We start from the raw sequence: 52,446 nt of genomic DNA, 5'->3' as shown, positions 1-52,446 counted from the left end.
AAAATTCGGGATATGGGAACTTGGGGGGAAAATGGGGGAATTTGGGAAAAAAATCGGGGGAAATTTGGTGGGAAATTGGGGTGAAAATGGGGAAAAATGGCTCAAAAACTGAGGGTAAATTGGAGGAATTTGTGGGAAATTTGAGGGAGAAATGAGGGGAAAAAATTAGGATAAAAATTTGGGGGAATTTGTCCAAAATTGTGGGAAAATGGGTGTAAAAGTCCCAAAAATTGGGGGAAAAGTGGTGAAAAAAATGGGGAGAACTGAGGGGGAAAATTTGGCAGGAAATTGGGAAAAAAAGGGGAGAAAAGTCCCAAAAATTGGGGAAAAATTAGAGAAAAATTGGTTAAAAAATGGGGAGAATTTGGGAAAAATTGGGGGAAAGTTGGGGAGGAAATTGAGTAAAAAATGGGCAAAAATTGGAGGGGAAAGTCCCAAAATTTGGGCAGGAATTGGAGATTTTGGGGGAATTTTTCAGGATTTTTTGGGGGAATTTTTGTGATTTTTTTTTTTAATTTTGGGGAATTTTTGGGGGGAATTTTTGGGGATTTTTTTGAAGTTTTTGGGAATTTTTGGGGGGATTTTTTTAAATTTTTGGGGATTTTTGGGATTTTTTTGAATTTTTGGGGGAATTTTTTGGAATTTTTTTGGGATTTTTTGGGAATTGTGGGAATTTTTCAGGGTTTTTTGGGGGGAGTTTTTGTGATTTTTTAATTTTGGGGAATTTTTGGGGGGAATTTTTTGGGATTTTTAAAGGAATTTTTTTGGGATTTTCTTGGGATTTTTTGGGGATTTTTTAAGGAATTTTTAGGGAATTTTTTGGGGATTTTTTTTTTTAATTTTTGCGAATTTTTGGGGGAAATTTGGGGGAATTTTTCAGGATTTTTTGGGGGAATTTTTGGGATTTTTTTTTAATTTTTGGGGAATTTTTTGGGGAATCTTTTGGGAATATTTTTTGATTTTTTAAAATTTTTTTTAATTTTTTGGGGAATTTTTTTGGGGGGATTTTTAGGGATTTTTTAAAAAATTTTTTGGGGATTTTTTGGGGAATTTTTGGGGAATTTTTTGGGAATTTTGGGGGAAATTTGGGGGAATTTTTCAGGATTTTTAGGGGGGAATTTTTGTGGGTTTTTTTAATTTTGGGGAATTTTGGGGGGGAAATTTTTGGGATTTTTTTGAATTTTTCGGATTTTTTTGGGGAATTTTTTTGAATTTCTTGGGAATTTTTTGGGGAATTTTTTGGGATTTTTTCTTTTAATATTTTGGGAATTTTTGGGGGAAATTTTGGGGAATATTTTTGGGATATTTTTGGGAATTTTGGGGAAGTTTTCAGGATTTTTTGGGGGGCAATTTCTGTGATTTTCTTTTTAATTTTGGGGGGTTTTTTTAGGGAATTTTTTGGGATTTTTTGGGGGATTTTTTTTAATTTTTGGGGAAATTTTTGGGATTTTTTTGGGAATTTTTTGGGAATTTTTTGGGATTTTTAAAAATTTTTTGGGAATTTTTGGGGAAATTTTGGGGAATTTTTTGGGAATATTTTTAATTTTTTAGGGAATTTTTGGGGATTTTTTTGAGAATTTTTTTAATTTTTTGGGGATTTTTTGGGATTTTTTGGGGAATTTTTTTGAATTTTTTGGGAATTTTTGGGGGAATTTTTGGGAATTTTTAAAAATTTTTTTGGAATTTTTTTGGGAATTTTGGGGGGAATTTTTGGGGAATATTTTTGGGATATTTTTGGGAATTTTGGGGAATTTTTCAGGATTTTTAGGGGGATCTTTGTGATTTTTTTTAATTTTGGGGCATTTTTGGGGGAATATTTGGGCTTTTTTTGGAGAATTTTTTTAAATCTTTTGGGGGATTTTTTGGATTTTTTTTAATTTTTTGGGGAAATTTTGGGGAATTTTTTAAAATTTTTTTGGAATTTTTGGGGATTTTTTGGGGATTTTTTTGGCAATATTTTTTGAATTTTTGGGGAATTTTGCTGAATTTTTTGGGAATTTTTGGGGGAAATTTTGGGAATATTTTTGGGAATATTTAGGAATATTTTTGGGAATATTTTTGGGAATTTCTGACATTTTTTCCCCAGGTCTGACCCCCCTGCACGTGGCCGTGGCCTCGGGGTCCCGCGAGAGCGTCCTGGTCCTGCTGGAACACGGAGCCGACGTCGATGCCGGGGTGAGAAATTCCGGAAAATTCCGGAAAATTCCGGAAAATTCCGGAAATTTGGGAATTTGGGAATTTTGGGGAAAATTCGGGATTTTTTGGTGTAGGTTTGAGGGGGTTTGGGGGCGTTTAAAGGAGATTTTTGGGGACTTTTTGTGAAATATTTTGAATTTTTGGGGGGAATTTTGAGGGAGAATTTTCAGGATTTTTTTGGGAATTTTGCTTGGGATTTTTTAGGGGAATTATTTTGAATTTTTAATGTGTTTTTCTTTTAATTTTGGGGGGATTTTTGTTGTTTTTTTAATTTTTAGGGGTTTTTAAAAATTTTGGGGGATTTTTGGGGAATATTTTGAGGATTTTTTTGGAGAATAATTTTGAATTTTTGGGGATTTTTTGGGGGGAGTTTTTAAAAATTTTGGGGGATTTTTTGGGGAATATTTTGAGGGTTTTTTTGGAGAATAATTTTGAATTTTTGGGGATTTTTTGGGGGGAGTTTTGGAGGATTTTAGGGAATTTTTGGGGTGAATTTTGGGATGTTTTTGAAAATTTTTAAAGGGATTTTTGGGGTATTTGGGGATTTTTTGGGAATTTTGGAGGGGAATTTTTTGGGATTTTTAAATTTTTTGGGGATTTTTTTGGGGGAATTTTTGGGGATTTTTTTTTAATTTTTTGGTGAATTTTTGGGGATTTTTTTTGAATTTTTGGGGGAAATTTTGAGGAATATTTTTGGGAATTTTGGGAATTTTTCAGGATTTTTTGGGGGGAATTTTTGTGATTTTTTTTTTAATTTTGGGGAATTTTTGGGGGAAATTTTTGGGATTTTTTTTTAATTTTGGGGAATTTTGGGGGGAAATTTTTGGGATTTTTTTTTAATTTTTTGGGAATTTTTGGGGAATTTTTTGGGATTTTTTTAAAAATTTTTTCGGGATTTTTTGGGGAATTTTTTTGAATTTTTTTGGATTTTTTGGGGGAAATTTTTAAAATTTTTAAAGGGATTTTTGGGGTATTTGGGGATTTTTTGGGAATTTTGGAGGGATTTAGGGAAAGTTTGGGGGGGTTTAAAGGGGATTTTTGTGGAATTATTTTGATTTTTTGGGAATTTTTTGGGAGATTTGGGAGGGAATTTTGTGTGGAATTATTTTGGCATTTTGGGATTTTTTTAAATTATTATTTTGGAATTTTTTGGAATTCTTTTAGGATTTTTAGGGGGGAATTTTAGGGGCATTTTTTGAGAAATTGGGAGGGATTTTTTTTAAATTATTGGGAAATTTGGGAGGAATTTTGAGGAATTTTTCGTGAATTTTTGGGGGGATTTTTGGGGGTATTTTGTGTTTTTTGAGGGGATTTTTTTGGAATTTTGGGAACAATTTTGGGAATTTTGGGGATTTTTTTGGGGGGGATTTTTTAGAATTTTTTGGGCTTTTGGTGGGAATTTTGCAGAACTTTTTGGGGGCAAATTTGGGGAAATTTTAGGAGATTTTTTAAAGTATTATTTTGAATTTTTGGGGATTTTTTGGGGGGAGTTTTGGAGGATTTTAGAGAATTTTTTGGGAGGAATTTTGGGGGATTTTTGGAGAATTTTTGTGGCAATTTGGGGAATTTTTTTGGGAAACTTTTTAGGGAATTCAGGGGATTTAAAAACAAATATTATTTGGGATTTTTTAAAAATTTTTCTTAATTTTTTTTTGGAATTTGGGGTATTTTTTGGGGGGGAATTGTTGTGGAATTATTTTGATTTTTGGGGAATTTTGGGGGGAACTTTTGGGAATTATTTTGAGAATTTTTTGGGCATTTTTGGGGGGAACTTGGAGGGGGAATTTTTGGTGATTTTTTGGGGAATTTTTTTGGATTTTAAAGGATTTTTTGGGACTTTTTTGGGGGAATTTTGGAGATTTTTTAGGATTTTTTGGAGGAATTTTTGGGGGAATTTTGGAGAAATTTGGAGGAATTTTTGGGGGTTTATTTTTTGAATTTCAGGGATTTTTTTGGGAATATTTTTGGGAATTCTGTCAGATTTTTTTCAATCCTTATTTGGGAATTTTGTGGAGTTTTTATAAATTTTTGTGCATTTTTGGGCGATTTTTTGGTCTTTTTTGGGTTATTTTTAAGCGAATTTCGTAGGATTTTTGTGGGATTTTTAAATTTTTTTTTTAAATTTTGGGAATGGCTGGAATTTGATGAGTTTTAATGGAATTTGATGGAATTTTATGGATTTTTTGGGGCTTTTTTTGGGGAATTTTGGAGATTTTTTAGGATTTTTTGGAGGAATTTTTGGGGGAATTTTGGAGAAATTTGGGGAATTTTTGGGGGTTTATTTATTGAATTTTAGGGATTTTTTTGGGAATATTTTTGGGAATTCTGTCAGGTTTTTTTCAATCCTTATTTGGGAATTTTGTGGAGTTTTTATAAATTTTTGTGCATTTTTGGGCGATTTTTTTGGTCTTTTTTGGGTTATTTTTAAGCGAATTTCGTAGGATTATTGTGGGATTTTTAAATTTTTTTTTTTTAATTTTGGGAATGGCTGGAATTTGATGAGTTTTAATGGAATTTGATGGAATTTTATGGATTTTTTGGGGCTTTTTTGGGGGAATTTTGGAGATTTTTTAGGATTTTTTGGGGAATTTTTTGGGGGAATTTTGGAGAAATTTGGAGGAATTTTTGGGGGTTTATTTATTGAATTTTAGGGATTTTTTGGGGAATATTTTTGGGAATTCTGTCAGATTTTTTTTCAATCCTTATTTGGGAATTTTGTGGAGTTTTTTAAAATTTTTGAGCATTTTTGGGCGATTTTTTGGTCTTTTTTGGGTTATTTTTAAGCGAATTTCGTAGGATTTTTGTGGGATTTCTTTCAAATTTTTTTTTTAATTTTGGGAATGGCTGGAATTTGATGAGTTTTAATGAAATTTGATGGAATTTTATGGATTTTTTGGGGCTTTTTTTGGGGAATTTTGGAGATTTTTTTAGGATTTTTTGGGGGAATTTTTTGGAGGAATTTTTGGGGGAATTTTGGAGAAATTTGGAGGAATTTTTGGGGGTTTATTTTTTGAATTTTAGGGATTTTTTTGGGAATATTTTTGGGAATTCTGTCAGGTTTTTTTCAATCCTTTTTTGGGAATTTTGTGGAGTTTTTTAAAATTTTTGTGCATTTTTGGGCGATTTTTTGGTCTTTTTTGGGTTATTTTTAAGCGAATTTCGTAGGATTTTTGTGGGATTTTTTCAAAATTTTTTTAAAAATTTTGGGAATGGATGGGATTTGATGAGTTTTAATGGAATTTGATGGAATTTTATGGAATTTTTGGCGATTTCAGGACATCAAGAGCGGGCGCTCCCCACTTCTGCACGCGGTGGAGAACGACAGCCTGGAGATGGCCGAGCTCCTGCTGCAGGTGGGAAAAATTGGAATTTTGGGGGAAATTTTGGGAATTTTCAGGACATTTTGGGAATTTTTGGGGGTTTTGGAGAAAACTGGAGAAAATTTGGTAATTTTAGGTGGATTTTTGGGGGAATATTGGGGATTTTTTAGGGATTTTTGGGGGAATTTTATGGGATTTTTTGGGAATTTTTGGGGAATTTTATGGGATTTTTTAGGGATTTTTGGGGGAATTTTATGGGATTTTTTTGGGGGAATTTTATGGGATTTTTTAGGGATTTTTGGGGGAATTTAATGGGATTTTTTAGGGATTTTTGGGGGAATTTTATGGGATTTTTTAGGGATTTTTTGGGGAATTTTATGGGATTTTTTTGGGGAATTTTATGGGATTTTTATGGGATTTTTTTGGGAATTTTATGGGATTTTTTGGGGAATTTTGTGGGGTTTTTTGGGGAATTTTATGGGATTTTTTTGGGGAATTTTATGGGATTTTTATGGATTTTTGGGGAATTTTATGGGATTTTTGGGGAGATTTTTGGGGTGATTTTGAAGGATTTTATGGGATTTTTATGGGATTTTTGGGGAAATTTTTGGGGTATTTCTGGGAATTTTTGGAGGGATTTGGGGGAATTTCTGGGAGATTTTTTTGGGTAATTTACAGGAATATTTTGTGAATTTTATGGGATTTTTTAGGGGATTTTGGGGGATTTTTGTAGGGATTTTTTTTTATTTTTTATTTATTTCAATCTCAAAGTGATTTAAGGCAGGGTTTAATTAAATTTTCATTAATTAGCACGGTGCCAGCGTGAATGCCCAATCCTACGCCGGCTGCACCGCCCTGCACAGGCCGGGGTTTTAAGGGGATTTTTAATGGGATTTTTGGGGGAATTTTATGGGATTTTTATGGGATTTTTTGGGGAATTTTATGGGATTTTTATGGGATTTTTTGGGGAATTTTATGGGATTTTTATGGGATTTTTTTGGGGAATTTTATGCCATTTTTATGGGATTTTTATGGGATTTTTTTGGGAATTTTATGGGATTTTTATGGGGGAATTTGATTGGATTTTTTAGGGAATTTTGTGGGTCAGGGCTTTATGGGGATTTTTAATGGGATTTTTGGGGGAATTTTATGGGATTTTTGAGGTGATTTTGGGGTGGCTTGGGGGAATTTTATGGGATTTTTGGGGGAATTTAATGGGATTTTTTAGGAATTTTTGGGGGAATTTTATGGGAATTTCTGGGAATTTTTGGAGGGATTTGGGGAAAACGTGGGGGAATTTCTGGGAGATTTTTTGGGAATTTTACAGGGATTTTTTTTTAATTTTATGGGATTTTTTGGGGGATTTTTTGGGTATTTTTGGTGGGATTTTTGTTGGGGATTTTTTTATTTTTTATTTATTTCAATCTCGAACTGATTTAAGGCAGGGTTTAATTAAATTTTCATTAATTAGCACGGTGCCAGCGTCAACGCCCAGTCCTACGCCGGCTGCACCGCCCTGCACGGGCCGGGGTTTTAATGGGATTTTTAATGGGATTTTTGGGGGAATTTTATGGGATTTTTATGGGATTTTTTGGGGGAATTTTATGGGATTTTTATGGGATTTTTTGGGGAATTTTTTGCAATTTTTATGGGATTTTTTGGGGAATTTTATGGGATTTTTTGGGGAATTTTATGGATTTTTTTGGGGAATTTTATGGGATTTTTATGGGATTTTTGGGGAATTTTATGGGATTTTTGGGGTGATTTTTGTGGGATTTTATCAGATTTTTAATGGAACTTTTGGGGATTTTTATTGGATTTTTGGGGAGATTTTTGGGGTGATTTTGAAAGATTTTATGGGATTTTTGGGGAAAATTTTTGGGGTATTTCTGGGAATTTTTGGAGGGATTTGGGGGAATTTCTGGGAGATTTTTTGGGTAATTTACGGGAATATTTTGCGAATTTTACAGGGATTTTTTGGAGGATTTTTGGTGGGATTTTGTGGGATTTTTGTAGGGATTTTTTTTTATATTTTAATTTATTCAATCTCGAAGTGATTTAAGACAGGATTTAATTAGATTTTAATTAATTTCAGCACGGTGCCAGCGTCAACGCCCAGTCCTACGCCGGCTGCACCGCCCTGCACGCGGCCGCGGGCCGGGGGCTGCTGCGGCTGCTGCGGCTGCTGCTGCGCTGCGGCGCCGACTGCGGCCTCCGCAACCTGCACAACGACACTGCGGCTGCTGTGGCTGTCAGCGCTCAGGTGGGACATTTGCATAAATTTGCATAAAATTTGGGGGGTTTAAATGGGATTTTTGGGGATTTTTTGGGGATTTTTTGGGATTTTTGGGGTATTTGGGCGCCGACTGCGGCCTCAGGAACCTGCACAAGGACATGACCGCGACCAGCAGTGCCCAGGTGGGTCATTTGCATAAATTTGCATAAAATTTAGGGGTTTAAATGGGATTTTTTGGGGATTTTTTGGGGATTTTTGGGGTGTTTGGGCGCCGACTGCGGCCTCCGGAACCCGCACAATGATACTGCTGCGGCCGTGGCTGTCAGTGCACAGGTGGGACATTTGCATAAATTTGAATAAAGTTTGGGGGGTTTAAATGGGATTTTTTGGGGATTTTTTGGGGTTTTTTGGGGTATTTGGGCACCGACTGCGGCCTCAGGAACCTGCACAACGACACTGCTGCAGCCGTGGCTGTCAGCGCCCAGGTGGGTCATTTGCATAAATTTGCATAAAATTTTGGGCGTTTAAATGGGATTTTTTGGGATTTTTTGGGGATTTTTTGGGGATTTTTGGGGTATTTGGGCGCCGACTGCGGCCTCAGGAACCTGCACAATGACACGGCCGCAGCCGTGGCTGTCAGTGCTCAGGTGGGACATTTGCATAAATTTGCATAATTTTGAATTAAATTTGGAGGGTTTTGGGGCGATTTTTTGGGATTTTTTGGGGATTTTTGGGGTATTTGGGCGCCGACTGCGGCCTCGGGAACCTGCACAAGGACATGACCGTGACCAGCAGTGCCCAGGTGGGTCATTTGCATAAATTTGCATAAATTTGAATAAAGATTGGGGGGTTTAAATGGGATTTTTTGGGGATTTTTGGGGTATTTGGGCGCCGACTGCGGCCTCAGGAACCTGCACAACGACACTGCTGCAGCCGTGGCTGTCAGCGCTCAGGTGGGTCATTTGCATAAATTTGCATAAATTTGAATTAAATTTGGGGGGTTTTGGGGCGATTTTTTGGGATTTTTTTGGGATTTTTTGGGGTATTTGGGCACCGACTGCGGCCTCGGGAACCTGCACAAGGACATGACCGCGACCAGCAGTGCCCAGGTGGGACATTTGCATAAATTTGCATAAAATTTTGGGCGTTTAAATGGGATTTTTTGGGGATTTTTTGGGGTTTTTTTTGGGATTTTTTGGGGTATTTGGGCGCCGACTGCGGCCTCGGGAACCTGCACAAGGACATGACCGTGACCAGCAGTGCCCAGGTGGGTCATTTGCATAAATTTGCATAAATTTGAATGCATTTTGGGGGGTTTAAATGGGATTTTTTGGGGTTTAATTGGGATTTTTTTGGGGATTTTTGTGGTATTTGGACTCAGGAACCTGCACAAGGACTCGGCCGCGGCTGTCAGTGCTCAGGTGGGAGAGTTGAATAAATTTGCATAATTTTGCATAAATAATTAGGATAATTTTCGTGGGTTTAAATGGGATTTTTGGGGGATTTTTTGGGATTTTTTTTTTATTTTTGGGGGGATTTTTGGGGTATCAGGTGGACCGGGACGGGTGAGAAATTTGGAATAAGTTTGGAATAAATTTGGGAATAATTTTGGAATAATTTTGGAATAATTTTGGAATAATTTAGGAATAATTTTGGGAATAATTTAGGAATAATTTTGGGGGATTTTGGGGTAGGTTTGGAGGTTTAAAGGGAATTTTTGGGGGATTTTTTGGGGTGATTTTTTTTTGGTTTTTTGGGGATTTTCATGGGATTTTTGGGGATTTTTTTCCTTATTTTTCTGGGGATTTTTTAGGGATTTTTTTGTCACTTTTTTTTGGGAATTTTTGGGGAGATTTTGGGTTAAATTTGGTGGATTTTTTTTTGTATTTTGAGTTAAATTTTGGGTGAAATTTTGGTGATTTTGGTGTTTCTGCCCCCCCAGGTGATCGACATCCTGCGGGGCAAAGCCTCGAGACCCCCCCAGGACCCCCCAAAATCCCCCCGGGACCCCCCCAATGGTGAGGAATGAATTTGGGGGGTCTGGGGGGAAAATTCCCAAATTTTGGGGGGAAAATTCCCAATTTTGGGGGGAAAATTCCCAATTTTGGGGGGAAAATTCCCAATTTTAGGGGATTTGGGGGGGGGGAATTCCCAAATTTTGGGGTCCTGGGAGGGGAAAATCCCAAATTTTGGGGTTCTGAGGGGTTTTGGGGGGGTCTTGTGTGGGAATTCCCAAATTTTGAGGGGTTCTCAGTGAGAAATCCCAAATTTTGGGTGGAAAATCCCAAATTTGGGGGTTTTGCAGAAAAAAATCTCAAATTTTGGGGGGTCTTGGGTGGAAATTCCCAAATTTTGGGGTGTTCTGGGTGGGAATTTGCAAATTTTGGGTCCCTGAGAGGGTTTTGGGGCATTTTGGGTGAAAATTCCCAAATTTGGGGGGAAAAATTCCCAAATTTTGGGGGCTCTGGGGGGAAATTCCCAAATTTTGGGGGGAAAATTCCCAAATTTTCTGGGACAAAAATTCAAAATTTTGGGGGTCCTGGGGGACAATTCCCAAATTTTGGATGAGCATTCCCAAATTTTGGGCGTCCCAGGTGAAAATTCCAAAATTTTGAGGGGAAATTTTCCCAATTTTGAGGCTCCAGGGTGAAAAAATGTTTAATTTTGGCTCCTCTGGCCCCGCCCCCTTTGCAGGCCCCACCTCCGAAGCCACGCCCACTTACACATCAAGAGCCACGCCCACTTCCGCATGCGCAGCCAATCGGGTGGAAGGGGCGGAGCTTCCCGGCAGATTGACGGGAGCACAGGAAGGCCCCGCCCACCAGCAGAGCAAGGACCAATCAGAGGTGGCCGCGGGGAAGCCCCGCCCCTTTGGGCCTCAGAGGCTCCGCCCACGGGAGGGGCGGGGCCAGAGCAGCATTAAGGGAGAATAGAGAAAAAATAAAATAAAATAAAATAAAATAAAATAAAATTAGGGGAATTGACTGGGAGGGGTAAAAAGGGGATTTGGGGTTACTGGTTTATACTGGGATGGGGTTTGGGGTTACTGGGATGAACTGGGAGGGACTGGGATCAAACTGGGATAAACTGGGAGGGGTAAAAAGGGGATTTGTGCTTACTGGTTTATACTGGGATGGACTGGGAGGGGATTTCGAGTTACTGGTTTGTACTGGTTTGAGGTTTGGGGTTACTGGTGGGGAACTGGGAGGAGATTTGGGGTTACTGGTTTGTACTGGGAGAGGATTGGGAGGGACTGGGATTGAACTGGGATGGGCTGGGAGGGAACTGGGGGTTACTGGTTTGTACTGGTTTGGGGTTTGGAGGGACTGGGATGAACTGGGAGGGAGCTGGGATTGAACTGGGGGGGACGGGGATGAATTGGGCCAAACTGGGATAAACTGGGAGAGACTGGGACTCACTGGGATTGAACTGGGAGTTACTGGGCCAAACTGGGAGTCACTGGGAGCGATGGGGATGGACTGAGAGGGCTCTGGGCCCAACTGGGATGAACTGGGAGTTACTGGGAGAGACTGGGAGTTACTGGGAATGAACTGGAAGTTACTGGGAGTAATTAGGCTGAACTGGGATGAACTGGGAATGACTGGGATTAAACTGGGACTCACTGGGAGTTACTGGGATGCACTGGGACTCACTGGGATTGAACTGGGAGGCACTGGGACTCACTGGGATGAACTGGGATTGACTGGGAGTCACTGGGATGAACTGGGATTGAACTGGGACTCACTGGGATGGACTGGGACTCACTGGGAACTCCGGCACCATCCGCGCATGCGCGGACTCACTCCCTGACGTCACCGCTCCGCCGACCGCCCTCCCTCCCTCGCGCAGGCGCAAACGCGCTGACGTCACTTCCGCAGCGCCCCGTCACGATGGAGGAGCTGGGGCTGCTCGGGGAGAAGCCTCAGGTGAGGGGGGGATGGGGGGGGAGGGGCTCGGGGGGGTCCCCAAAACCTCGGGGGGACCCCAAAACCTGGGGGGGGGGAGGGGCAGGGGGGGAGAGCCCAAAAATCCCAAAAACCCCAAAAAAACAGCGCGCGCGAGGGGGGGGAGGGGCCACAGGGGGGGTTTGAGGGGGTCCCCGCTTTGTTGGGCTGTGCCCACTTCCGGGTTTGGCCACGCCCACTTATTGGGTTATACCAATTTGGGGTTGGAGGGGGGGGAGGCCCAGGACGCCCCCAAAACCCCTCAGGAAACCCCGAAATTTGGGAATTTTTCCCCCCAAAATTTGGGAGTTTTCCCCAAAAAATTTGGGAATTCTCACCCTAAATCCCCTCAGGGACCCCTGAAATTTGGGATTTTTCCCCCCCCAAAATTTGGGAATTTCCCCCAAGATCCCCCAAAAATCCCTCAAGGAACCCCAATATTTGGGAATTCTCTCCCCCCAGAACCCCAAAATTTGGGAATTTTCCCCCAGGATTCTCCCGAAATTTGGGAATTCTCACACAAAAGGCCCCCTAAATATGGCAATTTCCTCTCAGGGACCCCAAAAATTTGGGAATTTTCACCCAAAATTTGGGAATTCTCATCAAAATACCCCCAAAATTTGAGAATCCCCCCCCCCAAAAAAATTTGGGAATTTTTCCCCCAGATTCCCCCAAAATTTGGGGATTTTCTCCCCCCCAGGACCCCAAAATTTGGGAATTTTTCCCCAAAATTTGGTATTTTTTCCCCAAAACCCCCCAGAATTTGGGAATTTTCCCCAGAATTTGGTATTTTTTCCCTAAAACCCCCAAAATTTGGGAATTCTCATCAAAATACCCCCAAAATTTGGGAATTTTCCCTCAGATTCCCCCAAAATTTGGGCATTTTCTCCCCCCCAGGACCCCAAAAGTTGGGAATTTTCTCCCAAAACCCCCAAAATTTGGGAATTTTCCCCCAAATTTGGGATTTTCCCTCCCCCAGGACGATGTCCCGGCCTCGGCCGCCCCCCGGCCCCTGCCCGGCCTCTCCTTCCTGGTGCCCGAGCCCGAGGACCTGGAGGATCTGTACAGCCGGTACAAGGTGAGACATGTGTGTGTGACATGTGTGTGACATGTGGGACACGTGTGGGACATGTGTGAGGGGTTACAGGGACCTGGAGGATCTGTACAGCAGGTACAAGGTGAGAGACGTGTGTGACACGTGTGTGACAGGTGTGTGACACGTGTGTGACAGGTGTGTGACAGGTGAGACATGTGTGTGACAAGTGTGTGACGTGTGTGACACGTGTGTGACGTATATGTGACAGGTGTGTGACAGGTGTGAGGACCTGGAGGATCTGTACAGCCGGTACAAGGTGAGAACACACCTGGACATGTGTGTGACAGGTGTGTGACATGTGTGTGACACGTGTGTGACATGTGTGTGACAGGTGTGTGACATGTGTGGGACAGGTGTGAGGGGTTACAGGGACCTGGAGGATCTGTACAGCCGGTACAAGGTGAGAGACACGCGTGTGTGACGTGTGTGACACACCTGGGACATGTGACACACGTGTGTGTGACAGGTGTGAGGGGTTACAGGACCTGTACAGCCGGTACAAGGTGAGAGACACACGTGTGTGACACGTGTGACACGGGTGTGACACGAGTGTGACAGGTGTGACACGTGTGTGATAGGTGTGTGACGTGTGTGAGACAGGTGTGTGACACGTGTGAGACATGTGTGTGACAGGTGTGTGACAGGTGAGACACGTGTGGTGTGACAGGTGTGTGACAGGTGTGTGTACAGGTGTGTGATACAGGTGTGGGACACGTGACACATGTGTGACAGGGACCTGGAGGATCTGTACAGCCGGTACAAGGTGAGAGACACGCGTGTGACACGTGTGTGACACACAAGGGACATATGTGACAGGTGTGTGAGAGGTGTGTGACATGTGACACGTGTGTGACAGGGGTGTGACAATGTCCCCTGGCCCAGGTGTAACCCCAGTGTAACCCCGGAGTATCCCAGGTGTAACCCCGGTGTATCTCAGGTGTATCCCAGGTGTCCCCTCAGCTATCTCAGGTGTATCTTAGGTGTATCCCAAGTGTATCTCAGGTACTTTAGGTGTATCCCAGGTGTATCCCAGGTGTAACCCAGGAGTAACCCCGGTGTATCTGAGATGTATCTCACATAACCCAGGAGTATCTCAGGTGGTTCAGGTGTAACCCAGGAGTATCTCAGGTGTAACCCAGGTGTATCTGTCCCCCTCAGAAGCTGCAGCAGGAGCTGGAGTTCCTGGAGGTGCAGGAGGAGCCCAGCCTGGCACAGGTGTAACCCAGGTGTAACCCAGGTGTATCTCAGGAGTATCTCAGGTGTATCTCAGGAGTATCTCAGGTGTATTTTTCACCCTCAGAAGCTGCAGCAGGAGCTGGAGTTCCTGGAGGTGCAGGAGGAGCCCAGCCTGGCACAGGTGTAACCCAGGTGTATCTCACATAACTCAGGTGTATCTCAGGTGGTTCAGGTGTAACCCAGGTGTAACCCAGGAGTATCTCAGGTGTATTTCTCACCCTCAGAAGCTGCAGCAGGAGCTGGAGTTCCTGGAGGTGCAGGAGGAGCCCAGCCTGGCACAGGTGTAACCCAGGTGTAACCCAGGTGTAACCCAGGTGTAACCCAGGTGTAACCCAGGTGTATCTCAGGTGGTTCAGGGATATCTCAGGTCTCTCAGGTGTAACTCAGGTGTAACTCAGGTGTAACCCAGGTGTATCTGACCCTCAGAAGCTGCAGCAGGAGCTGGAGTTCCTGGAGGTGCAGGAGGAGCCCGGCCTGGCACAGGTGTAACCCAGGTGTAACCCAGGTGTAACCCAGGTGTAACCCAGGTGTAACCCAGGTGTAACCCAGGTGGTTCAGGTGTAACTCAGGTGTAACCCAGGTGTAACCCAGGTATCTCAGGTGTAACCCAGGTGTAACCCAGGTGTATCTGTCATGTTTAGAAGCTGCAGCAGGAGCTGGAGTTCCTGGAGGTGCAGGAGGAGCCCAGCCTGGCACAGGTGTAACCCAGGTGTAACCCAGGTGTATCTCAGGTGGTTCAGGGATATCTCAGGTCTCTCAGGTGTAACCCAGGAGTATCTCAGGTGTAACCCAGGTGTATCTCATGTGCAGAAGCTGCAGCAGGAGCTGGAGTTCCTGGAGGTGCAGGAGGAGCCCAGCCTGGCACAGGTGTAACCCAGGTGGTTCAGGTGTAACCCAGGTGTAACCCAGGTGTATCTCAGGTGTATCTCACATAACTCAGGTGTATCTCAGGTGGTTCAGGTGTAACCCAGGTGTAACCCAGGTGTATCTCAGGTGTATTTCTCACCTGTCCCACCCTCAGAAGCTGCAGCAGGAGCTGGAGTTCCTGGAGGTGCAGGAGGAGCCCAGCCTGGCACAGGTGTAACCCAGGTGTAACCCAGGTGTAACCCAGGTGTATCTCACATAACTCAGGTGTAACCCAGGTGTAACCCAGGTGTATCTCATGTGCAGAAGCTGCAGCAGGAGCTGGAGTTCCTGGAGGTGCAGGAGGAGCCCAGCCTGGCACAGGTGTAACCCAGGTGTAACCCAGGTGTATCTCAGGTATCTCAGGTGTATCTCAGGTGTATCTCAGGTGTATCTCGCCCTCAGAAGCTGCAGCAGGAGCTGGAGTTCCTGGAGGTGCAGGAGGAGCCCAGCCTGGCTCAGGTGTAACCCAGGTGTAACCCAGGTGTAACCCAGGTGTATCTCAGGTATCTCAGGTGTAACCCAGGTGTAACCCAGGTGTATCTCACATAACTCAGGAGTATCTCAGGTGTAACCCAGGTGTATCTGTCCCCCTTAGAAGCTGCAGCAGGAGCTGGAGTTCCTGGAGGTGCAGGAGGAGCCCAGCCTGGCACAGGTGTAACCCAGGTGTATCTCAGATGTATCTCATATAACTCAGGTGTATCTCAGGTGGTTCAGGTGTAACCCAGGTGTAACCCAGGTGTAACCCAGGTGTATCTGACCTTTAGAAGCTGCAGCAGGAGCTGGAGTTCCTGGAGGTGCAGGAGGAGTACATCAAGGACGAGCAGCGCAACCTCAAGAAGGAGTTCCTGCACGCGCAGGAGGAGGTGAAGCGGATCCAGAGCATCCCCTTGGTCATCGGGCAGTTCCTGGAGGCCGTGGACCAGAACACGGCCATCGTGGGCTCCACCACAGGTGAGGGCACCTGGGCACACCTGGGCACACCTGGGGACACCCAGATACACCTGGGCACACACCTGGGCACAGTTACACACACCTGGGCACACCTGGGCACACCTGGGCACAGTTACACACACCTGGGCACACACCTGGGCACACCTGGGCACACCCAGATACACCTGGGCACAGTTACACACACCTGGGCACACACCTGGGCACAGCCATCGTGGGCTCCACCACAGGTGAGGGCACCGGGCACACCTGGGCACACACCTGGGCACACCTGGGCATGCTGGGCACACCCAGACACACCTGAGTACACACCTGGGCACACCTGGGCATACCTGGGCATACCTGGGGACACACCTGGAGACAGGTGAGACACACCTGGGCACACCTGGGTACACCTGGGCACACCTAGGTACACCTGGGGACACACCTGGGCACACCTGGGCACAGTTACACACACCTGGCATGGGTTGGGTGTGTCCCATTGGTCATCGGGCAGTTCCTGGAGGCCGTGGACCAGAACACGGCCATCGTGGGCTCCACCACAGGTGAGGGCACCTGGGCACACACCTGGGCACACCTGGGCACACCTGGGGACACACCTGGGCACACCCAGATACACCTGGGCACACCCAGATACACCTGGGCACAGTTACACACACCTGGGGACACACCTGGGCACACCTGGGCACAGTTACACACACCTGGACACACACCTGGGCACACCTGGGCACAGTTACACACACCTGGGCACACCTGGGCACAGTTACACACACCTGGGCACACCCAGATACACCTGGGCACACCTGGGCACACCTGGGGACACACCTGGGCACACACCTGGGCACAGCTGGGCACACCTGGGCACACACCTGGGCACACCCAGACACACCTGGGCACACCCAGATACACCTGGGCACAGTTACACACACCTGGGCACACCTGGGCACAGCTGGGCACACCCAGATACACCTGGGCACAGGTCAGACACACCTGGGTACAGCTAGAGACACCTGGGCACACCTGGGCACTCACCTGGGCACACCTGGGCACACCCAGATACACCTGGGCACACCTGGGCACAGTTACACACACCTGGGCACACCTGGGCACACCCAGACACACCTGGGCACACACCTGGGCACACCTGGGCACAGTTACACACACCTGGCATGGGTTGGGTGTGTCCCATTGGTCATCGGGCAGTTCCTGGAGGCCGTGGACCAGAACACGGCCATGGTGGGCTCCACCACAGGTGAGGGCACCTGGGCACAGGTGAGACACACCTGGGGACAGTTACACACACCTGGGCACAGGTGAGACACACCCAGATACACCCAGATACACCTGGGCACACCTGGGCACACCCAGATACACCTGGGTACAGGTGAGACACACCTGGACACACCTGGGCACACCTGGGCACAGGTGAGACACACCTGGGCACACACCTGGGCACACCCAGACACACCTGGGCACACCTGGGCACACCTGGGCACACGTGGGGGCATCTCAGATACACCTGGGGACACACCTGGGCACACCTGGGCACACCTGAGGCCTCACCTGGCCATGGTGAGGACGTAAGGACGGAACCTTCCCACCCAACCTGGCCACGCCCACACCTCCCCACGTCCTCTCCAACCACACCCAGAGCCCATCCCAGCACCATCCCACCTGCCCCAGGTGGGGCCCAGGTGACCTCCTGGTGAGCTCCAGGTGATCTCCAGGTGTCTCCTGGTGATCTCCAGGTGAGCTCCTGATGATTTCCTGGTGATCTCCTGGTGAGGTCTAGGTGATCTCCTGGTGATTTGGTGATCTCCTGGTGGTCTCCAGGTGATCTCCAGGTGGTCTAGGTGATCTCCAGGTATGTCCTGGTGATCTCCAGGTGAGGTCCAGGAGGTCCAGGTGATCTCCTGGTGGGGTCTAGGTGAGCTCCAGGTGAGGTCCTGGTGATCTCCAGGTATCTCCTGGCGATCTCCTGGTGGTCTCCAGGTGGTCTCCAGGTGATCTCCAGGTGATCTCCAGGTATCTCCTGGTGAGCTCCTGGTGATCTCCAGGAGGTCCAGGTGATCTCCTGGTGATCTCCAGGTGATCTCCTGGTGATCTCCAGGTGATCTCCTGGTGATCTCCGGGTGATCTCCTGGTGAGGTCTAGGTGATCTCCAGGTGATCTCCTGGTCATCTCCAGGTGATCTCCTGGTGATCTCCTGGTCATCTCCTGGTGATCTCCTGGTCATCTCCTGGTGATCTTCTGGTGACCTCCAGGAGGTCCAGGTGATCTCCTGGTGAGCTCCAGGTGACCTCCTGGTGACCCCCAGGTGATCTCCAGGTGATCTCCTGGTCATCTCCAGGTATCTCCTGGTGAGCTCCTGGTGATCTCCAGGTGAGGTCTAGGTGATCTCCAGGTATCTCCTGTTGATCTCCTGGTGGAGGTCTGGGTGATCTCCTGGCGATCTCCTGGTCATCTCCAGGTGATCTCCTGGTGATCTCCTTGTGATTTCCAGGTGAGGTCTAGGTGATCTCCAGGTGACCTCCAGGTGATCTCCTGGTCATCTCCAGGTGATCTCCTGGTGATCTCCTGGTGATCTCCAGGTGAGCTCCAGGTGAGCTCCAGGTGGTCTAGGTGATCTCCAGGTATGTCCTGGTGATCTCCAGGTGAGATCTAGGTATTTCCAGATGATCTCCAGGTGAGGTCCAGGTGATCTCCTGGTGGTCTCCAGGTATCTCCTGGTGATCTCCAGGCGAGCTCCAGGTGAGGTCCAGGTGAGGTCTAGGTGAGCTCCAGGTGAGGTCCTGGTGATCTCCAGGTATCTTCTGGTCATCTCCTGGTGGTCTCCAGGTGAGGTCCAGGTGGATCTCCTGGTGATCTCCTGGTGATCTCCTGGTGGGGTCCTAGTGATCTCCAGGTATCTCCTGGTCATCTCCTGGTGATCTCCTGGTCATCTCCAGGTGTCTCCTGGTGATCTCCTGGTGGGGTCTAGGTGATCTCCTGGTGGTCTCCAGGTGATCTCCTGGTCATCTCCTGGTGATCTCCTGGTGATCTCCAGGTGATCTCCTGGTCATCTTCTGGTCATCTCCAGGTGTCTCCTGGTGATCTCCTGGTGGGGTCTAGGTGATCTCCTGGTGGTCTCCAGGTATCTCCTGGTGATCTCCAGGTGATCTCCAGGTATCTCCTGGTCATCTTCTGGTGATCTCCAGGTGATCTCCTGATGATCTCCAGGTGATCTCCTGGTCATCTCCTGGTGATCTCCTGGTGATCTCCAGGTGAGCTCCTGGTGATCTCCAGGTGATCTCCAGGTGAGGTCCTGGTGAGGTCCAGGTGATCTCCAGGTATCTCCTGGTGATCTCCTGGTGATCTCCTGGTGATCTCCTGGTGATCTCCGGGTGATCTCCTGGTCATCTTTTGGTCATCTCCTGGTCATCTTCTGGTCATCTCCTGGTGACCCCCGGTGTCCCCGCAGGCTCCAACTACTACGTGCGCATCCTGAGCACCATCGACCGCGAGCTGCTCAAGCCCAACGCCTCGGTGGCGCTGCACAAGCACAGCAACGCCCTGGTGGACGTCCTGCCGCCCGAGGCCGACAGCAGCATCATGATGCTGACCTCAGGTGGGCACACCTGGGCACACCTGGGCACACCTGGGCACACCTGGGGGCACCTGGGATCCATAAAACGTCGTTTTGGGGGGAAAAAATGGAGTTTGGGGTCCAAAAAATGGAGTTTATGGTGAAGAAATGGGGTTTGGGGTCATCAGAAGTTCATGAGATGTTCTGAGGAACCATCCTGAGAACATCGAGTTTTACCTGGGCACAGCTGGGCACACCTGGGATCCATAAAACGTCGCTTTGGGGGGAAAAAATGGGGTTTGGGGCCATCAGAAGTTCATGAGATGTTCTGAGGAACCATCTTGAGAACATTGGGTTTCACCTGGGAACACCTGGGATCCATAAAACGTCGTTTTGGGGTGAAAAAATGGGGTTTGGGGTCCAAAAAATGGGGTTTGGGGTGAAAAAATGGGGTTTGGGGTCATCAGAAGTTCATGAGATGTTCAGTGGAACCATGCTGGGGTAATCAGGGGACACCTGGGATCCATAAAACGTCGTTTTGGGGGGAAAAAATGGGGTTTGGGGTCCCAAAAATGGGGTTTGGGGCCATCAGAAGTTCATGAGATGTTCTGAGGAACCACATTGAGGTCATTAGGTGACACCTGGGCACACCTGGGGGCACCTGGGATCCATAAAACGTCGTTTTGGGGGAAAAATTGGATTTTGGGGTGAAAAAAATGGGGTTTGGGGTCATCTGAAGTTCATGAGATGTTCTGAGGAACCATGCTGGGGTAATCAGGGCACACCTGGGCACACCTGGGCACAGCTGGGGGCACCTGGGATCCATAAAACGTTGTTTTGGGGGGAAAAAATGGGGTTTGGGGTCCCAAAAATGGGGTTTGGGGTCCTCAGAAGTTCATGAGATGTTCTGAGGAACCATCTTGAGACCATCAGGTTTCACCTGGGCACACCTGGGATCCATAAAACGTCGTTTTGGGGAAAAAAATTGGGGTTTGGGGTCCAAAAAATGGGGTTTGGGGTGAAAAAATGGGGTTTGGGGTCATCAGAAGTTCATGAGATGTTGAGTGGAACCATGATGCTGACCTCAGGTGGGCACACCTGGGCACACCTGGGCACACCTGGGGGCACCTGGGCACACCTGGGATCCATAAAACCTTGTTTTGGGGAGAAAAAATGGGGTTTGGGGCCATCAGAAGTTCATGAGATGTTCTGAGGAACCATGCTGGGGTAATCAGGGCACACCTGGGCACATGTGGGGGCACCTGGGATCCATAAAACGTCGTTTTGGGGGGAAAAAATGGGGTTTGGGGTCCAAAAAATGGGGTTTGGGGCCATCAGAAGTTCATGAGATGTTCTGAGGAACCATCTTGAGAACATTGGGTTTCACCTGGGAACACCTGGGATCCATAAAACGTCGTTTTGGGGTGAAAAAATGGGGTTTGGGGCCATCTGAAGTTCATGAGATGTTGAGGAGAACCAGCCTGGGGGCACCTGGGCACACCTGGGATCCATAAAACGTCGTTTTGGGGAAAAAAAATGGAGTTTGGGGTGAAAAAATGGGGTTTGGGGCCATCAGAAGTTCATGAGATGTTGAGTGGAACCATGATGCTGACCTCAGGTGGGCACCTGGGGCACCTGGGATCCATAAAACGTCGTTTTGGGGGGAAAAAATGGGGTTTGGGGTCCAAAAAATGGGGTTTGGGGTCATCAGAAGTTCATGAGATGTTGAGGAGAACCATCTTGAGAACATCGGGTTTCACCTGGGCAAACCTGGGGACATCTGGGGGCACCTGGGATCCATAAAACGTCGTTTTGGGGGGAAAAAATGGGGTTTGGGGTCCCAAAAACGGGGTTTGGGGTCACCTGAAGTTCATGAGATGTTCTGAGGAACCATCTTGGTGTCACCTGGGCACACCTGGGCTTGTTCCCAGTCCATCCCAGTTGCCCCCCAGACCAGAAGCTGGACATGGTGGTCACTCCTTGGTCACTCCTTGGTCACTCCTTGGTCACCCCTTGGTGTCTCCAGTTGACCTTGGAGAAGTTCTTGGTCCATCCTGGTTGTCCCCTGTCCCCAGACCAGAAGCTGGACATGGTGGTCACTCCTTGGTCACTCCTTGGAGAAGTTCTTGGTGACCCCAGTCCACCCTGGTCCATCCCAGTTGTCCCCTGTCCCACCAGACCAGAAGCTGGACATGGTGGTCACCCCTTGGTCACCCCTTGGTCCATCCTTGGTCCACCCCGGTTGTCCCCCCAGACCAGAAGCTGGACATGGTGGTCACTCCTTGGTTTCTCCTTGGTCACTCCTTGGTCACCCCTTGGTCACCCCTTGGTCACCCCTTGGTCCACCCGGTTGTCCCCAGACCAGAAGCTGGACATGGTGGTCACTCCTTGGAGAAGTTCTTGGTGACCCCTGTCCATCCTTGGTCCACCCGGTTGTCCCCAGACCAGAAGCCGGACGTTGTCTACGCCGACATCGGTGGCATGGACATCCAGAAGCAGGAGGTCCGCGAGGCCGTGGAGCTGCCGCTGACCCACTTCGAGCTCTACAAGCAGGTGGGACCTCCTGGAGACCTCCTGGACCTTCTGGACCTTCTGGGGACCTTCTGGGGTGTCCTGGGACCTTCTGGGACCTTCTGGGGACCTTCTGGAACCTTCTGGGATCTTCTGGGGACCTTCTGGGGTGTCCTGGGGACCTTCTGGGGATCTTCTGGGATGTTCTGGGACCTCCTGGACCTTCTGGGGTGTCCTGGGAACTTCTGGGACTTTCTGGGACCTTCTGGGGATCTTCTGGGGTGTCCTGGGGACCTTCTGGGGACCTTCTGGGATCTTCTGGGACCTTCTGGGGATGTTCTGGGACCTTCTGGGGACCTCCTGGGACCTTCTGGGGTGTCCTGGGACCTTCTGGAACCTTCTGGGGTGTCCTGGGGACCTTCTGGGACCTTCTGGGGACCTTCTGGGGATGTTCTGGGACCTCCTGGACCTTCTGGGACCTTCTGGGGTGTCCTGGGGACCTTCTGGGACCTTCTGGGGATCTTCTGGGGATCTTCTGGGACCTTCTTGGGATGTTCTGGGACCTTCTGGGGTGTCCTGGGACCTCTTGGGGACCTCCAGGTCACCTTGAGGAGCTCCAGGTGACTTTGAGGACCTCCAGGTCACTTTGGAGACCCTCAGGTGACCTTGAGGACCTTCAGGTCACCTTGGGGACCTCCAGGGTCACCTTGAGGAGCTCCAGGTCACCTTGAGGACCTCCAGGTCACCTTGAGGACCTTCAGGTCACTTTGAGGAGCTCCAGGTCACCTTGAGGAGCTCCAGGTCACTTTGAGGACCTCCAGGTGACCTTGAGGACCTCCAGGTCACCTTGGGGACCTCCAGGTCACCTTGGGGACCTCCAGGTTCCTCGAGGAGCTCCAGGTCACTTTGAGGAGCTCCAGGTTCCTTGAGGAGCTCCAGGTCACCTTGAGGACCTCCAGGTCACCTTGGAGACCTTCAGGTGATCTTTAGGCCACTTTGAGAACCTTCTGGTCACCTTGAGGATCTCCAGGTGCCCTTGAGGACCTCCAGGTCACCTTGAGGACCATCAGGTGGCTTTGAGGATCTCCAGGTTCCTGGGGTGCCCGGGGTCCTCACGGCCGCGTCTTCTCCTGCGCAGATCGGCATTGACCCCCCCCGGGGGGTGCTCATGTACGGCCCCCCCGGCTGCGGGAAGACCATGCTGGCCAAGGCGGTGGCCCACCACACCACCGGTGGGTCTGGGGACATCTGGGGGGCTTGGGGACACCTGGGGAGGTCCTGGGTGGGATTTGGGGGCATCTCGAGAAGTTTGGAGACATCTCAGTGGGGTTTGGGGACATCTGGGGAGGTCCTGGGTGGGATTTGGGGACATCTCGAGAAGTTTGGAGACATCTGGGTGGGGTTTGGAGACATCTGGGTGGGGTTTGGAGACATCTCGGGGGGGTTTGGGGACATCTGGGTGGGGTTTGAGGAGGTTCTTGGGGTGAGGAACCTCCTGGAGAACCTTGGGATGAAGCTCAGGAACATCTCAGGGGGGTTTGGAGACATCTCACAGGGGTTTGGAGACATCTCAGGGGGGTTTGGGGACATCTCAAGAGGTCCTGGGTGGGATTTGGGGACATCTCGAGAAGTTTGGAGACATCTGGGTGGGGTTTGGGGACATCTCAGGGGGGTTTGGGGACATCTGGAGAGGTCCTGGGTGGGATTTGGGGTCATCTCGAGAAGTTTGGAGACACCTGGGTGGGGTTTGGGGACATCTCAGGGGGGTTTGGGGACATCTGGGTGGGGTTTGAGGAGGTTCTTGGGGTGAGGAACCTTCTGGAGAACTTCAAAATGGACCTCTGGTTGAGTTTTGGAGACACCTGGGTGGGTTTGGGGACACCTGGTGGGTTTGAGGAGGTTCTTGGGGTGAGGAACCTTCTGGAGAACTTTGGGATGGAGCTCAGGAGCACCTGGTGGGGTTTGGGGACATCTCAGAGGGTTTGGGGACATCTCAGGGGGGTTTGGGGACATCTCGGGGGTTTGAGGAGGTTCTTGGGTGAGGAACCTTCTGGAGAACCTTGGGATGAAGGTCAGGAACATCTGGGTGGGTTTGGAGACATCTCAGAGGGTTTGGAGACATCTGGGTGAGGTTTGGAGACATCTCAAGAGTTTGGAGACATCTCAGGGGGGTTTGAGGAGGTTCTTGGGGGGAGAACCTCCTGGAGAACTCGAGATGAAGCTCAGGAACATCTGAGGGTTTGGGGAGATCTTGAGAAGTTTGGGACATCTCAGGGGGGTTTGGAGACATCTGGAGAGGTCCTGGGTGGGATTTGGGGTCATCTTGAGAAGTTTGGAGACATCTGGGTGGGGTTTGGAGACATCTCGGGGGGGTTTGGGGACATCTGGCTGGGGTTTGGAGACATCTGGGTGGGGTTTGGAGACATCTGGGTGGGGTTTGAGGAGGTTCTTGGGGTGAGGAACCTTCTGGAGAACTTTGGGATGAAGCTCAGGAGCACCTGGGTGGGTTTGGAGACATCTCAGAGGGGTTTGGAGACATCTCAGGGGGTTTGAGGAGGTTCTTGGGGGTGAGGAACCTTCTGGAGAACCTTGGGATGAAGCTCAGGAGCACCTGGGTGGGGTTTGGGGACATCTCAAGAGGTTTGGAGACATCTCGGGGGGGTTTGGGGACATCTCAGAGGGGTTTGGAGACATCTCAGAGGGGTTTGGGGACATCTCAGGGGGCTTGGGGACATCTCAGAGGGGTTTGGGGACATCTCGGGGGGGTTTGGGACATCTGGAGAGGTCCTGGTGGGATTTGGGGTCATCTCGAGAAGTTTGGAGACATTGGGTGGGGTTTGGGGACATCTGGGTGGGGTTTGGAGACATCTGGTGGGGTTTGAGGACATCTCAGGGGGTTGGGACATCTGGGTGGGGTTTGGGGACATCTCAGAGGGGTTTGGGGACATCTCAGAGGGGTTTGGAGACATCTCAGAGGGGTTTGGAGACATCTCAGAGGGGTTTGGAGACATCTGGGTGGGGTTTGGGGACATCTCAGAGGGGTTTGGGGACATCTGGGTGGGGTTTGGAGACACCTGGGTGGGGTTTGAGGAGGTTCTTGGGGGTGAGGAACCTCCTGGAGAACTTCAGGATGAAGGTCAGGAACATCTGGGTGGGTTTGGAGACATCTCAGGGGGGTTTGGGGACATCTCAGGGGGGTTTGGGGACATCTCAGAGGGGTTTGGGGACATCTCAGAGGGTCCTGGGTGGGATTTGGGGTCATCTCAAGAAGTTTGGAGACATCTCAGGGGGGTTTGGAGACACCTGGGTGGGTTTGGGGACATCTCAGAGGGGTTTGGGGACACCTGGGTGGGGTTTGAGGAGGTTCTTGGAGGTGAGGAACCTTCTGGAGAACTTTGGGATGAAGCTCAGGAACATCTGGGTGGGGTTTGGGGACATCTGGAGGGGTTTGGAGACATCTGGAGGGTTTGGAGACATCTCAGGGGGTTTGGGGACATCTCAGGATCCTGGTGGTCTCCGTGGGTTTCTGGAGATGTTTCTTGGGTTCCTGGTGGTCTCCATGGAGTTCCTGGAGATGTTTTTGGGTTCTGATGATCTCCATGGGTTTTGGTGATCTCCATGGGTTCCTGGTGGGATTTTTGGAGATTCTGGAGATGTTTTGGGTTCCTGGTGGTCTCCATGGGGTTCCTGGTGGTCTCCATGGGGTTTTGGAGTTGGTTTTGGGTTCCTGGTGGTCTCCATGGGGTTCCTGGTGGTCTCCATGGGCTCCTGGTGGGATTTTTGGAGATTCTGGAGATGTTTCGGGTTCCTGGTGGTCTCCATGGGGTTTCTGGAGATGTTTTTTGGGTTCTTGATGATCTCCATGGGGTTCCTGGTGGTCTCCGTGGGGTTTCTGGAGATGTTTTGGGTTCCTGGTGGAATTTTTGGAGATTCTGGAGATGTTTTGGGTTCCTGATGATCTCCATGGGGTTTTGGAGTTGGTTTTGGGTTCCTGGTGGTCTCCATGGGTTCCTGGTGGGATTTTTGGGGTTTCTGGAGATGTTTTGGGTTCCTGGTGGTCTCCATGGGGTTTCTGGAGATGTTTTTTGGGTTCTTGATGATCTCCATGGGGTTCCTGATGGTCTCCATGGGTTCCTGGTGGTCTCCATGGTGTTTCTGGTGGGATTTTTGGAGATTCTGGAGATGTTTTGGGTTCCCGGTGGTCTTTATGGGTTCCTGATGATCTCCATGGGTTCCTGATGATCTCCATGGGTTCCTGGTGGTCTCCATGGGGTTCCTGGAGATGTTTTGGGTTCCTGGTGGTCTCCATGGGTTCCTGGTGGGATTTTTGGAGATTCTGGAGATGTTTTGGGTTCCTGGTGGTCTCCATGGGTTCCTGGTGGTCTCCATGGGTTCCTGGTGGTCTCCATGGGGTTTCTGGAGATGTTTTTTGGGTTCTTGATGGTCTCCATGGGTTCCTGGTGGTCTCCATGGATTCCCGGTGGGATTTTTGGGATTTCTGGAGATGTTTTTTGGGTTCCTGATGGTCTCCATGGATTCCTGGTGGGATTTTTGGAGATTCTGGAGATGTTTTGGGTTCTTGATGATCTCCATGGGGTTTCTGGAGTTGGTTTTGGGTTCCTGATGATCTCCATGGATTCCTGGTGGGATTTTTTGGGTTCCTGGAGATGTTTTGGGTTCCTGGTGGTCCCCCCGGGTTCCCGGTGACATTTCTGCCCCCATGGACATCTCCAACCCTGGTTTTGGGGTGGTGTCCTCTCCAGCGGCCTTCATCCGCGTGGTGGGCTCGGAGTTCGTGCAGAAGTACCTGGGCGAGGGCCCGCGCATGGTGCGCGACGTTTTCCGCCTGGCCAAGGAGAACGCGCCGGCCATCATCTTCATCGACGAGATCGACGCCATCGCCACCAAGCGCTTCGACGCCCAGACCGGCGGTGAGGACCTGGACCTCCACGGGGTGGGGTTATGGAGGTCCTGGGTGGACCTTTGGTGGTCCTGGATGGATTTGGGGTGGTTTTGGGTGGAGTTTGGGTGGTTTTGGGTGGGTTTTTGGGGTGAGGAACCTTCTGGAGAACTTCTGGATGAAGTTGATGGTGAGGAACCTTCTGGATGGAGGTCAGGAGAACATCAAGGTGGGGTTTGAGGACCTCAGACCTTCAATCTGGCCAGGGGTCTCCATGGGGTGGAGTTATGGAGGTCCTGGGTGGAGTTTGGGTGGATTTGGGTGGGGTTTTGGGGTGAGGAACCTTCTGGAGAACTTCTGGATGAAGGTCAGGAGAACATCAAGGTGGGGTTTGAGGACCTCAGACTGAGGGTGAAGGTCCAGGACCCCCAAATTGGGGAGGGGTCTCCATTGAGATGGAGTTTGGGTGGTTTTGGGTGGGTTTTTGGGGTGAGGAACCTTCTGGAGAACTTCAGGATGGAGGTCAGGAGAACATCAAGGTGGGGTTTGAGGACCTGGAGCTCCATGGGGTGCGGTTGGGGAGGTCCTGGGTGGACCTCTGGTGGTCCTGGGTGGAGTTTGGGTGGAATTTTGGGGTGAGGAACCTTCTGGAGAACTTCTGGATGAAGGTCAGGAGAACATCAAGGTGGGGTTTGAGGACCTGGAGCTCCATGGGGTGGAGTTATGGAGGTCCTGGGTGGACCTCTGGTGGTCCTGGGTGGTTTTTGGTGGGATTTTGGGGTGAGGAACCTTCTGGAGAACTTCTGGATGAGGGTCAGAAGAACATCAAGGTGGACCTCAGACCCCCAAACTGGACACAGTTCTCCATGGGGTGGGTTTGTGAAGGTCCTGGGTGGGATTTAGGTGGTTTTTGGTGGGGTTTTGGGGTGAGGAACCTTCTGGAGAACTTCTGGATGAAGGTCAGGAGAACATCAAGGTGGGGTTTGAGGACCTGGAGCTCCATGGGGTGGAGTTATGGAGGTCCTGGGTGGACCTCTGGTGGTCCTGGGTGGAGTTTGGGTGGTTTTAGGTGGGATTTAGGTGGTTTTTGGTGGGATTTTGGGGTGAGGAACCTTCTGGAGAACTTCTGGATGGAGGTCAGGAGAACATCAAGGTGGACCTCAGACCCCCAAACTGGCCAGGGGTCTCCATGGGGTGGAGTTAGGGAGGTCCTGGGTGGAGTTTGGGTGGTTTTGGGTGGTTTTTGGTGGGATTTTGGGGTGAGGAACCTTCTGGAGAACTTCTGGATGAGGGTCAGAAGAACATCAAGGTGGGGTTTGAGGACCTGAAACTCCGTGGGATGGAGTTTGGAGGTCCTGGTGGACCTCTGGTGGTCCTGGGGGGTTTTAGGGTGGTTTTGAGTGGATTTGGGTGGTTTTGGTGGGTTTTTGGGTGAGGAACCTTCTGGAGAACTTCTGGATGGAGGCCAGGGAACATCAAGGTGGGGTTTGAGAACCTCAGGCCTCCATATTGGGAGGGTCTCCATGGGGTGGGGCTGGGAGGTCCTGGGTGGACCTCTGGTGGTCCTGGGTGGATTTGGGTGGTTTTGGGTGGTTCTGGGTGGGATTTTGGAGTGAGGAACCTTCTGGAGAACTTCAGGATGAAGTCAGGAGAACATCAAGGTGGGGTTTGAGGGCCCAGACCTCTGGCCTGGCCAGGGTCTCCATTGAGATGGAGTTATGGAGGTCCTGGTGGACCTCTGGTGGTCCTGGGTGGAGTTTGGGTGGTTTGGGTGGTTTTTGTGGGATTTGGGTGGTTTTTGAGGGATTTTGGCTGAGGAACCTTCTGGAGAACTTCTGGATGGAGGTCAGGAGAACATCAAGGTGGGGTTTGAGGACCTGGAGCTCCATGGGGTGGAGTTGGGGAGCTCCTGGGTGGACCTCTGGTGGTTTTGGGTGGAGTTTGGGTGGTTTTTGGTGGGTTTTTGGGGTGAGGAACCTTCTGGAGAACTTCTGGATGAAGTCAGGAGAACATCAAGGTGGGGTTTGAGGACCTGGAGCTCCATGGGTGGGGTGGTGGAGCTCCTGGGTGGACCTCTGGTGGTCCTGGGTGGATTTGGGTGGTCCTGGGGGGGATTTAGGTGGGTTTAGGTGGGTTTTTGGGCTTGAGGAACCTTCTGGAGAACTTCAGGATGGAGACCAAGATGGGTTCTAGGACATCTGGTAGGGTTTCAGGACCTGGAGCTCCATGGGGGAGGTTGTGGAGCTCCTGGGTGGACCTTTGGGGTCCTGGTGGAGTTTGGGTGGATTTGGGTGGTTTTTGGTGGGATTTGGGCTTGAGGAACCTTCTGAAGAACTTCTGGATGGAGGTCAGGAGAACATCAAAGTGGGGTTTGAGGACCTGGAGCTCCATGGGGTGGAGTTATGGAGGTCCTGGGTGGACCTCTGGTGGTCCTGGGTGGATTTGGGGTGGTTTTGGGTGGTTTTTGGTGGGATTTTGGGGTGAGGAACCTTCTGGAGAACTTCTGGATGGAGGTCAGGAGAACATCAAGGTGGGGTTTGAGGACCTCAGACCCCCAAACTGGCCAGGGGTCTCCATGGGGTGGAGTTATGGAGGTCCTGGGTGGACCTCTGGTGGTCCTGGGTGGAGTTTGGGTGGTTTTTGGTGGGTTTTTGGGGTGAGGAACCTTCTGGAGAACATCAGGATGGAGACCAAGATGGGTTCTAGGGACACCTGGGTGGGGTTTCAGGACCTGGAGCTCCATGGGGTGGAGTTGTGGAGGTCCTGGGTGGACCTCTGGTGGTCCTGGGTGGATTTGGGGTGGTTTTGGGTGGGTTTTTGGGGTGAGGAACCTTCTGGAGAACTTCAGGATGAAGGTCAGGAGAACATCAAGGTGGGGTTTGAGGACCTGGAGCTCCATGGGGTGGAGTTATGGAACTCCTGGGTGGACCTCGGTGGTCCTGGGTGGATTTGGAGTGGTTTGGGTGGTTTTTGGTGGGATTTGGGCTTGAGGAACCTTCTGGAGAACTTCAGGATGGAGGTCAGGAGAACATCAAGGTGGGGTTTGAGGACCTGGAGCTCCATGGGGTGGAGTTATGGAGCTCCTGGGTGGACCTTTGGTGGTCCTGGGTGGAGTTTGGGTGGTTTTTGGTGGGATTTGGTCTTGAGGAACCTTCTGGAGAACTTCTGGATGAAGTTCATGGTGAGGAACCTTCTGGAGAACCTCGGGATGGAGCTCAGGAGCACCTGGGTGGAATTTTGGGGTCACCTGGACGGAATTTTGGATTTTGGGTGGAATTTGGGGGTGAGGAACCTTCTGGAGAACTTCTGGAGAACTTCTGGAGAACCTGGGTGGAATTTTGGATTTTGGGTGGTCCCTCCAACCCAGAGGTCCCAAAATCTCCGTTTTTCACCCCAAGCCGACCGCGAGGTCCAACGGATCCTCCTGGAGCTCCTGAACCAGATGGACGGCTTCGACCAGAACGTCAACGTCAAGGTGGGACCTGGTGGCCTCAGGTGGGACCAGGGGTCCTCAGGTGTCCTCAGGTGTCCCCAGGTGTCTCCAGGTGACCACGGCCACCAACCTGGAGACACCTGGATCCAGAATTTTGGGGTTCTCATGGTCCTGGAGGGTCTCAGGTGTCCTCAGGTATCTCCAGGTGTCCTCAGGTATCTCCAGGAGATGGTGGCCACCAACCCTGAGGACACCTGGACACACCTGGACCGGCACTTCTGGGGTTCTTTGAGGTTTTATGGGGTTTCTATGGATTTTTATGGGGTTTTGGAGATCTCAGGTGTCCTCACCCCTCACCTGTCTCCAGGAGATGGTGGCCACCAACCAGGAGGACACCTGGACCAGGAACTATGGGAGTTTTTAGGGTTTTTTGAGGTTTTATGGAGTCTGTGTGGGATTTTATGGATTTTTATGGGGTTTTGGAGATCTCAGGTGTCCTCAGGTGTCCTCAGGTGTCCCTGTCCCCAGGAGATGATGGCCACCAACCAGGAGGACACCTGGACCATGAACTATTGGGGTTTTTTGAGGTTTTATGGAGTCTGTGTGGATCTTTATGGACTTTATGGGTTTTGGGGATGTCAGGTGTCCCTGTCCCCAGGAGATCATGGCCACCAACCATGAGGACACCTGGACCAGCAATTTCAGGGTTTTTTGAGGTTTTATGGAGTCTGTGTGGATTTTTATGAGGTTCTATGGGGTTTTGGAGATCTCAGGTGTCCTCACCTGCCACCTGTCTGCAGGAGATGATGGCCACCAACCAGGAGGACACCTTGGTCAGCAATTTCAGGGTTTTTTGAGGTTTTATGGAGTCTGTGTGGATCTTTATGAGGTTCTATGGGGTTTTGAGGATCTCAGGTGTCCTCACTTGTTCCCAGGAGATGATGGCCACCAACCATGGGCACACCTGGACCAGGAATTATGGGGTTTTTATGGAGTTTTATGGATTTTTATGACGTTTTATGGAGTCTGTATGGATTTTTATGAGGTTCTATGGGGTTTTGGAGATCTCAGGTGTCCTCACTTGTTCCCAGGAGATCATGGCCACCAACCTGGACCAGCTATTTTTGGGGTTTTATGGGGCTTCTACGGAGATTTTTGGGGTTTTTTGAGGTTTTATGGAGTCTGTGTGGATCTTTATGAGGTTCTATGGGGTTTTGGAGATCTCAGGTGTCCTCACTTGTTCCCAGGAGATCATGGCCACCAACCATGGGCACACCTGGACCAGGAACTATGGGGTTTTTTGAGGTTTTATGGAGTCTGTGTGGATCTTTATGAGGTTCTATGAGGTTTTGGAGATCTCAGGTGTCCCCAGGTGTCTCCTGTCCCCAGGTGATCGTGGCCACCAACCCTGAGGACACCTGGACCAGCAATTTCAGGGTTTTTTGAGGTTTTATGGAGTCTGTGTGGATTTTTATGAGGTTCTGTGGGGTTTTGAGGATCTCAGGTGTCCCCAGGTGTTCCCAGGAGATGGTGGCCACCAACCTGGACCAGCTATTTCTGGGGTTTTATGGGGCTTTTATGGAGATTTTTGGGGTTTTTTGAGGTGTTATGGAGTCTGTGTGGATTTTTATGGGGTTTTGGAGATGTCAGGTGTCCCCAGGTGTCCCCAGGTGTCCCCAGGTGTCCTCAGTGTCCCTGTCCCCAGGTGATCATGGCCACCAACCGCGCCGACACGCTGGACCCGGCGCTGCTCCGGCCCGGCCGCCTGGACCGCAAGATCGAGTTCCCGCTGCCCGACCGGCGGCAGAAGCGCCTCATCTTCTCCACCATCACCGGCAAGATGAACCTGTCCGAGGAGGTGGACCTGGAGGATTGTATCCACACCTGGGGGCACCTGGGCACCTGGGGGCATCTTGGGTACACCTGGGCATGGCTGGGCACACCTGGGCACACCTGGGGTGGGTTACAAACACACCTGGGCACACCTGGGCATGGCTGGGCACACCTGGGGGGGGTTAGAAACTCACCTTGGCACACCTGGAGGATTGTATTTGCACACCTGGGCACATACCTGGGCATGGCTGTGCACACACCTGGGGGCACCTGGGCACACCTGGGCACACCTGGGCATGGCTGGGGGCACCTGGGGGCACCTGGGCACACCTGGGGGTACCTGGGCACACCTGGGGGCATCTTGGGTACACCTGGGCACACCTGGGCACACCTGGGCACGCACCTGAGGGCATCTGGGGAGGGTTAGAAACTCACCTGGGCACACCTGGAGGATTGTATCCAAACCTGGGCACACCTGGGCATGGCTGGGTACACCTGGGCATGGCTGGGCACACCTGGGGGCACCTGGGGGCACCTGGGGTGGGTTACAAACACACCTGGGCACTCACCTGTCCGAGGAGGTGGACCTGGAGGATTGTATCCACACCTGGGGGCACCTGGGCATGGCTGGGCACACCTGGGCACACCTGGGCACGGCTGGGCATGGCTGGGCACACCTGGGGGCACCTGGGGGCACCTGGGCACACCTGGGCACGCACCTGAGGGCATCTGGGGTGGGTTACAAACACACCTGGGCACACCTGGGCACTCACCTGCCCGAGGAGGTGGACCTGGAGGATTGTATCCGCACCTGGGGGCACCTGGGGGCATCTGGGCACACCTGGGGGCACCTGGGGGCACCTGGGCACACACCTGGGCATGGCTGGGTACACACCTGGGGGGGGTTACAAACACACCTGGGCACACCTGGGGGCAGCTGGGCACACACCTGGGCACACCTGGTCACACACCTGGGCACACCTGGGGGGAGGGTTTAGAAACTCACCTGGGCACACCTGGGCATGGCTGGGTACACCTGGGGTGGGTTACAAACACACCTGGGCACTCACCTGTCCGAGGAGGTGGACCTGGAGGATTGTATCCACACCTGGGGGCACCTGGGGCACCTGGGCATGGCTGGGGGCACCTGGGCACACCTGGGGGCACACCTGGGCATGGTTGGGTACACCTGGGGGCACCTGGAGGATTGTATCCGCACCTGGGCACACCTGGGGGCACCTGGGGTGGGTTACAAACACACCTGGGCACACCTGGGAGGGTCAAAACACACCTGGGCACACACCTGGATGTGCCAAGGGCACACCTGGGCATGGCTGGGCATGGCTGGGCACACCTGGGCACACACCTGGGGGCACCTGGGCACACCTGGGCACACCTGGGGGCACCTGGGGGCACCTGGGCACACCTGGGGGCACCTGGAGGATTGTATCTGCACCTGGGCACACCTGGGCATGGCTGGGCACACACCTGGGGCACCTGGGGGCACCTGGGGTGGGTTACAAACACACCTGGGCATGGCTGGGCACACCTGGGCACACACCTGGGGGCACCTGGGCATGGCTGGGTACACCTGGGCACACACCTGGGGGCACCTGGGGGGGGTTAGGAACTCACCTGGGCACACCTGGAGGATTCTATCTGCACACCTGGGCACACCTGGGCACACCTGGGCATGGCTGGGCACACACCTGGGGGCACCTGGGGGCACACCTGGGCACACCTGGGGTGGGTTACAAACACAACTGGGCACTCACCTGTTGGAGGAGGTGGACCTGGAGGATTGTATCCACACCTGGGGGCACCTGGGGGCACCTGGGCACACCTGGGCATGGCTGGGCACACACCTGGGGGCACCTGGGCATGGCTGGGCACACCTGGGGGCACACCTGGGGGGTTACAAACACACCTGGGCACACCTAGGGGCAGCTGGGCACACACCTGGGCACACCTGGGGGGAGGGTTTAGAAACTCACCTGGGCACACTTGGGCATGGCTGGGCACACCTGGGGGCACCTGGGCACACCTGGGCATGGCTGGGCACACACCTGGGGGCACCTGGGCACGGCTGGGCACACCTGGGGGCATCTGGGGTGGGTTACAAACACACCTGGGCACTCACCTGTCCGAGGAGGTGGACCTGGAGGATTGTATCCACACCTGGGCACGGCTGGGGCACCTGGGCATGGCTGGGCACACACCTGGGCACACACCTGGGGCGGGTTACAAACACACCCGGGCACTCACCTGGGCACTCACCTGTCCAAGGAGGTGGACCTGGAGGATTGTATCCGCACCTGGGCACACCTGGGCACACCTGGGCATGGCTGGGCACACCTGGGCACACCTGGGGGCATCTGGGGTGGGTTACAAACACAGCTGGGCACACCTGGAGGATTGTATTTGTACACCTGGGCATGGCTGGGCACACCTGGGCACGCCTGGGGTGGGTTACAAACACACCTGGGCACTCACCTGTCCGAGGAGGTGGACCTGGAGGATTGTATCCACACCTGGGCACACCTGGGGGCACCTGGGCACACCTGGGGGTACCTAGGCACACCTGGGCACACTTGTGGGCACCTGGGGTGGGTTACAAACACACCTGGGCACTCATCTGGGCACTCACCTGGGCACTCACCTGTCCGAGGAGGTGGACCTGGAGGATTGTATCCACACCTGCGGGCACCTGGGGGCACCTGGGCACACCTGGGCATGGCTGGGGGCACACCTGGGGCACCTGGGGGCACCTGGGCATTGCTGGGCACACACCTGGGGGGGTTATAAACACACCTGGGCACATGTGGAGGATTGTATCTGCACACCTGGGGGCACCTGGGCATGGCTGGGGGGCACCTGGGGCGGTTCGAAATTCACCTGGGCACACCCAGGGGCACCTGGGCACACCTGAGTACACACCTGGGCATGGCTGGGTACACACCTGGGGAGAGTTAGAAACTCACCTGGGCACACCTGGGCATGGCTGGGCACATGCCTGGGGGCACATGGGCACACACCTGGGCACACCTGGGGGGGTTATAAACACACCTGGGCATACCAGGAGGCACCTGGGCATGGCTGGGCACACACCTGGGGGCATCTGGGAGGGTTGGGAATACACCTGAGCACACCTGGGGAGGGTTAGAAACACACCTGGGCACAGCTGGGGGGCACCTGGGGTGGTTAGGAACTCACCTGGGCACACCTGGACATGCTCTGGGCACACCTGGGCACACCTGGACATGCTCTGGGCACACCTGGGCATGCTCTGGGCACACCTGCGCCGTTTCCTTGACCCCCGACCCAGACGTGGCGCGGCCGGACAAGATCTCAGGGGCCGACATCAACTCCATCTGCCAGGAGGTGAGGGCACAGCTGGGCACACCTGGGCACACACCTGGGCACACCTGGGACAGGTGTCAGATACATCTGGGCACACCTGGGACATACCTGAGATACACCTGGGATACACCTGGGCACACCTGGGACAGGTGTCAGACACATCTGGGCACATCTGAGTATACTTGGGTATACCCCTGGGCACACCTGGGACATACCTGAGATACACTTGGGCACACCTGGGTGTACCTGGGCACAGCTGGGCACACCTGGGATACACCTGGGCATACCTGAGATACACTTGGGCACACCTGGGTATACCTGGGCACGCCTGGGATACACCTGGGCACACCTGGATATAACTGGGTATACACTGGCATACACCTGGGCACACCTGGGACACACCTGGGACATACCTGAGATACACTTGGGCACACCTGGGCACACCTGGGACATACCTGAGATACAGTTCGGCACACCTGGGCACACTTGAGATACACCTGGGCACAGCTGGGAATATCCACAGACACACCTGGGCACACCTGGGTATCCCTGGGACACACCTGGGCACACATGGGCATACCTGGGACAGGTGTCAGACACACCTGAGCTCACACCTGGGCACACGTGGGTACATCTCTGGCACACCTGGGCACACCTGGGACACACCTGAGCTCACACCTGGGCACACGTGGGTACATCTCTGACACACCTGGGCACACCTGGGCACACCTGGGACAGGTGCAATGGGAGCCTGGGGACACCTGGGGACAGAGTGTGACACACCCGTGGCTGGGTGGCACAGGTGAGTGACCAGAGGTGGCACAGGGGTGGCTGTGGCTCAGTGCGGGTGACGCAGATGGCACAGGTGACACTCAGGTGCCATCCCCAGGGTGCCATGCTGGCCGTGCGTGAGAACAGGTACACGGTGCTGGCACAGGTGGCACAGGTGTGGCTGTAGCTCAGTGCAGGTGACACTGAGGTGGCTGTAACTCGGTGTAGGTGGCACTGAGGTGTGCCAGGTGACACTCAGGTGACACTGAGGTGACACTCAGGTGACAAATGTGCCATCCCCAGGGTGGCATGCTGGCCGTGCAGGAGAACAGGTACACGGTGCTGGCACAGGTGGCACAGGTGTGGCTGTGGGTGGCACAGGTGACACTGAGGTGGCTGTAACTCGGTGTAGGTGGCACTGAGGTGTCCCAGGTGACACACAGGTGACACTGAGGTGACAAATGTGCCATCCCCAGGGTGGCACGCTGGCCGTGCAGGAGATCAGGTACACGGTGCTGGCACAGGTGTGGCTGTGGGTGGCACAGGTGACACAGGTGTGGCTGTAGCTCAGTGTAGGTGACACAGGTGACACTGAGGTGTCCCAGGTGACACACAGGTGACACTGAGGTGACACAGGTGGCACAGGTGACACACAGGTGACACTGGGGATGGCACAGGTGACACTCAGGTGACACTGAGGTGCCATCCCCAGGGTGGCACGCTGGCTGTGCAGGAGATCAGGTACACGGTGCTGGCACAGGTGTGGCTGTAGCTCAGTGTAGGTGACACTGGGGTGGCTGTAGGTGACACAGGTGACACTGAGGTGTCCCAGGTGACACTGAGGTGACACTGAGGTGACAAATGTGCCATCCCCAGGGTGGCATGCTGGCCGTGCGGGAGAACGGGTACACGGTGCTGGCACAGGTGTGGCTGTGGGTGGCACAGGTGACACAAGGGTGGGTCTAACTCAGTGTAGGTGACACTGAGGTGACACTGAGGTGTCCCAGGTGACACTGAGGTGACACTGAGGTGACAAATGTGCCATCCCCAGGGTGGCATGCTGGCCGTGCGGGAGAACAGGTACACAGAGGTGGCACAGGTGTGGCTGTGGCTCAGTGCAGGTGACAATGGGGTGGCTGTAGGTGACACAGGTGACACTGGGGATGGCACAGGTGACACTGAGGTGACACTGAGGTGCCATCCCCAGGGTGGCACGCTGGCCGTGCAGGAGAACAGGCACACAGAGGTGGCACACGTGACACAGGTGTGGCTGTGGGTGGCACAGGTGACACAAGGGTGGCTCTAACTCAGTGTAGGTGACACTGAGGTGACACTGGGGGTGTCCCAGGTGACACACAGGTGACACTGAGGTGCCATCCCCAGGGTGGCATGCTGGCAGTACGTGAGAACCGCTACATCGTGCTGGCCAAGGACTTTGAGAAGGCGTACAAAACCGTCATCAAGAAGGACGAGCAGGAGCACGAGTTCTACAAGTGACACCTTGGGGACACCTGGGGACACCGTGGGGACACCTGGGGACGTTCAAATAAAGCTGAGAGCGGAGCGAGAGCCTTGGAGTCTTTTTGGGGACATTGAGAGGGACACGGCTTTGGGGACACCAGGAGGGACCTGAGGACGCCGAGAGGGACATGGGGACACCTTAGGACATGGGACAATATGGGACACCAGGAGGGACTGGGGACATATGGGCATTTGGGGAATGGATGGGGCTTAGGGGACACTTGGGACATGCTGGGGGACTTGGGGACACTGGGATGGGCTTGGGGACATTTCTGGGCACTTGGGGACACTTTGGGGACACCGGGAGGGACATGGGGACACCCTTGGAGACACTGAGATGGCCTTGGGGACACTGGGAGGGATCTGGGGACAACCTGGGGACACTTTGGGGACACTGGGACATGGCTGGGGACACCTGGGGCACTGGGAATGGACACTGGGGATCCTTGAGAGGACCATGACAGGACATGGGGACATCCTGGGACACTGGGATAGGATGGGACTCGAGGACACCACTGGGACACTGTAAAGGACTTGGGACATGGGGACATCTACAGAGGGTTTGGGGACACCGATGACTTAGGGGCACTGGTGGGACATGGACACCTGGGGAACAGGACCAACACTTTGGGGACATTTTGGGACACTGGGCGCCTTGGGACAGAATCCTTGAGGACACCAGGACACCCCAGACCATCCCTGGAAACAACTTGGGGACATTTGCAGCCATTTTGGTCAATTATAGTCCCTTTTGCACCATTTTGGAGTATTTTTAGGCTATTTTTCAGCGGCTCGCGGCGATTTTTGGGATTTAGGAGCAGTTTTGGGTCAGCTCAGGAAAATTTTGGGGACTTTTGAGGCGTTTTTTGTCATTTTTGGGACATTTTGGCGACATTTTCAGCCTCGATTTTGAAGCCTTGCAGGCCGCGTTGCCATGGCGACGGACCAGCGAGTCCCTCATCTGATTGGTCAATTTCTATCACGTGAGCGGGGAATCCCCGCGAGCTGATTGGTGGAATGGAGTCACCCCTGCGGAGAAGGAGAGCGCCGATTGGTCGCTGCCGGGTCACGTGTGCGGAAGTGGCGGGGCTGGGGAGCCACAGGTGGGAGCGCCCGGGGGGGACCCCAAAATTTGGGGGGAGGGGCCCCAAAATTGGGGTGGGGGAGGGGAAAGAGGCCGGGGGGGGGGAGGGGAGGGGGGGAGAGGGGGGAGGGGGCGGAAAGGGAAAAAAAATCCCCGAAAATTGGCGAAAATTTGGTCAAAATCGACCCAAAATTGACGAAAATCGACCCAAAATTGATAAAAATTGAGGAAAATTGAGGAAAATTGACTCGAAATTGGCAAAATCTGGAGGGAAATGAGAAAAAATGATTAAAAAGTGGCAAAAAATTGAATTAAAATTGATAAAAAGTGGGGGAAAGTTATAAAATGAGAAAAAATCGAACGAAAAGTTACAAAATTGGGGGGAAACGAGGGCGAAAGGAGAGAAAAGGGAAAAATGGAGAAAAGGGTGGGAAAAATTCCCCAAAATCTCCCCCATAAAATTCCCCAAGATCTTCCAAAATCCCTCCCAAAAATCTCCAAAAAATCTCAAAAAAACCCCTCAAACTCCCCCAAAAAATCCGAAAAAAACTCCAAAATTTCCCCCCCCAAAAAATATGCAAAAATCCCCTAAAAATCCCCTAAAATAATCCCCGAAAACTCCCAAAAAAATCCCCAAATCCCCCCCCAAATCCCCAAAAATCCCCAAAATTCCCTTCAAAAATCCCCCAAAAAACCCAAAATTCCCCCCAAAAAACCCCAAAATTCCCTCTAAAAAACCCCAAAACCCCCAAATAATCCCCTCAAAAATCCCCAAAAATCCCCAAAAATTCCCTCCAAAACCCCCCCAAAAACCCCAAAATCCCCTCAAAAATTCCCAAATTTTCACCCCAAAAATCCCCAAAAAACCCAAAATTCTCCATTCCCTAAAAGTCCCCAAAAATCCCCCAAAAATCCTCCAAAATCCCAAAATTCCCCCAAAATCCACCCCAAAATCCCCAAAAATTCCCCAAAAAATCCAAAAATCCCCCACGATAAAACTCAAAAAAATCCCCCAAAAATAAACCCCAAACCCCAAAAATCCCCCAAAAATCCCCAAAAAATCCCAATCCCCAAAAAAATCCCCAAAACCCCCAAAAACCCCAAAAATCCCCAAAAAAAATTCCCCCAAAAATTCCCCAAAACCCCAAAATCCCTCAAAATCCCCAAATCCCAAAAAGTTCCCCCAAAATCCCCCAAAAATTCCCCCAAAAATCCCCAAAAATCCCCAAAATCCCCCCAAAATTCCCCAAAAATCCCCAAAATCCCCAAAAACCCCAAAAATCCCCAAAATTCCCAAAATCCCTCAAAAATCCCCAAATTCCCCCAAAAATCCCAAAAATCCCCTCAAAAATCCCCAAAATCCCCAAAAATCCCAAAAATAACCCAAAAATCCCCAAAAATCCCCAAAAATCCCCCAAAATCCTCAAAAATCCCCCAAAATCCCCTAAAAATCCCCAAAATCCCCCCAAAAATCCCAAAAAAATCCCAAAAAAAATCCCAAAAAATCCCAAAATCCCTCAAAAATCCCAATCCATCCCCCAAAATCCCCCCATTCCCCTAAAAATCCCCAACTCCCCACATTTCCCATTCAATCCCCTCCGGAACCCAAAAATCCCAAAAATCGATCCCAGAGCCTCCCCACACCGGGATCCCCTCCCCACGCCAGCGGGAATTTGGGGGTGGGGGAGGGGATGGGGTGGGGGGGTTTGGGCGATTTTGGGATTTTTGGTGGGGGATTTTGGGATAATTGGGGAAAATGGGATTGATGAGGAGGGTTTTGAGGGGATTGGAGGGGATTTGGGGGGTTTTGGGGTGGATTTTTGGGAAATTTTTGGGATTTTTTGGGGGATTTTTGGGGAAATTTTTTGGGGTTTTGGGAATTTTTGGGGGAATTTTTTGGGAAATTTGGGGGGTTTTTGGGGGATTTTTGGGGGGTTTTTGGGGGATTTTTTGGGGATTTTTGAGGGGATTATTTGGGGATTTTTTGGGGGAAATTTTTTGGGATTTTTAGGGGGATTTTGGGAAATGGGAATTTTTAGGGGATTATTTGGGATTTTTGGGGGAATTGGGGAATTTGGGGGATTTTGAGGGGATTATTTGGGATTTTTTGGGCTTTGAGAGGATTTTCTGGGGATTTTTTGGAGGGAATTTTGGGGTTTTTTGGGGGTTTGAGGGAATTTTGGGTTTTTTGAGGGATTTTTTGGGGATTTTTGGGGGATTTTTTGGGATTTTTGGGGGAATTTTGGGGGTTTTGAGGGAATTGTGGGGTGGGATTTTCTGGGGGATTTTTGGGGTTTTTTTTGGAGGGAATTTTCGGTTTTTTGGGAATTTTTGAGGGATTTTTGGGGTTTTTTGGGGGATTTTCGGGGATTTTTGGGGGATTTTTGGGGGATTTTGAGGGTATTTTTGGGGGTTTTTGAGGGATTTTGGGGATTTTTGGGGTTATTTTTGGGATTTTTTGGTGGATTTTTAAGGGAATTTTTGGGATTGGTGATTTTTGGGATTTTTTGGGGAATTTTTGGGGGTTTTGGGGATTTTTGTTTTGGGGGATTTTTGAGGGGATTTTTTGGGGAAATTTTGGGAGTTTTGAGGGATTTTCTGGGGGATTTTTGGATTTTGGGGATTTTGTGGGGATTTTTGGAGGGAATTTTGGGTTTTTTGAGGGGATTTTTTTGGGGATTTTTGGGCATTTTTTTGGAGGGAATTTTGGGGTTTTTGAGGGATTTTTGGGGGATTTTTGGGGTTTTTGGGATTTTTTGGGGGATTTTTAGGGATTTTTTGGGGATTTTTTTGGAATTTTAGGGGAATTTTGGGGTTTTTTGGGGGATTTTCAGGGGGATTTTTGGGGGGAATTTTCGGTTTTTGGGGATTTTTTGTGGATTTTTAAAGGGAATTTTGGGGTTTTTTGGGGATTTTTGGGGGATTTTTTGGGGGTTTTTGGGGGATTTTTGAGGGGATTTTCTGAGGGGATTTTTGGGATATTTTTGGGTTTTTTTTGAGGGAATTTTCGGTTTTTTGGGGAATTTTTGGAGGAAATTTTTGGGGGTTTTTTGAGGGTTTTTTGGGAGTTTTCAGGGGATTTTTGGGGGATTTTTTTTGAGATTTTATGGGGGTTTTTGAGGGGATTTGAGGGGGTTTTTGGGGAATTTGTGGGGGATTATTTGGGGGGTTTTGTTTAGGGAATTTTGGGTTTTTTTGGATTTCTGGGGGGATTTATTGGGATTTTTTAGGGGGGTTTTGAGGGGATTTTTTGGGGTTTTTTGGGGGTCTTGAGGGGATTTTCTGGGGGTTTTTGGAGGTAATTTTGCTTTTTTTGGGGATTTTTTTGGGAATTTTTGGGAGGATTTTTTGGAGGGAATTTTGGGGATTTTTGGGGGGATTTTTGGAGGGAATTTTAGGTTTTTTTGGGGCATTTTAGGGGGATTTTTTTGGGGGATTTTTTTATTATTTTTTGGGAATTTTTGGGGCCATTTCTCAATTCCCCAGGGTGGGGGAGGGGCCCCAGGCCCCGCCCCTCCCCCCGCCCCTCCCCCCCCCCAGCTCGGGGCTGCAGAGCCCGGAGGGACCCGGAGCTCCCAGTCCCGACCAGTTCAGACCGGTTTGGACCTTCCAGGACCCTCCCAGAACCAGTTTGGACCTTCCAGGACCAGTTTGGACCAGTTTGGAACTGCCCCAGGACCAGTTTGGACCAGTTTGGACCTTCCAGGACCCTCCCAGAACCAGTTCATCCCAGTTTGGACCTTTCAGGACCAGTTTGGACCAGTTTGGAACTGCCCCAGGACCAGTTTGGAACCCCCCAGGACCAGTTTGAACCAGTTTGGAACCGACCCAGAACCAGTTTGGACCAGTTTGGACCTTCCAGGACCAGTTCGACCAGTTCATCCAGTTTGGACCTTTCAGGACCAGTTTGGACCAGTTTGGACCTTCCAGGACCCTCCCAGAACCAGTTTAAACCAGTTTGAACCAGTTTGGAACCGCTCCAGGACCAGTTTGGACCTTCCAGGACCCTCCCAGAACCAGTTTGGACCAGTTTGGAACCTCCCAGGACCAGTTCATCCCAGTTTGGACGTTCCAGGACCCTCCAAACCAGTTTGGACCTTTCAGAACCTGTTTGGACCTTCCAGGACCCCACAAAACCAGTTGGACCAGTTCAGACCTTCCATGGACCCTCCCAGAACCTGTTTGGACCTTCCAGGACAGTTTTGGACCAGTTTGGAACCCCCACAGGACCAGTTTGAACCAGTTTGGACCTTCCAGACCCTCCCAAACCAGTTCATCCAGTTTGGACCAGTTTGGAACCCTCCCAGAACCTGTTTGGACCAGTTTGAACCAGTTTGGAACCACTCCAGGACCAGTTTGGACCAGTTTGGAACCGCTCCAGGACCAGTTTGGAACTGCCCTAGGACCAGTTTGGACCAGTTTGGAACCGCTCCAGGACCCCCCCCCAGGACCAGTTTGAACCAGTTTGGACCTTCCAGGACCAGTTTGGAACTGCCCTAGGACCAGTTTAAACCAGTTTGGACCAGTTTGGACCTGCCCCAGGACCAGTTTGGACCATTTAGAATCTCCCGGGACCAGTTTGGACCAGTTTGGAACCGCTCCAGGACCCCCCCCCAGGACCAGTTTGAACCAGTTGGAAACCGTTTCAAACCACCCCGGACCAGTCTGGACCAGTTTGGAACTTCCAGCACCCCCACAAAACCAGTTTGGACCAGTTTGGACCTGCCCCAGGACCAGTTTGGACCAGTTGGAACCGGTTTGAACCAGTTTGGACCTTCCAGGACCCTCCCAGTCCCTCCCAGTAACCCCAAACCCCATCCCAGTATAAACCAGTAACCCCCAACTCCCTTTTAAACCCCTCCCAGTACAAACCAGTACAAACCAGTACAAACCAGTAACCCTCAGATCTCCTTTTAACCCCTCCCAGTATAAACCAGTAACCCCAAACTCCCTCCCAGTCCCTCCCAGTTCCATCCCAGTCCCTCCCAGTTTATCCCAATCCCCTCCCAGTCCCTCCCAGTACAAACCAGTAACCCCCAAACCCCCTTTTAACCCCTCCCAGTACAAACCAGTATAAACCAGTAACCCCAAACCCCATCCCAGTCCCTCCCAGTATATCCCAGGTCCTCCCAGTATAAACCAGTAACCCCAACCCCTTTTAACCCCTCCCAGTATAAACCATATAAACCAGTACCTCAAATCTCCTTTTAACCCCTCCCAGTCCCTCCCAGTATAAACCAGTAACCCCAAACTCCCTCCCAGTCCCTCCCAGTTTGATCCCAGTATATCCCAATCCCTCCAGTCCTCCCAGTATAAACAGTAACCGCAAACCCCCTTTTAACCCCTCCCAGTACAAACCAGTATAAACCAGTAACCCCCCCCAATCCCACCATGGATCTCCTCCAGTCCCTCCAATTCCTGGCCAAGGACAACCTGGACTTCTTCTCCCCGCCCCAAAACCCCCAAAAACTTCCCGATTCCGACACTTCCGGTTCCGGCAATTCCGACATTTCCGGTTCCGGCATTTCCGGCGTTCCGGGTTCCTCCATTTCCGGCATTTTTGGTTCCGGCATTTTTGGTTCCGCCACTTCCGGGATTGCCGGTTCCGGTGTTTCCGGGATTCCCGGTTCTGGCATTTCCGGTGTTCCCGGTTCCGGTGTTTCCGGTTCTGCCCCCGTCTCCACCCCTTCCCGCCGCCTCGCCGCCGCTTTCTCCTCCCTCCTCCGCCACGGCCGCCATCTTGGCCCCGCCTTGTCCCGCCTTTCCCACATCGCCCCCGACTTCGACCTCGACCCCGCCACTCCCGGTAACGGCTACCGGAGCCTGCTGGAGGTGCTGCGCGTGTGCCTGGAGCTCGCCGTCCAGCGCTGCCGCCACGTGGCCGCCCGGCGCCGCAGCCTCTTCTTCCGGGCCGGCGCCAGCGCCGCCGAGCTCGAGGCCGTGGCGGCGGCGTTGGGGCAGCTCCGGGCCATGGCCGTGCTGGCCGTCAAGATGGCGGAGGTGTCCAAGGACGGGCGGTTGTTTCCCGACGGGGAGAAGGTGAGGAAGGACCTGGAGGAGGAGGAGGAGGAGGAGGAGGAGGAGGAAGATGGAGAAAGCATCAGCGAGGTGGTGCTGCGGGAGTTCAGCACGATGCACAACGGCTGCTTCTACGGGAGGTGCTTGGGCTTCCAGGTGAGGAACCTTGGAGGAACTTCAGAATTTTTTGGGATTTTTTGGTGTTTTTTGAGGTTTTTTGGAGGTTTTATGGAGTTTTTGGAAGTTCTCGGTAGTTTGGATGGTTGGGTTGGTTGGTCTTGGTTTGGTTGATCTCCATCTGTTGGTTGCTCTTTTCTTGGTTGACCATTGGTTGGTCGCTCTTGACTTGGTTGATCTCCATTGACCATTGGTTGGTTGGTCTTGGCTTGGTTGCCCATGATGCACAACGGCTGCTTCTACGGGAGGTGCTTGGGCTTCCAGGTGAGGAACATCTCAATTTTTGGGTTCTTCTTGGGTTCTTCTTGGGTTCTTTTGAGGTTTTTTGGGGTCCTTTGAGGTTTTTTGGAGGTTTTATGGAGTTTGTGGAAGTTCTCAGAAGGTTTGGGATGGTTGGGTTGGTTGATCTCCATTGGTTGGTTGCTCTTTTCTTGGTTGACCATTGGTTGGTTGCTCTTTACTTGGTTGCTCTCATTGACCATTGGTTGGTCACTCTTGGTTCCATTGACCATTGGTTGGTTGGTCTTGGTTTGGTTGCCCACGATGCCCAATGGCTGCTTCTACGGGAGGTGCTTGGGCTTCCAGGTGAGGAACCTTGGAGGAACTTTGGGGTTTTTTGGGGGTTTTTTTGGATTTTTTTTTGGGTTCTTTTGACGTTTTATGGAGTTTGTGGAAGGTTCTCGGAAGGTTTGGGATGGTTGGGATGGTTGGTCTTGGTTTGGTTGATCTCCATTGGTTGGTCGCTCTTGGTTCCATTGATCTCCATTGACCATTGGTTGGTCACTCTTGGTTCCATTGACCATTGGTTGGTTGGTCTTGCTTTGGTTGCCCACGATGCACAACGGCTGCTTCTACGGGAGGTGCTTGGGCTTCCAGGTGAGGAACCTTGGAGGAACTTTGGGTTTTTTGTGGTTTTTTGGGATTTTTTTTGGATTTTTTGACGTTTTATGGAGTTTGTGGAAGTTCTCAGAAGGTTTGGGATGGTTGGGTTGGTTGGTCTTGGTTTGGTTGATCTCCATTGGTTGGTCGCTCTTGGTTCCATTGATCTCCATTGACCATTGGTTGGTCACTCTTGGTTCCATTGACCATTGGTTGGTTGGTCTTGGCATGGTTGCCCACGATGCACAACGGCTGCTTCTACAGGAGGTGCTTGGGCTTCCAGGTGAGGAACCTTGGAGGAACTTTGGGTTCTTTTGAGGTGTTTTGGGGTTCTTTGAGGTTTTTTGGAGGTTTTATGGAGTTTGTGGAAGTTCTTGGAAGGTTTGGGATGGTTGGGTTGGTTGGTCTTGGTTTGGTTGATCTCCATTGGTTGGTTGCTCTTTTCTTGGTTGACCATTGGTTGTGTCTCATTGACCATTGGTTGGTTGGTCTTGGCTTGGTTGCCCACGATGCCAACGGGTGTTTCTACAGGAGGTGCTTGGGTTCCAGGTGAGGAACGTCAACTTTTTTGGGTTCTTCTGGGTTTTTGTTTTGGGTTTTTGAGGTTTTTTGGAGGTTTTATGGAGTTTGTGGAAGTTCTCGGAGGTTTGGGATGGCTTGGGTTGGTTGGTCTTGGTTGGTTGATCTCCATTGGTTGGTTGTGTCTCTTGGTTCCATTGATCTCCATTGACCATTGGTTGGTTGCTCTTGGTTCCATTGATCTCCATTGACCATTGGTTGGTCGCTCTTGGTTCCACATGAAACGTCTTTACCATTGTTGGTTCCAGTCTTGGTTTCTTTGATCATTGGTTTGGTCACTTTGGCTCTATTGATTCCATGGAAGCTCGATTGGTTGGGTTGGTCTTGGCATATGTTGATCCATTGGTTGGTTCCATGGTTGGTTGCTCCATTGATCTCCATTGACCATTGGTTGTCACTCTTGTCAGGTTCCATTGACCATTGGTTGGTTGGTCTTGCTTTGGTTGCCCACGATGCCCAACGGCTGCTTCTACGGGAGGTGCTTGGGCTTCCAGGTGAGGAACATCTCAAGTTTTGGGTTCTTCTTGGGTTCTTTTGACGTTTTTTGGGGTTCTTTGAGGTTTTTTGGAGGTTTTATGGAGTTTGGAAGTTCTCGGAAGGTTATGTGGGATGCTTGGTTTGGTTGTCTATGGTTGTTGTCTGGTTGATCTCCATTGGTTGGTTGCTCTTTTCTTGGTTGACCATTGGTTGGTCGCTCTTGGTTCCATTGATCTCCATTGACCATTGGTTGGTCACTCTTGGTTCCATTGACCATTGGTTGGTTTGCCCTTGCTTTGGTTGCCCAAACGATTGCCAACGGCTGCTTCTACAGGAGGTGCTTGGGCTTCCAGGTGAGGAACCTTGGAGGAACTTTGGGTTCTTTTGAGGTTTTTTGGGGTTCTTTGAGGTTTTTTGGAGGTTTTATGGAGTTTGTGGAAGTTCTCAGAAGGTTTGGGATGGTTGGGTTGGTTGGTCTTGGTTTGGTTGATCTCCATTGGTTGGTTGCTCTTGGTTCCATTGATCTCCATTGACCATTGGTTGGTCACTCATGGCTCCATTGATCTCCATTGATTGGTTGGTTGTCTGTTTGTGCATCCATTGACCATTGGTTGGTCACTCTTGGTTCCATTGATCTCCATTGACCATTGGTTGGTCACTCTTGGTTCCATTGACCATTGGTTGGTTGCTCTTGGCTTGGTTGATCTTTGTTGACCATTGGTTGGTCAATCTTGTTCTCCATGACCATTGGTTGGTCTTTGTTGACCACTGATTGGTCAATCTTGACCTCATTGACCATTGGTTGGTCTATCTTGGTTGTGTTGACGCTTGGTTGGGTTGACCATTGGTTGGTTGATCTTGACCTCATTGACCATTGGTTGGTTTTGGTTGACCTCGTTGATCATTGGTTGGCCAATCTTGACCTCATTGACCATTGGTTGGGTTGGGTTGACCATTGGTTGGTCAGTCTTGGTTGGGTTGACCATGGGTTGACCCTCGCTGTGCCGGCGTTTGGGTTCCGCAGATTGTGCCATTCCTGCAGACTTTGGCCATCTCCATTACTGACCCCTAATGACCACCACTGACCTTGATGATCTTGATGACACCATTGACCATTGTTGACCATTGATGACCACACTGACCATCCTGATGACCATTGATGACCTTGATTCATTTGATGACCATCCATGACCATCCATGACCATGATGACCACTGATGACCATTGACCTGATGACCTCATGACATCGCTTACCATTGATGACCACATGACCATTGATGATCTTGATGACCACCATTGACCATCAATGACCATTGATGACCATTGATGCCATTGATGACCATTGACCATCGCTTACCATTGATGACCACGGATTGACCATCTGATGACCATTGATGGCCATTGTGACCATGATGACCATTGATGATTCTTGATGACCACCATTGACCATCAATGACCATTGATGACCATCGATGACCATCATGACCATCCTGACTACATTGAATGACCTTGATACATTGTTGACCATTGATGACCATCGTTGACCATCACTGCCCACTGTCCGCAGTTGTGCCGTCCTCTGCTGGTCCTGATGACTTGGCATCACTGACCATCGAGACCATCATGACCACCACTGACCATGATGACCACATGACCATTGATGACCATCAATGACCATCAATGACCATCACTGATCCTATGACATTGATGATCCTTGATGACCACACTGACCATTGATACCATCATGACCATCACTGACCCTTGATGACCATTGATGCCCGTCCATCGTTGACCATCTTGACCATTGATGACCACCATGACCATCATGACCATGATGACCATCGATGACCACACTGAGTGACCATGATGACCATTGATGACCACACTGACCATGTGACCATTGATGACCATTGATGACCATCAATGACCATCACTGACCCATTGACTGTTACCATTGTACCATTCTGCCATCATGCCACCACTGACCAATGACTATTGATGACCACCACTGACCATTGATGACCATCGTTGACCATTGATGATCATCACTGACCATCGATGACCATTGTTGACCATCCATGACCATCACTGATCCCTGATGACCATTGATGATCCTTGATGACCACCAGTGACCATCGTTGACCATTGATGACCATTGATGACCATCACTGACCCCTGATGACCATTGATGACCATTACTGACCATCCATGACCACCACTGGTGACCAATGACCATTGATGACCATTGATGACCATCCATGACCACCACTGGTGACCAATAGCCATTGATGACCATCGTTGACCATCGATGACCATCACATGATCCATGGATGACCATATGATCACTGACCATCAGTGACCATTCATGCCATTTCCCAGTTCTTCCGTCGCTCCGGCCGTTCCTGCAGACGTTGGCCATCACTGACCCCTGATGACCATCAATGACCATCCCTGACCATCACTGATCCCTGATGACCATTGATGATCCTTGATGACCACCATTGACCATTGTTGACCATTGATGACCACCATTGACCATTGTTGACCATCGTTGACCATTGATGACATCATGACCACCATTGACCATTGTTGCCTTTGATGACCATTATGACCATCCATGACCACCACTGTGACCAATGACCATGGATGACCACCACTGACCATTGATGACCATGGATGACCATCACTGACCCCTGATGACCATTGATGACCCTTGATGACCACCATTGACCATCGTTGACCATTGATGACCATCACTGACCATCACTGCCCATTAATTCCCAGTTCGTGCCGTCTCTCCGGCCGTTCCTGCAGACGTTGGCCATCACTGACCCCTGATGACCATCACTGACCATTGATGACCATCACTGACCATTGATGACCACCATTGACCATCGTTGACCATCGATGACCATCGATGACCATTGATGACCATGGATGACCATCAATGACCATCACTGACCATCACTGACCATCACTGCCCATTGTCCGCAGTTCGTGCCGTTGCTCCGGCCGTTCCTGCAGACGTTGGCCATCACTGACCATTGATGACCATTGATGACCATTGATGACCATCACTGACCATCACTGACCATTGATGACCCTTGATGACCATCACTGACCATTGATGATCCTTGATGACCACCATTGACCATCGTTGACCATTGATGACCATCCATGACCACCACTGGTGACCAATGACCATTGATGACCATCAATGACCATCGTTGACCATCAATGACCATGGATGACCATCACTGTCCGCAGTTTGTGCCGTCGCTCCAGCCGTTCCTTCAGACGTTGGCCATCACTGACCATTGATGACCATCAATGACCATTGATGATTCTTGATGACCACCATTGACCATTGATGACCATGGATGACCATTGATGACCATCACTGACCATTGATGATCCTTGATGACCATCCATGACCACTAATGACCATTGATGGCCATTGATGACCATCGATGACCATCGCTGACCATCGATGACCATTGATGACTCTTGATGACCACCAGTGACCATCGTGGACCATTGATGACCATTGATGACCATCACTGACCATTGATGACCATCACTGACCACCAATGACCATCGTTGACCATTGATGACCATTACTGACCATCCATGACCACCACTGGTGACCAATGACCATTGATGACCATTGATGACCATTGATGACCATCCATGACCACCACTGGTGACCAATGACCATTGATGACCACCACTGACCACCACTGACCATCACTGACCCTTGATGGCTCCTGATGACCATTGATGACCATCAATGACCATCACTGACCATCACTGACCATTAATTTCCAGTTTGTGCCGTCGCTCCGGCCGTTCCTGCAGACGTTGGCCATCGGCCTCGTGTCCTTCGGCGAGAATTACGGCAGCCGCGAGCCCGCCATCGGTGAGACACCGAACCTGGGGAAAAACGGGAATTTTGGGCAAAATTTATGGAATTTTGGGAATTTTTGGGGGAATTTTGGGATTTTTTGCGGAATTTTTAGGAATTTTTTTGGAGTTTTTTTTGGTGAAATTTGGATTTTTTTGGGCAATTTTTGTGGCTTTTTTCGAAATTTTTGGGGTTGTTTTGAGGGAATTTGGGAATTTTGGGAAAATTTGGGTATTTTGAAATTTTTTGGGATTTTTGCGGAATTTTTAGGAATTTTTTGGAGTTTTTTTGGCGAAATTTGGATTTTTTTGGGCAATTTTTGTGTTTTTAATGAGGTTTTTTGGGTACATTTTTTTGGGAATTTTGGTGGGAAAATTTGTGGGAATTTCAGATTTTTTGGGGTTTTTTTTGGTGATTTTTGGACATTTTTGTGTCAATTTTTGTGAATTTTTTGGGATTTTGGGTGGATTTTTTTGGGAAATTTTGGTGGATTTTGGGGGAGAATTTTGGGAATTTTTGGGTGAATTTTGAGTTTTCCGGGATGAAATTTGGGGATTTTTTTGGTGAATTTTGGGGTTTTTTTTTGGGATTCCTGAGCTGATTTTGGGGTGAATTTGGGGTTTTTTGGGGTGGATTTTGGGATTTTTTTGGGGGTGATTTTGGGGTTTTTTAGCTGAATTTTGGGGTGAATTTGGGTTTTTTTGGGGTGGATTTTTGGGATTTTTTGGGGGTGATTTTGGTTTTTTTAGCTGAATTTTGGGGTGAATTTGGGGTTTTTTGGGGTGGATTTTTGGGATTTTTTTGGGGTGAATTTGGGGTTTTTTGGGGTGGATTTTTGGGGTTTTTTGGGCGGATTTTGGGGTTTTTTGGGGTGAATTTGGGGTTTTTTGGGGTGGATTTTGAGGTGGATTTTTGGGATTTTTTTGGGGTAATTTTGAGGTGAATTTGGGGTTTTTTGGGGTGGATTTTTGGGATTTTTTTGGGGGTGATTTTGGGGTTTTTTAGCTGAATTTTGGGGTGAATTTGGGGTTTTTTGGGGTGGATTTTTGGGATTTTTTGGGGGTGATTTTGGGGTTTTTTAGCTGAATTTTGGGGCGATTTTGGGGTTTTTTGGGGTGGATTTTTGGATTTTTTGGGATTTTTTGGGGTGAATTTGGGGTTTTTTAGCTGAATTTTGGGGCGAATTTGGGATTTTTTGGGGCGGATTTTGGGTGGATTTTGGGGATTTTTTTGGGGGTGATTTTGGGGTTTTTTAGCTGAATTTTGGGGTGAATTTGGGGTTTTTTGGGGTGGATTTTTGGGATTTTTTTGGGGGTGATTTTGGGGTTTTTTAGCTGAATTTTGGGGTGAATTTGGGGTTTTTTGGGGTGGATTTTTGGGATTTCTGAGCTGATTTTGGGGTGATTTTGGGGTTTTTTGGGGTGGATTTTGGGATATTTTTGGGATTTTTTGGGGGGTGATTTTGGGGTTTTTTAGCTGAATTTTGGGGTGAATTTGGGGCAGATTTTTGGGATATTTTTGGGATTTTTTGGGGGGTGATTTTGGGGTTTTTT

General features: G+C 50.4%; 3 protein-coding genes across 5 annotated transcripts; all 3 read left to right on the top strand.

The window, feature by feature from the left end:
* Positions 1-2,086: 2,086 nt before the first annotated feature.
* Positions 2,087-10,726, top strand: LOC135441593 (B-cell lymphoma 3 protein homolog; the record flags this gene model as incomplete). Its single annotated transcript, XM_064701154.1, has 5 exons — positions 2,087-2,175; positions 5,472-5,549; positions 7,612-7,779; positions 9,695-9,770; positions 10,447-10,726. Coding segments are annotated over 5 exons (650 nt in total), but the record flags the coding sequence as incomplete, so codon positions are not given.
* Positions 10,727-11,576: 850 nt separating this feature from the next.
* Positions 11,577-37,824, top strand: PSMC4 (proteasome 26S subunit, ATPase 4). 3 transcript variants are annotated; one of them, XM_064701151.1, is made up of 11 exons: positions 11,577-11,678; positions 12,676-12,774; positions 15,699-15,885; positions 19,343-19,489; positions 21,891-22,000; positions 23,097-23,190; positions 26,722-26,889; positions 30,257-30,333; positions 31,997-32,165; positions 35,450-35,505; positions 37,639-37,824. In XM_064701151.1, exons 1-11 carry the CDS (start codon positions 11,643-11,645, stop codon positions 37,750-37,752), a joined length of 1,257 nt encoding a protein of 418 aa, XP_064557221.1. In that variant the 5' UTR covers positions 11,577-11,642; the 3' UTR covers positions 37,753-37,824. The 3 variants fall into 3 exon arrangements, with proteins under 3 accessions (XP_064557221.1, XP_064557223.1, XP_064557222.1); XM_064701153.1 differs by lacking the exon at positions 37,639-37,824 and adding an exon at positions 37,132-37,236; XM_064701152.1 differs by lacking the exon at positions 37,639-37,824 and adding an exon at positions 36,559-36,768.
* A 6,384-nt stretch (positions 37,825-44,208) lies between these two features.
* On the top strand, positions 44,209-50,908 carry LOC135441591 (hormone-sensitive lipase-like; the record flags this gene model as incomplete). The annotated part of the gene is made up of 2 exons (XM_064701150.1): positions 44,209-45,034; positions 50,818-50,908. Coding segments are annotated over exons 1-2 (874 nt in total), but the record flags the coding sequence as incomplete, so codon positions are not given.
* Positions 50,909-52,446: the final 1,538 nt, after the last annotated feature.

This window comes from Zonotrichia leucophrys, unplaced genomic scaffold, assembly GCF_028769735.1.
Source record: "Zonotrichia leucophrys gambelii isolate GWCS_2022_RI unplaced genomic scaffold, RI_Zleu_2.0 Scaffold_361_52446, whole genome shotgun sequence".
NCBI lineage: Eukaryota > Metazoa > Chordata > Aves > Passeriformes > Passerellidae > Zonotrichia > Zonotrichia leucophrys.
The sequence above is the reverse complement of the archived record's forward strand: the minus strand, read 5'-3'. Positions and strand labels throughout refer to the sequence as shown.

Coding starts and splice junctions, on each gene's coding strand:
- PSMC4 (XM_064701151.1), top strand. CDS start 11,643: ATGGAGGAGCTGGGGCTGCTCGGGGAGAAGCCTCAG. Junction 30,334..31,996: donor ACCAGAACGTCAACGTCAAG/GTGGGACCTGGT, acceptor CCCTGTCCCCAG/GTGATCATGGCCACCAACCG. Junction 32,166..35,449: donor GGAGGTGGACCTGGAGGATT/GTATCCACACCT, acceptor CCCCCGACCCAG/ACGTGGCGCGGCCGGACAAG.